The sequence below is a fragment of the Schistocerca serialis genome, chromosome 12 (assembly GCF_023864345.2).
Source record: "Schistocerca serialis cubense isolate TAMUIC-IGC-003099 chromosome 12, iqSchSeri2.2, whole genome shotgun sequence".
Classification (NCBI taxonomy): Eukaryota; Metazoa; Arthropoda; class Insecta; order Orthoptera; family Acrididae; genus Schistocerca; species Schistocerca serialis.
This window is the reverse complement of record NC_064649.1, coordinates 184,307,136-184,379,224: the sequence shown is the minus strand read 5'-3', so window position 1 is coordinate 184,379,224 and position 72,089 is coordinate 184,307,136.

Sequence of the window (72,089 nt, the reverse complement as noted above, 5' to 3'; positions counted from 1 at the left end):
TGCATCGGAATATAATACAAAAGGCACAATGCCGACTGAAGTACAAGCAGAGTGGCTCTTCTTACTGTCTATGTTTTGAACCATTCCTGTCACACTAGTTATAAATTCCGATGCTTCACTTCAGGTTTACTGTATCCCTTGGACCTTCTTATTGACGACGAAACGCAGAAATGGCATCGGAATAAAATACAAAAGGCACAATGCCGACCTAAGTACAAGAAGACTGACTCTTCTTACTGACTATGTTTTGAACATTTCCTGTGAGACCAGTTTTGGATTCCGATGCTTCACTTCGGGTTTACTGTATCCCTTGGACCTTCTTATTGACGACGAATCACAGAAATTGCATCGGAATTAAATACAAAAGGTACAATGCTGACTTAAGTACAAGAAGACTGGCTCTTCCTAGTGTCTACGATCTGAACCATTCCTGCGACACTAGTAATAGAATCCGATGCTTCACTTCAGGTTTACCGTAGCCCTTGGACCTTCTTATTGACGACGAAACACAGAAATTGCATCGGAATTAAATACAAAAGGCACAATTCCGACTTAAGTACAAGAAGACCGGATCTTCTTACTGTCTATGTTTGAACCTTTCCGGTGACACTAGTTAGAAATTCCGATGCTTCACTTCAGGTTTACTGTAACCGTTGGACCTTCTTATTTACGACGAAACACAGATATTGCATTGCAATTAAATACAAAAGGCGCAATGCCGACTTAAGTACAAGAAGACTGGCCCTTCTTACTGTATATGTTGGAACCATTCCTGTGACTCTAGTTACGGATTCCGATTCCTCACTTCAAGTTTACTGTATCCCTTGGACCTTCTTATTGACGACGAAACACAGAAATTGCATCGGAATTAAATACAAAAGGCTCAATGCCGACTTAAGTACAAGAAGACTGACTCTTCTTACTGACTATGATTTGAACATTTCCTGTGAGACCCGTTTTGAATTCCGATGCTTCACTTGATATTTACTGTATACCTTGAACGTTCTTATTGACGACGAATCACAGAAATTACATCGGAATTAAATACAAATGGCGCAATGCAGACTTAAGTACAAGAACACTGGCTCTTCTTACTGTCTATGATTTGAACCATTCCTGTGACACTAGTCATAGTTTCCGATGCTTCACTTCAGGTTTACTGTATCCCTTGGACCTTCTTATTCACGACGAAACACACAAATTGCATCGGAATTAAATACAAAAGGCACGATGCTGACAAGTACAGGAAGACTGGCTACTTTTACTGTCTATGTTTTGAACCATTCCGGGGACACTAGTTATAGATTCCGATGCTTCACTTCAGGTTTACTGTATCCCTTGGACTTTCTTATTGACTACGAAACACAGAAATTGAATCGGAATTAAATACAAAAGGCACAATGCCGACTTAAGTACAAGAAGACTGGCTCTTCTTACAGTCTATGTTTGGAACCATGCCTGTGACACTAGTTATGGATTCCGATGCCCCACTTCAGGTTTACTGTATCCCTTGGACCTTCTTATTGACGACGAAACAGAGATATTGCGTAGGAATTAAATACAAAAGGCCGATGCCAACTTAAGTACAAGAAGACTGGCTCTTCCTACTGTCTATGATCTGAACCATTCCTGCGACACTATTTATAGTTTCCGATTCTTCACTTCAGGTTTACTGTATCCCTTTACCATCTTACTGACGACGAAACACAGATATTGCATCGGAATTAACTACAAAAGGCACAATGCTGACTTAAGTACAAGAAGACCGGCTCTTCTTACTGTCTATGTTTTGAACAATTCCGGTGACACTAGTTATAGATTCCGATGCTTCACTTCAGGTTTACTGTAACCCTTGGACCTTTTTATTGACGACGAAACACAGAAATTGCATCGGAATTAAACACAAAAGGCACAATGCCGACTTAGGTACAGGGAGACTGGCTCTTCTTACTGTCTATGTTTTGACCCATTCCAGTGACACTAGTTATAGATTCCGATGCTTCACTTCAGGTTTACTGTATACCTTGGACCTTCTTATTGACGACGAAACACAGAAATAGCATCGGAATTAAATACAAAAGGCACAATGCCGACTTAAGTACAAGAAGACTGACTCTTCTTACTGACTATGTTATGAACATTTCCAGTGAGACCAGTTTTGTACTCCGATGCTTCACTTCGGGTTTACTGTATCCCTTGGACCTTCTTATTGACGACGAATCACAGAAATTGCATCGGAATTAAATACAAAAGGTACAATGCTGACTTAAGTACAAAAAGACTGGCTCTTCCTACAGTCTACGATCTGAACCATTCCTGCGACACTAGTAATAGAATCCGATGCTTCACTTCAGGTTTACCGTAGACCTTGGACCTTCTTATTGACGACGAAACACAGAAATTGCATCGGAATTAAATACAGAAGACACAATGCCGACTTAAGTACAAGAAGACCGGCTCTTCTTACTGTCTATGTTTGAACCTTTCCGGTGACACTAGTTAGAGATTCCGATGCTTCACTTCAGGTTTACAGTAACCCTTGGACCTTCTTATTTACGACGAAACACAGATATTGCATCGTAATTAAATACAAAAGGCGCAATGCCGACTTAAGTACAAGAAGGCTGGCTCTTCTTACTGTATATGTTGGAACCATTCCTGTGACTCTAGTTACGGATTCCGATTCCTCACTTCAAGTTAACTGTATCCCTTGGACCTTCTTATTGACGACGAAACACAGATATTGCATCGGAATTAAATACAAAAGGCACAATACCGACTTAAGTACAAGTAGACTGACTCCTCTTCCTGACAATGATTCGAACATTTCCTGTGAGACCAGTTTTGAATTTCGATGCTTCACTTGAAATTTACTGTATACCTTGAACGTTCTTATTGACGACGAATCACAGAAATTGCATCGGAATTAAATACAAAAGGCGCAATGCCGACTTGAGTACAAGAACACTGGCTCTTCTTACTGTATATGTTGGAACCATTCCTGTGAAACTAGTTACCGGTTCCGATGCTTCACTTCAGGTTTACTGTATCCCGTGGACCTTCTTGTTGACGACGAAACTCAGAAATTGTATCTTAATTAAATTCAACAGGCACAATGCCGACTTAAGTACAAGAAGACTGGCCCTTCTTACTGTCTATGATTTGAACCATTCCTGTGACACTAGTCATAGTTTCCGATGCTTCACTTCAGGATTACTGTATCCCTTGGACCTTGTTATTCACGACGAAACACAGAAATTGCATCGGAATTAAATACAAAAGGCACAATGCCGACAAGTACAGGAAGACTGGCTACTTTTACTGTCTATGTTTTGAACCATTGCGGGGACACTAGTTATAGATTCCGATGCTTCACTTCAGGTTTACTGTATTCCTTGGACTTTCTTATTGACGACGAAACACAGAAATTGAATCGGAATTAAATACAAAGGGCACAATGCCGACTTAAGTACAAGAAGACTGACTCTTCTTACTGACTATGTTTTGAACGTTTCCTGTGAGACCAGTTTTAGATTCCGATGTTTCACTATATGTTTACTGCATCCCTTGGACCTTCTTATTGACGATTAAACACAGAAATTGCATCGGAATTAAATACAAAAATCACAATGCCGTTAAGCACAAGAAGACTGGCTCTTCTTAGTGTCTATGACTTGAACCGTTCCTGTGACACTAGTTATAGATTCCATTGCTTCACTTCGGGTTTACTGTATCCCTTGGAAATTCTTATTGACGACGAAACACAGATATGGCATGGGAATTAAATGCAAAAGGCACAATGCCGACTTAAGTACAAGAAGACTGACTGTTCTTACTGTCCATGTTTGGAACCATTCCTGTGACTCTAGTTATAGGTTCCGAGGCCACACTTCAGGTTTACTGTATCCCTTGGACATTCTTATTGACTATTAAACACAGAAATTGCATCTAAATTAAATACAAAAAGCACAATGTCGACTTAAGTACAAGAAGACTGGCTCTTCTTACTGTCTATGTTTGGAACCATGCCTGTGACACTAGTTATGGATTCCGATGCCCCACTTCAGGTTTACTGTATCCCTTGGACCTTCTTATTGACGACGAAACGGAGATATTGCATAGGAATTAAATACAAAAGGCCGATGCCAACTTAAGTACAAGAAGACTGGCTCATCCTACTGTCTATGATCTGAACCATTCCTGCGAAACTAGTTATAGATTCCGATGCTTCACTTCAGGTTTACTGTATCCCTTGGACCTTCTTATTGACGACGAAACACAGATATTGCATCGGAATTAACTACAAAAGGCACAATGCTGACTTAAGTACAAGAAGACCGGCTCTTCTTACTGTCTATGTTTTGAACAATTCCGGTGACACTAGTTAAAGATTCCGATGCTTCACTTGAGGTTTACTGTAACCCTTGGACCTTCTTATTGACGACGAAACACAGAAATATCATCGGAATTAAACACAAAAGGCACAATGCCGACATAGGTACAGGGAGACTGGCTCTTCTTACTGTCTATGTTTTGAAGCATTCCAGTGACACTAGTTATAGATTCCGATGCTTCACTTCAGGTTTACTGTATACCTTGGACCTTCTTATTGACGACGAAACACAGAAATTGCATCGGAATTAAATACAAAAGGCACAATGCCGACTTTAGTACAAGAAGAATGACTCTTCTTACTGACTATGTTTTGAACATTTCCTGTGAGACCAGATTTGGATTCCGATGCTTCACTTCGGGTTTAATGTATCCCTTGGACCTTCTTATTAACGACGAATGACTGAAATTGCATCGGAATTAAATACAAAAGGTACAATGCTGACGTAAGTACAAAAAGACTGGCTCTTCCTACTGTCTACGATCTGAACCATTCCTGCGACACTAGTAACAGATCCGATGCTTCACTTCAGGTTTACCGTAGCCCTTGGTCCTTCTTATTGACGACGAAACACAGAAATTGCATCGGAATTAAATACAAAAGGCGAAATGCCGACTTAAGTACAAGCAGACCGGCTCTTCTTACTGTCTATGTTTGAACCTTTCCGGTGACACTAGTTAGAGATTACGATGCTTCACTTCAGGTTTACTGTAACCGTTGGACCTTCTTATTTACGACGAAACACAGATATTGCATTGTAATTAAATACAGAAGGCGCAATGCCGACTTTAGTACAAGAAGACTGGCTCTTCTTACTGTATATGTTGGAACCATTCCTGTGACTCTAGTTACGGATTCCGATTCCTCACTTCAAGTTTACTGTATCCCTTGAACCTTCTTATTGACGACGAAACACAGATATTGCATCGGAATTAAATACAAAAGGCACAATGCCGACTTAAGTACAAGAAGACTGACTCTTCTTACTGACTATGATTTGAACATTTCCTGTGAGACCAGTTTTGAATTCCGATGCTTCACTTGAAATTTACTGTATACCTTGAACGTTCTTATTGACGACGAATCACAGAAATTGCATCGGAATTAAATACAAAAGGCGCAATGCCGCCTTAAGTACAAGAACACTGGCTCTTCTTACTGTATATGTTGGAACCATTCCTGTGAAACTAGTTACCGATTCCGATGGATCACTTCAGGTTTATTGTATCCCGTGGACCTTCTTGTTGACGACGAAACTCAGAAATTGTATCTTAATTAAATACAAAAGGCACAATGCCGACTTAAGTACAAGAAGACTGGCTCTTCTTACTGTCTACGATTTGAACCATTCCTGTGACACTAGTCATAGTTTCCGATGCTACACTTCATGTTTACTGTATCCCTTGGACCTTCTTATTCACGACGAAACACAGAAATTGCATCGGAATTAAATACAAAAGGCACAATGCCGACTTAAGTACAAGAAGACTGACTCTTCTTACTGACTATGTTTTGAACATTTCCTGTGAGACCAGTTTTAGATTCCGATGCTTCACTATATGTTTACTGCATCCCTAGGACCTTCTTATTGACGATTAAACACAGAAATTGCATCGGAATTAAATACAAAAATCACAATGCCGTTAAGCACAAGAAGACTGGCTCTTCTTAGTGTCTATGACTTGAACCGTTCCTGTGACACTAGTTGTAGATTCCGATGCTTCACTTCGGTTTTCCTGTATCCCTTGGAAATTCTTATTGACGACGAAACACAGAAATGGCATAGGAATTAAATACAAAAGGCACAATGCCGACTTAAGTACAAGAAGACTGACTCAGCTTCCTGTCCATGTTTTGAACCATTCCTGTGACTCTAGTTATAGGTTCCGATGCCACACTTCAGGTTCACTGTATCCCTTGGACCTTCTTATTGACTATTAAACACAGAAATTGCATCAAAATTAAATACAAAAAGCACAATGTCGACTTAAGTACAAGAAGACTGGCTCTTCTTACTGTCTATGTTTGGAACCATGCCTGTGACACTAGTTATGGATTCCGATGCCCCACTTCAGGTTTACTGTATCCCTTGGACCTTCTTATTGACGACGAAACAGAGATATTGCATTGAAATTAAATACAAAAGGCCGATGCCGACTTAAGTACAAGAAGACCGGCTCTTCTTACTGTCTATGTTTTGAACAATTCCGGTGACACTAGTTATAGATTCCGATGTTTCACTTCAGGTTTACTGTAATCCTTGGACCTTCTTATTGACGACGAAACACAGAAATTGCATCGGAATTAAACTCAAAAGGCACAATGCCGACTTAGGTACAGGGAGACTGGCTCTTCTTACTGTCTATGTTTTGACCCATTCCAGTGACACTAGTTATAGATTCCGATGCTTCACTTCAGGTTTACTGTATACCTTGGACCTTCTTATTGACGACGAAACACAGAAATTGCATCGGAATTAAATACAAAAGGCACAATGCCGACTTAAGTACAAGAAGACTGACTCTTCTTACTGACTATGTTCTGATCATTTCCTGTGAGACCAGTTTTAGATTCCGATGCTTCACTATATGTTTAGTGCATCCCTTGGACCTTGTTATTGACGATTAAACACAGAAATTGCATCGGTATTAAATACAAAAGGCACAATGCCGTCTTAAGTACAAGAGGACTGGCTCTTCTTACTGTCTATGATTTGAACCATTCCTGTGACACTAGTTATGGATTCCGATGCTACACTTCAGGTTTACTGTATCCCTTCGACCTTCTTATTGACGACGAAACACAGAAATTGCATCGGAATTAAATTCAAATGGCACAATGCCGACTTAGGTACAAGAAGACTGACTCTTCTTACTGACTATGTTTTGAACATTTCCTGTGAGACCAGTTTTAGATTCCGATGCTTCACTATATGTTTACCGTATCCGTTGGATCTTCTTATTGACGTCGAAACACAGAAATTGCAACGGAATTAAATACAAAAGGCACAATGCCGACTTAAGTACAAGAAGACTGGCTCCCCTTACTGTCTATGATTTGAACCATTCCTGTGACACTAGTTATAGATTCCGATGCTTCACTTCTGGTTTACTGTATCCCTTGGAGCTTCTTATTGACGATTAAACACAGAAATTGCATCGGAATTAAATACAAAAAGCACAATGCCGACTTAAGTACAAGAAGAACGGCTCTTCTTCCTGTCTATGATTTGAACCATTCCGGTGACACTAGATATAGATTCCGATGCTTCACTTCAGGTTTACTGTATCCCTTGGACCTTCTTATTGACGACGAAACACATAAATTCCATCGGAATTAAATACAAAAGCCACAATGCCGACGTAAGTACAAGAAGACTGGCTCTTCTTACTGTCTATGTTTAGAACCATTCCTGTGACACTAGTTACTGATTCCGATGCTTCACTTCAGGTTTACTGTATCCCCTGGACCTTCTTATTGACGACGAAACACAGAAATTGTATCGGAATTAAATACAAAAGGCACAATGCCGACATAAGTACAAGAAGACTGGCTCTTCTTACTGTCTATGATTTGAACCATTCCTGTGACACTAGTTATAGTTTCCGATGCTTCACTTCAGGTTTACTGTATCCCTTGGTCCTTCTTATTCACGACGAAACACAGAAATTGCATCGGAATTAAATACAAAAGTCACAATGCAGACAAGTACAGGAAGACTGGCTTTTCTTACTGTCTATGTTTTGAACCATTCCGGGGACACTAGTTATAGATTTCGATGCTTCACGTCAGGTTTACTGTATCCCTTGGACTTTCTTATTGACGACGAAACATAGAAATTGAATCGAAATTAAATACAAAAGGCACAATGCCGACTTAAGTACAAGAAGACTGACTCTTCTTACTGTCCATGTTTCGAACCAGTCCTGTGACTCTACTTATAGGTTCCGATGCCACACTTCAGGTTTACTGTATCCCTTGGACCTTCTTATTGACGACGAAACAGAGATATTGCATTGGAATTAAATACAAACGGCCGATGCCGACTTAAGTACAAGAAGACTGGCTCTTCCTACTGTCTATGATCTGAACCATTCCTGCGACACTAGTTATAGATTCCGATGCTTCACTTCAGGTTTACTGTATCCCTTGGACCTTCTTATTGACGACAAAACACAGATATTGCATTAGAATTAACTACAAAAGGCACCATGCTGACTTAAGTACAAGAAGACCGGCTGTTCTTACTGTCTATGATTTGAACAATTCCGGTGACACTAGTTATAGATTCCGATGCTTCACTTCAGGTTTACTGTAACCCTTGGACTTTCTTATTGACGATTAAACACAGAAATTGCATCGGAATTAAATACAAAAGGCATAATGCCGTCTTAAGTACAAGAGGACTGGCTCTTCTTACTGTATATGTTTGAACCATTCCTGTGACTCTAGTTACGGATTGCGATTACTCACTTCAAGTTTGCTGTATCCCTTGGACCTTCCTATTGACGACGAAACACAGAAATTGCATCGGAATTAAATACAAAAGGCACAATGCAGATTTAAGTACAAGAAGACTGGCTCCTCTTACTGTCAATGATTTGAACCATTCCTGTGACACTAGTTATAGATTCCGATGCTTCACTTCGGGTTTACTGTATCCCTTGGACCTTCTTATTGACGACGAAACACAGAAATTGCATCGGAATTAAATACAAAAGGTACAATGCCGACTTAAGTAGAAGAAGACTGGCTCTTCTTACTGTCTATGATTTGAATCATTCCTGTGACACTAGTTATAGTTTCTGATGCTTCACTTCAGGTTTACTGTATCCCTTGGACCTTCTTATTGACGACGAAACACAGAAATTGCATCGGAATTAAATACAAAAGGCACAATGCAGACAAGTACAAAAAGACTGGCTTTTCTTACTGTCTATGTTTTGAACCATTCCCCATTCCGGGGACACTAGTTATAGATTCCGACGCTTTACTTCGGGTTTACTGTAACCCTTGGACCTTCTTATTGACGACGAAACACAGAAATTGCTTCGGAATTAAACACAAAAGGCACAATGCCGACTTAGGTACAGGGAGACTGGCTCTTTTTACTGTTTATGTTTTGACCCATTCCAGTGACACTAGTTATAGATTCCGATGCTTCACTTCAGGTTTACTGTATACCTTGGACCTTCGTATTGACGACGAATCACAGAAATTGCATCGGAATTAAATACAAAAGGCACAATGCCGACTTATGTGCAAGAAGACTGACTCTTCTTATTGACTATGTTCTGATCATTTCCTGTAAGACCAGTTTTAGATTCCGATGCTTCACTATATGTTTACTGCATCCCTTGGACTTTCTTATTGACGATTAAACACAGAAATTGCATCGGAATTAAATACAAAAGGCATAATGCCGTCTTAAGTACAAGAGGACTGGCTCTTCTTACTGTCTATGATTTGAACCATTCCTGTGACACTAGTTATAGATTCCGATGCTACACTTCAGGTTTACTGTATCCCTTCGACCTTCATATTGACGACGAAACACGGAAATTGCATCGGAAATAAATTCAAAAGGCACAATGCCGACTTAGGTACAAGAAGACTGACTCTTCTTGCTGACTTTGTTTTGAACATTTCCTGTGAGACCAGTTTTAGATTCCGATGCTTCACTATATGTTTACTGTATCCCTTGGATCTTCTTATTGACGTCGAAACACAGAAATTGCAACGGAATTAAATACAAAAAGCACAATGCCGACTTAAAAACAATAAGACTGGCTCCTCTTACTGTCTATGATGTGAACCATTCCTGTGACACTAGTTATAGATTCCGATGCATCACTTCGGGTTTACTGTTTTCCTTGGACCTTCTTGTTGACGGCGAAACACAGAATTGGCATCGGAATTAAATATAAAAGGCACAATGCTGACTTAAGTACAAGAAGTCTGACTCTTCTTACTGTCTATGTTTTGAACCATTCCTGTGACACTAGTTATAGGTTCCGATGCCGCACTCCAGGTTTACTGTTTCCCTTGGACGTTCTTATTGACGATTAAACACAATAATTGCATCGGAATTAAATACAAAAAGCACAATGCCGACTTAAGTACAAGAAGACTGGCTCTTCTTACTGTCTATGTTTTGAACCCTTCCTGTGACACTAGTTATGGATTCCGATGCCTCACTTCAGGTTTACTGTATCCCTTGGAGCTTCTTATTGACGACGAAACAGAGAAATTGCATAGGAATTAAATACAAAAGGCACATTGCCGACTTAAGTACAAGAAGACTGACTCTTCTTACTGACTATGTTTTGAACATTTCCTGTGAGACCAGTTTTAGATTCCGATGCTTCACTATATGTCTACTGTATCCCTTGGACCTTCTTATTGACGATGAAACACAGAAGTTGCATCGGAATTAAATACAAAAAGCACAATGCCGACTTAAGTACAAGAAGAGTGGCTCTTCTTACTGTCTATGTTTGAACCATTCCTGTGACACTAGTTATAGATTCTGATGCTTCACTTCAGGTTTACTGTATCCCTAGGACCTTCGTATTGACGACGAAACACAGAAATTGCATCTTAATTAAATACAAAAGGCACAATGCAGACAAGTACAGGAAGACTGGCTTTTCTTACTGTCTATGTTTTGAACCATTCCAGGGACACTAGTTATAGATTCCGATGCTTGACTTCAGGTTTACTGTATCCCTTGGACTTTCATATTGACGACGAAACATAGAAATTGAATCGGAATTAAATACAAAAGGCACAATGCCGAGTTAAGTACAAGAAGACTGGCTCTTCTTACTGTCTATGATTTGAATCATTCCTGAGACACTAGCTATAGATTCCGATGCTTCACTTCAGGTTTACTGTATCCCTTGGACCTTCATATTGACGACGAAACACATAAATTCCATCGGAATTAAATACAAAAGCCACAATGCCGACTTAAGTACAAGAAGACTGGCTCTTCTTACTGTCTATGATTTGAACCATTCCTGTGACACTAGTTATAGTTTCCGATGCTTCACTTCAGATTTACTGTATCCCTTGGACCTTCTTATTCACGACGAAACACAGAAATTGCATCGGAATTAAATACAAAAGGCACAATGGAGACAAGTACAGGAAGACTGGCTTTTCTTACTGTCTATGTTTTGATCCATTCCTGAGACACTAGTTATAGATTCCGAAGCTTCACTTTAGGTTTACTATATCCCTAGGACCTTCGTATTGACGACGAAACACAGAAATTGCATCGGAATTAAATACAAAAGGCACAATGCCGACTGAAGTACAAGGAGAGTGGCTCTTCTTACTGTCTATATTTTGAACCATTCCTGTGACACTAGTTATAAATTCCGATGCTTCACTTCAGGTTTACTGTATCCCTTGGACCTTCTTATTGACGACGAAACACAGAAATTGCATCGGAATTAAATGCAAAAGGCACAATGCCGACTTAAATACAAGAAGACTATCTCTTCTTACTGACTATGTTTTGAACATTTTCTGTGAGACCAGTTTTGGATTCCGATGCTTCACTTCAGGTTTACTGTATCCCTAGGACCTTCTTATTGACGACGAATCACAGAAATTGCATCGGAATTAAATACAAAAGGCACAATGCCGACTTAAGTACAAGATGACTTGCTCTTCTTACTGTATATGTTTGAACCATTCCTGTGACTCTAGTTACGGATTGCGATTACTCACTTCAAGTTTGCTGTATCCCTTGGACCTTCTTATTGACGACGAAACACAGAAATTGCATCGGAATTAAATACAAAAGGCACAATGCAGATTTAAGTACAAGAAGACTGACTCTTCGTACTGACTATGTTTGAACATTTCCTGTGAGACCTCTTTTAGATTCCGATGCTTCACTATATGTCTACTGTATCCCTTGGAACTTCTTATTGTTGAAGAAACACAGATGTTGCATCGGAATTAAATACAAAAGGCACAATGCCGACTTAAGTACAAGAAGACTGGCTCCTCTTACTGTCAATGATTTGTACCATTCCTGTGACACTAGTTATAGATTCCGATGCTTCACTTCGGGTTTACTGTATCCCTTGGACATTCTTATTGACGACGAAATACAGAAATTGCATCGGAATTAAATACAAAAGGCACAATGCCGACTTAAGTAGAAGAAGACTGGCTCTTCTTACTGTCTATGATTTGAATCATTCCTGTGACACTAGTTATAGTTTCTGATGCTTCACTTCAGGTTTACTGTATCCCTTGGACCTTCTTATTCACGACGAAACACAGAAATTGCATCGGAATTAAATACAAAAGGCACAATGCAGACAAGTACAAAAAGACTGGCTTTTCTTACTGTCTATGTTTTGAACCATTCCGGGGACACTAGTTATAGATTCCGATGCTTCACTTCGGGTTTACTGTAACCCTTGGACCTTCTTATTGACGACGAAACACAGAAATTGCTTCGGAATTAAACACAAAAGGCACAATGCCGACTTAGGTACAGGGAGACTGGCTCTTTTTACTGTTTATGTTTTGACCCATTCCAGTGACACTAGTTATAGCTTCCGATGATTCACTTCAGGTTTACTGTATACCTTGGACCTTTTTATTGACGACGAAACACAGATATTGCATCGGACTTAACTACAAAAGGTACAATGCCGACTTAAGTACAAGAAGACCGGCTCTTCTTACTGTCTATGTTTTGAACCATTCCGGTGACACTAGTTATAGATTCCGATGCTTCACTTCAGGTTTACTGTAACCCTTGGACCTTCTTATTGACGGCGAAACACTGAAATTGCATCGGAATTAAACACAAAAGGCAGAATGCCGACTTAGGTACAGGGAGCCTGGCTCTCCTTACTGTCTGTGTTTTGACCCATTCCAGTGCCACTAGTTATAGATTCCGATGCTTCACTTCAGGTTTACTGTATCCCTTGGACTTTCTTATTGACGACGAAACACAGAAATTGAATCGGAATTAAATACAAAAGGCACAATGCCGACTTAAGTACAAGAAGACTGACTCTTCTTACTGACTATGTTTCGAACATTTCCTGTGAGACCAGTTTTAGATTTCGATGCTTCACTATATGTTTACTGCATCCTTTGGACCTTCTTATTGACGATTAAACACAGAATTTGCATCGGAATTAAATACAGAAATCACAATGCCGTCTTAAGCACAAGAAGACTGGCTCTTCTTAGTCTCTATGTCTTGAACCGTTCCTGTGACACTAGTTATAGATTCCGATGCTTCACTTCGGGTTTACTGTATCCCTTGGACCTTCTTATTGACGATTAAACACAGAAATTGCATCGGAATTAAATACAAAAGGCACAATTACGACTTAAGTACAAGAAGACTGACTCTTCTTACTGACTATGTTTTGAACATTTCCTGTGAGACAAGTTTTAGATTCCGATGCTTCACTTAATGTCTACTGTATCCCTTGGAGCTTCTTATTGGTGATGAAACACAGAAATTGCATCGGAATTTTAATACAAAAGGCACAATGCTGACATAAGTACAAGAAGACTGAGTCTTCTTACTGACTATGCTTTGAACATTTCCTGTGAGATCAGTTTTAAATTGCGATGCTTCACTATATGTTAACTGTATCCTTTGGACCTTCTTATTGACGACGAAACACAGAAATTGCATCCGTATTAAATACAAATGGCACAATGCCGACTTAAGTACAAGAAGACCGGCTCTTCTTACTGTCTTTGTTTTGAACCATTCCGGTGACACTAGTTACAGATTCCGATGCCTCACTTCAGGTTTACTGTATCCCTTGGACCTTCTTATTGACGACGAAACACATAAATTGGATCGGAATTAAATACAAAAGCCACAATGCCGACTTAAGTACAAGAAGACTGGCTCTTCTTACTGTCTATGTTTAGAACCATTCCTGTGACACTAGTTACAGCTTCCGATGCTTCACTTCATGTTTACTGTATCCCTTGGACCTTCTTATTGACGACGAAACACAGAAATTGTATCGGAATTAAATGCAGAAGGCACAATGCCGACTTAAGTACAAGAAGACTGGCTCTTCTTACTGTCTATGTTTTGAACCATTCCTGTGACACTAGTTATAGTTTCCGATGCTTCACTTCAGGTTAACTGTATCCCTTGACCATCTTATTCACGACGAAACACAGAAATTGCATCGGAATTAAATACAAAAGGTACAATGCCGACAAGTACAGGAAGACTGGCTTTACTTACTGTCTATATTTTGAACCATTCCGGTGACACTAGTTATAGATTCCGATGCTTCACTTCAGGTTTACTGTATCCCTTGTACTTTCTTATTGACGACGAAACACAGAAATTACATCGGAATGAAATACAAAAGGCACAATGCCGGCTTATGTACAAGAAGACTGGCTCTTCTTACTGTCTATGTTTAGAACCATTCCTGTGACACTAGTTACAGCTTCCGATGCTTCACTTCATGTTTACTGTATCCCTTGGACCTTCTTATTGACGACGAAACACAGAAATTGTATCGGAATTAAATGCAGAAGGCACAATGCCGACTTAAGTACAAGAAGACTGGCTCTTCTTACTGTCTATGTTTTGAACCATTCCTGTGACACTAGTTATTGATTCCGATGCTTCACTTTAGGTTTACTGCATCCCTTGGACCTTCTTATTGACGACGAATCACAGAAATTGCATCGGAATCAAATACAAAAGGCACAATGCTGACTTAAGTACAAGAAGACTGGCTCTTCTTACTGTCTATGATTTGAACATCTCCTTTGAGAACAGTTTTGGATTCCGATGCTTCACTATATGTTTACTGTATCCCTTGGACCTTCTTATTGATGATGAAACACAGAATTTGCATCGGAATTAAATACAAAAGGCACAATGCCGTCTTAAGTACAAGAAGACTGGCTCTTCTTACTGTCTATATTTTGAACCCTTCCTGTGACACTAGTTATGGATTCCGATGCCTCACTTCAGGTTTACTGTATCCCTTGGAGCTTCTTATTGACGACGAAACAGAGAAATTGCATAGGAATTAAATACAAAAGGCACAATGCCGACTTAAGTACAAGAAGACTGACTCTTCTTACTGACTATGTTTTGAACATTTCCTGTGAGACCAGTTTTAGATTCCGATGCTTCACTATATGTCTACTGTATCCCTTGGACCTTCTTATTGACGATGAAACACAGAAGTTGCATCGGAATTAAATCCAAAAAGCACAATGCCGACTTAAGTACAAGAAGAGTGGCTCTTCTTACTGTCTATGTTTGAACCATTCCTGTGACACTAGTTATAGATTCTGATGCATCACTTCAGGTTTACTGTATCCCTAGGACCTTCGTATTGACGACGAAACACAGAAATTGCATCTTAATTAAATACAAAAGGCACAATGCAGACAAGTACAGGAAGACTGGCTTTTCTAACTGTCTATGTTTTGAACCATTCCAGGGACACTAGTTATAGATTCCGATGCTTGACTTCAGGTTTACTGTATCCCTTGGACTCTCTTATTGACGACGAAACATAGAAATTGAATCGGAATTAAATACAAAAGGCACAATGCCGAGTTAAGTACAAGAAGACTGGCTCTTCTTACTGTCTATGATTTGAACCATTCCTGAGACACTAGCTATAGATTCCGATGCTTCACTTCAGGTTTACTGTACCCCTTGGACCTTCATATTGACGACGAAACACATAAATTCCATCGGAATTAAATTCAAAAGCCACAATGCCGACTTAAGTACAAGAAGACTGGCTCTTCTTACTGTCTATGATTTGAACCATTCCTGTGACACTAGTTATAGTTTCCGATGCTTCACTTCAGGTTTACTGTATCCCTTGGACCTTCTTATTCACGACGAAACACAGAAATTGCATCGGAATTAAATACAAAAGGCACAATGGAGACAAGTACAGGAAGACTGGCTTTTCTTACTGTCTATGTTTTGAACCATTCCTGAGACACTAGTTATAGAATCCGAAGCTTCACTTCAGGTTTACTATATCCCTAGGACCTTCGTATTGACGACGAAACACAGAAATTGCATCGGAATTAAATACAAAAGGCACAATGCCGACTGAAGTACAAGGAGAGTGGCTCTTCTTACTGTCTAAATTTTGAACCATTCCTGTGACACTAGTTATAAATTCCGATGCTTCACTTTAGGTTTACTGCATCCCTTGGACCTTCTTATTGACGACGAATCACAGAAATTGCATCGGAATTAAATACAAAAGGCACAATGCCGACTTAAGTACAAGATGACTTGCTCTTCTTACTGTACATGTTTGAACCATTCCTGTGACTCTAGTTACGGATTGCGATTACTCACTTCAAGTTTGCTGTATCCCTTGGACCTTCTTATTGACGACGAAACACAGAAATTGCATCGGAATTAAATACAAAAGGCACAATGCTGATTTAAGTACAAGAAGACTGACTCTTCGTACTGACTATGTTTGAACATTTCCTGTGAGACCTCTTTTAGATTCCGATGCTTCACTATATGTCTACTGTATCCCTTGGAACTTCTTATTGTTGAAGAAACACAGATGTTGCATCGGAATTAAATACAAAAGGCACAATGCCGACTTAAGTACAAGAAGACTGGCTCCTCTTACTGTCAATGATTTGAACCATTCCTGTGACACTAGTTATAGATTCCGATGCTTCACTTCGGGTTTACTGTATCCCTTGGACCTTCTTATTGACGACGAAACACAGAAATTGCATCGGAATTAAATACAAAAGGCACAATGCCGACTTAAGTAGAAGAAGACTGGCTCTTCTTACTGTCTATGATTTGAATCATTCCTGTGACACTAGTTATAGTTTCTGATGCTTCACTTCAGGTTTACTGTATCCCTTGGACCTTCTTATTCACGACGAAACACAGAAATTGCATCGGAATTAAATAAAAAAGGCACAATGCAGACAAGTACAAAAAGACTGGCTTTTCTTACTGTCTATGTTTTGAACCATTCCGGGGACACTAGTTATAGATTCCGATGCTTCACTTCGGGTTTACTGTAACCCTTGGACCTTCTTATTGACGACGAAACACAGAAATTGCTTCGGAATTAAACACAAAAGGCACAATGCCGACTTAGGTACAGGGAGACTGGCTCTTTTTACTGTTTATGCTTTGACCCATTCCAGTGACACTAGTTATAGCTTCCGATGATTCACTTCAGGTTTACTGTATACCTTGGACCTTCTTATTGACGACGAAACACAGAAATTGCATCGGAATTAAATACAAAAGGCACAATGCCGACTTAAGTACAAGAAGACTGACTCTTGTTACTGAATATGTTTTGAACATTTCCTGTGAGACCAGTTTTGGATTCCGATGCTTCACTTCGGGTTTACTGTATCCCTTGGAACTTCTTATTGACGACGAATCACAGAAATTGCATCGGAATTAAATACAAAAGGTACAATGCCGACTTAAGTATAAGAAGACCGGCTCTTCTTACTGTCCTTGTTTGAACCTTTCCGGTGACACTAGTTACAGATTCCGATGCTTCACTTCAGGTTTACTGTAACCGTTGGACCTTCTTATTTACGACGAAACACAGAAATTGCATCGGAATTAAATACAAAAGGCGCAATGCCGACTTAAGTAGAAGAAGACTGGCTCTTCTTACTGTATATGTTGGAACCATTCCTGTGACTCTAGTTACGGATTCCGATTCCTCACTTCTAGTTTACTGTATCCCTTGGACCTTCTTATTGACGACGAAACACAGAAATTGCATCGGAATTAAATACAAAAGGCACAATGCCGACTTAAGTACATGAAGACTGACTCTTCATACTGACTATGATTTGAAAATTTCCTGTGAGTCCAGTTTTGAATTGCGATGCTACACTTGAGGTTTACTGTATCCCGTGGACCTTCTTATTGACGACGAAACACAGAAATTGTATCGGAATTAAATACAAAAGGCACAATGCCAACTTAAGTACAAGAAGACAGGCTCTTCTTACTGTCTATGATTTGAACCATTCCTGTGACACTAGTCATAGTTTCCAATGCTTCACTTCAGGTTTACTGAATCCCTTGGACCTTCTTATTCACGACGAAACACAGACATTGCATTGCAATTAAATACAAAACTCACAATGCCGACAAGTACAGAAGACTGGCTTTTATTACTGTCTATGTTTTGAACCATTCCGGGGACACTAGTTATAGATTCCGATGCTTCACTTCAGGTTTACTGTATACCTTGGACTTTCTTATTGACGACGAAACACAGAAATTTTACTCGGAATTAAATACAAAAGGCAAAATGCCCACTTAAGTACAAGAAGACTGACACTTCTTACTGACTATGTTTTGAACATTTCCTGTGAGACCAGTTTTAGATTCCGATGCTTCACTTCGGGTTTACTGTATCCCTTGGAAATTCTTATTGACGACGAAACACAGAAATGGCATAGGAATTACATACAAAAGGCACAATGCCGACTTAAGTACAAGAAGACTGACTCTTCTTACTGTCCATGTTTTGAACCATTCCTGTGACTCTACTTATAGGTTCCGATGCCACACTTCAGGTTTACTGTATCCCTTGGACATTCTTATTGACGATTAAACACAGAAATTGCATCGGAATTAAATACAAAAAGCACAATGCCGACTTATGTACAAGATGACTGGCTCTTTTTACTCTCTATGTTTTGAACCATGCCTGTGACACTAGTTATGGATTCCGATGCCCCACTTCAGGTTTACTGTATCCCTAGGAATTTCTTAATGACGACGAAACAGAGATATTGCATAGGAATTAAATACAAAAGGACGATGACGACTTAAGTACAAGAAGACTGGCTCTTCCTACTGTCTATGATCTGAAACATTCCTGCGACACTAGTTATAGATTCCGATGCTTCACTTCAGGTTTACTGTATCCCTTGGACCTTCTTATTGACGACGAAACACAGATATTGCATCGGACTTAACTACAAAAGGTACAATGCCGACTTAAGTACAAGAAGACCGGCTCTTCTTACTGTCTATGTTTTGAACCATTCCGGTGACACTAGTTATAGATTCCGATGCTTCACTTCAGGTTTACTGTAACCCTTGGACCTTCTTATTGACGGCGAAACACTGAAATTGCATCGGAATTAAACACAAAAGGCAGAATGCCGACTTAGGTACAGGGAGCCTGGCTCTCCTTACTGTCTGTGTTTTGACCCATTCCAGTGACACTAGTTATAGATTCCGATGCTTCACTTCAGGTTTACTGTATCCCTTGGACTTTCTTATTGACGACGAAACACAGAAATTGAATCGGAATTAAATACAAAAGGCACAATGCCCACTTAAGTACAAGAAGACTGACTCTTCTTACTGACTATGTTTCGAACATTTCCTGTGAGACCAGTTTTAGATTTCGATGCTTCACTATATGTTTACTGCACCCTTTGGACCTTCTTATTGACGATTAAACACAGAATTTGCATCGGAATTAAATACAGAAATCACAATGCCGTCTTAAGCACAAGAAGACTGGCTCTTCTTAGTCTCTATGTCTTGAACCGTTCCTGTGACACTAGTTATAGATTCCGATGCTTCACTTCGGGTTTACTGTATCCCTTAAACCTTCTTATTGACGATTAAACACAGAAATTGCATCGGAATTAAATACAAAAGGCACAATGCCGACTTAAGTACAAGAAGACTGACTCTTCTTACTGACTATGTTTTGAACATTTCCTGTGAGACAAGTTTTAGATTCCGATGCTTCACTTAATGTCTACTGTATCCCTTGGACCTTCTTATTGGTGATGAAACACAGAAATTGCATCGGAATTTTAATACAAAAGGCACAATGCTGACATAAGTACAAGAAGACTGAGTCTTCTTACTGACTATGCTTTGAACATTTCCTGTGAGATCCGTTTTAAATTGCGATGCTTCACTATATGTTAACTGTATCCCTTGGACCTTCTTATTGACGACGAAACACAGAAATTGCATCCGTATTAAATACAAAAGGCACAATGCCGACTTAAGTACAAGAAGACCGGCTCTTCTTACTGTCTTTGTTTTGAACCATTCCGGTGACACTAGTTATAAATTCCGATGCCTCACTTCAGGTTTACTGTATCCCTTGGACCTTCTTATTGACGACGAAACACATAAATTGGATCGGAATTAAATACAAAAGCCACAATGCCGACTTAAGTACAAGAAGACTGGCTCTTCTTACTGTCTATGTTTAGAACCATTCCTGTGACACTAGTTACAGATTCCGATGCTTCACTTCATGTTTACTGTATCCCTTGGACCTTCTTATTGACGACGAAACACAGAAATTGTATCGGAATTAAATGCTGAAGGCACAATGCCGACTTAAGTACAAGAAGACTGGCTCTTCTTACTGTCTATGTTTTGAACCATTCCTGTGACACTAGTTATAGTTTCCGATGCTTCACTTCAGGTTTACTGTATCCCTTGGACCTTCTTATTCACGACGAAACACAGAAATTGCATCGGAATTAAATACAAAAGGTACAATGCCGACAAGTACAGGAAGACTGGCTTTTCTTACTGTCTATATTTTGAACCATTCCGGTGACACTAGTTATAGATTCCGATGCTTCACTTCAGGTTTACTGTATCCCTTGTACTTTCTTATTGACGACGAAACACAGAAATTACATCGGAATGAAATACAAAAGGCACAATGCCGGCTTATGTACAAGAAGACTGACTCTTCTTAGTGTCTATGTTTTGAAGCATTCCTGTGACAATACTTATATATTCCGATGCTTCACGTCAAATTTACTGTTTCCCTTGGACCTTCTTATTGACGACGAAACACAGAAATTGCGTCAGAATAAATACAAAAGCCACAATGCCGGCTTAAGTACAAGATGACTGGCTCTTCTTACTGTCTATGTTTTGAACCATTCCTGTGACACTAGTTATTGATTCCGATGCTTCACTTTAGGTTTACTGCATCCCTTGGACCTTCTTATTGACGACGAATCACAGAAATTGCATCGGAATCAAATACAAAAGGCACAATGCTGACTTAAGTACAAGAAGACTGGCTCTTCTTACTGTCTATGATTTGAACATCTCCTTTGAGAACAGTTTTGGATTCCGATGCTTCACTATATGTTTACTGTATCCCTTGGACCTTCTTATTGATGATGAAACACAGAATTTGCATCGGAATTAAATACAAAAGGCACAATGCCGTCTTAAGTACAAGAAGACTGGATCTTCTTACTGTCTATGCTTTGAACCATTCCTGTGACACTAGTTATTGTTTCCGATGCTTCACTTCAGGTTTACTGTATCCCTTGGACCTTCTTATTCACGACGAAACACAGAAATTGCATCGGAATTAAATACAAAAGGCACAATGCCGACAAGTACAGGAAGACTGGCTTTTCTTCCTGTCTATGTTTTGAACCATTCCGGTGACACTAGTTATAGATTCCGATGCTTCACTTCAGGTTTACTGTATCCCTTGTACTTTCTTATTGACGACGAAACACAGAAATTGAATCGGAATTAAATACAAAAGGCACAATGCCAACTTAAATACAAGAAGACTGACTCCTCTTACTGTCTATGTTCTGAACATTTCCTGTGAGACCAGTTTTAGATTCCGATGCTTCACTATATGTCTACTGTATCCCTTGGACCTTCTTATTGACGATGAAACACAGAAATTGCATCGGAATGAAATACAAAAGGCACAATGTCGGCTTAAGTACAAGAAGACTGACTCTTCTTAGTGTCTATGTTTTGAAGCATTCCTGTGACAATACTTATATATTCCGATGCTTCACGTCAGATTTACTGTTTCCCTTGGACATTCTTATTGACGACGAAACACAGAAATTGCATCAGAATAAATACAAAAGCCACAATGCCGGCTTAAGTACAAGATGACTGGCTCTTCTTACTGTCTATGATTTGAACCATTCCTGTGACACTAGTTATTGATTCCGATGCCTCACTTTAGGTTTACTGCATCCCTTGGACCTTCTTATTGACGTCGAATCACAGAAATTGCATCGGAATCAAAGACAAAAGGCACAATGCTGACTTAAGTACAAGAAGACTGGCTCTTCTTACTGTCTATGATTTGAACATCTCCTTTGAGAACAGTTTTAGATTCCGATGCTTCACTATATGTTTACTGTATCCCTTGGACCTTCTTATTGATGATGAAACACAGAATTTGCATCGGAATTAAATACAAAAGGCACAATGCCGTCTTAAGTACAAGAAGACTGGATCTTCTTACTGTCTATGTTTTGAACCATTCCTGTGACACTAGTTATAGATTCCGTTGCTTCACTTCAGGTTTACTGCATCCCTTGGACCTTCTTATTGACGACGAAATACAGAAATTGCATCGGAATTAAATACAAAATCCACAATGCCGTCTTTAGTACAAGAAGACTGGTTCTTCTTACTGTCTATGTTTTGAACCATTCCTGTGACAATAGTTACAGATTCCGATGCTTCACTTCAGGTTTACTGTATCCCTTGGACCTTCTTATTGACGACGAAACACAGAAATTGCATCGGAATTAAATAGAAAATCCACAATGCCGTCTTTAGCACAAGAAGACTGGTTCTTCTTACTGTCTATGTTTTGAACCATTCCTGTGACAATAGTTACAGATTCCGATGCTTCACTTCAGGTTTACTGTATCCCTTGGACCTTCTTATTGACAACGAAACACAGAAATTGCATCGGAATTAAGTACAAAAAGCACAATGCCGACTTAGGTACAAGAAGACTGGCTCTTCTTACTGTCTATGATTTGAACCATTCCTGTGATACTAGTTATTGATTCCGATGTTTTACTGCAGGTTTACTGTATTCCTTGGATCTTCATATTGACGACGAAACACAGAAATTGCATCGGAATTAACACAAAGGCACAATGCCGACTTAAGTACAAGAAGACTGGCTCTTCTTACTGTCTATGTTTTGAACCATGCCTGTGACACTAGTTATAGATTCCGATGCTTCACTTCAGGTTTACTGTATCCCTTGGACCATCTTATTCACGACGAAACACAGATATTGCATCGGAATTAACTACAAAAGGCACAATGCCGATTTAAGTACAAGAAGTCCGGCTCTTCTTACTGTCTATGTTTTGAACCATTCCTGTGACACTAGTTATAGATTCTGATGCTTCACTTCAGGTTTACTGTAACCCTTGGACCTTCTTATTGACGACGAAACACAGAGATTGCATAGGAATTAAACACAAAAGGCACAATGCCGATTTAGGTACAGGGAGACTGGCTCTTCTTACTGTCTATGTTTAAACCATTCCAGTGACACTAGTTATAGATTCCGATGCTTCACTTCAGGTTTACTGTATACCTTGGACCTTCTTATTGACGATTAAACACAGAAATTGCATCGGAATTAAATACAAAAGGCACAATGCCGACTTAGGTACAAGAAGACTGACTCTTCTTACTGACTATGTTTTGAACATTTCCTGTGAGACCAGTTTTGGATTCCGATGCTTCACTTCAGATATACTGTATCCCTTGGACCTTCTTATTGACGACGAAACACAGAAATTGCATCGGAATTAAATACAAAAGGCACAATGCCGACTTAAGTACAAGAAGACTGGCTCTTCTTACTGTATATGTTTGAACCATTCCTGTGACTCTAGTTACGGATTCCGATGCCTCACTTCAAGTTTACTGCATCCCTTGGACCTTCTTATTGACGATTAAACACAGAAATTGCATCGGAATTAAATACAAAACTCACAATGCCGTCTTAAGTACAAGAGGACTGGCTCTTCTTACTGTCTATTATTTGAACCATTCCTGTGACACTAGTTATAGATTCCGATGCTACACTTCAGGTTTACTGTATCCCTTGGACCTTCTTATTGACGACGAAACACAGAAATTGCATCGGGATTAAATTCAAAAGGCACAATGCCAACTTAGGTACAAGAAGACTGACTCTTCCTACTGACTATGTTTCGAACATTTCCTGTGAGACAAGTATTAGATTCCGATTCTTCACTATATGTTTACTGTATCCCTTGGACCTTCTTATTGACGACGAAACACAGAAATTGCAACGGAATTAAATACAAAAGGCACAATGCCGACTTAAGTACAAGAAGACTAGCTCCTCTTACTGTCTATGATTTGAACCATTTCTGTGACACTAGTTATAGATTCCGATGTTTCACTTCGGGTTTACTGTATCCCTTGGACCTTCTTATTGACGACGAAACACAAAAATTGGCATCGGAATTAAATATAAAAGGCACAATGCTGACTTAAGTACAAGAAGACTGACTTTTCTTACTGTGTATGATTTGAACCATTCCTGTGACACTTGTTATAGGTTCCGATGCCACACTTCTGGTTTACTGTTTCCCTTGGACGTTCTTATTGACGATGAAACCTAGAAATTCCATTGGAATTAAATACAAAAGGCATAATGCAGACAAGTACAAGAAAACTGGCTCTTCTTACTGTCTATGATTTGAACCTTTCCTGTGAGACCAGTTTTAGTTTCCGATGCTTCACTTCAGGTTTACTTATCCCTTGGACCTTCTTATTGACGACGAAACACAGAAATTGTATCGGAATTAAATACAAAAGGCACAATGCCGACTTAAGTACAAGAAGACTAGCTCTTCTTACGGTCTATGATTTGAACCATTCCTGTGACACTAGTTATAGTTTCCGATGCTTCACTTCAGGTTTACTGCATCCCTTGGACCTTCTTATTGACGACGAAATACAGAAATTGCATCGGAATTAAATACAAAATCCACAATGCCGTCCTTAGTACAAGAAGACTGGTTCTTCTTACTGTCTATGTTTTGAACCATTCCTGTGACAATAGTTACAGATTCCGATGCTTCACTTCAGGTTTACTGTATCCCTTGGACCTTCTTATTGACGACGAAACACAGAAATTGCATCGGAATTAAATACAAAATCCACAATGCCGTCTTTAGCACAAGAAGACTGGTTCTTCTTACTGTCTATGTTTTGAACCATTCCTGTGACAATAGTTACAGATTCCGATGCTTCACTTCAGGTTTACTGTATCCCTTGGACCTTCTTATTGACAACGAAACACAGAAATTGCATCGGAATTAAGTACAAAAAGCACAATGCCGACTTAGGTACAAGAAGACTGGCTCTTCTTACTGTCTATGATTTGAACCATTCCTGTGATACTAGTTATTGATTCCGATGTTTTACTGCAGGTTTACTGTATTCCTTGGATCTTCATATTGACGACGAAACACAGAAATTGCATCGGAATTAACACAAAGGCACAATGCCGACTTAAGTACAAGAAGACTGGCTCTTCTTACTGTCTATGTTTTGAACCATGCCTGTGACACTAGTTATAGATTCCGATGCTTCACTTCAGGTTTACTGTATCCCTTGGACCATCTTATTCACGACGAAACACAGATATTGCATCGGAATTAACTACAAAAGGCACAATGCCGATTTAAGTACAAGAAGTCCGGCTCTTCTTACTGTCTATGTTTTGAACCATTCCTGTGACACTAGTTATAGATTCTGATGCTTCACTTCAGGTTTACTGTAACCCTTGGACCTTCTTATTGACGACGAAACACAGAGATTGCATAGGAATTAAACACAAAAGGCACAATGCCGATTTAGGTACAGGGAGACTGGCTCTTCTTACTGTCTATGTTTAAACCATTCCAGTGACACTAGTTATAGATTCCGATGCTTCACTTCAGGTTTACTGTATACCTTGGACCTTCTTATTGACGATTAAACACAGAAATTGCATCGGAATTAAATACAAAAGGCACAATGCCGACTTAGGTACAAGAAGACTGACTCTTCTTACTGACTATGTTTTGAACATTTCCTGTGAGACCAGTTTTGGATTCCGATGCTTCACTTCAGATATACTGTATCCCTTGGACCTTCTTATTGACGACGAAACACAGAAATTGCATCGGAATTAAATACAAAAGGCACAATGCCGACTTAAGTACAAGAAGACTGGCTCTTCTTACTCTATATGTTTGAACCATTCCTGTGACTCTAGTTACGGATTCCGATGCCTCACTTCAAGTTTACTGCATCCCTTGGACCTTCTTATTGACGATTAAACACAGAAATTGCATCGGAATTAAATACAAAACTCACAATGCCGTCTTAAGTACAAGAGGACTGGCTCTTCTTACTGTCTAATATTTGAACCATTCCTGTGACACTAGTTATAGATTCCGATGCTACACTTCAGGTTTACTGTATCCCTTGGACCTTCTTATTGACGACGAAACACAGAAATTGCATCGGGATTAAATTCAAAAGGCACAATGCCAACTTAGGTACAAGATGACTGACTCTTCCTACTGACTATGTTTCGAACATTTCCTGTGAGACAAGTATTAGATTCCGATTCTTCACTATATGTTTACTGTATCCCTTGGACCTTCTTATTGACGACGAAACACAGAAATTGCAACGGAATTAAATACAAAAGGCACAATGCCGACTTAAGTACAAGAAGACTAGCTCCTCTTACTGTCTATGGTTTGAACCATTTCTGTGACACTAGTTATAGATTCCGATGTTTCACTTCGGGTTTACTGTATCCCTTGGACCTTCTTATTGACGACGAAACACAAAAATGGCATCGGAATTAAATATAAAAGGCACAATGCTGACTTAAGTACAAGAAGACTGACTTTTCTTACTGTGTATGATTTGAACCATTCCTGTGACACTTGTTATAGGTTCCGATGCCACACTTCTGGTTTACTGTTTCCCTTGGACGTTCTTATTGACGATGAAACCTAGAAATTCCATTGGAATTAAATACAAAAGGCATAATGCAGACAAGTACAAGAAAACTGGCTCTTCTTACTGTCTATGATTTGAACCTTTCCTGTGAGACCGGTTTTAGTTTCCGATGCTTCACTTCAGGTTTACTTATCCCTTGGACCTTCTTATTGACGACGAAACACAGAAATTGTATCGGAATTAAATACAAAAGGCACAATGCCGACTTAAGTACAAGAAGACTAGCTCTTCTTACGGTCTATGATTTGAACCATTCCTGTGACACTAGTTATAGTTTCCGATGCTTCACTTCAGGTTTACTGCATCCCTTGGACCTTCTTATTGACGACGAAATACAGAAATTGCATCGGAATTAAATACAAAATCCACAATGCCGTCTTTAGTACAAGAAGACTGGTTCTTCTTACTGTCTATGTTTTGAACCATTCCTGTGACAATAGTTACAGATTCCGATGCTTCACTTCAGGTTTACTGTATCCCTTGGACCTTCTTATTGACGACGAAACACAGAAATTGCATCGGATTAAATACAAAATCCACAATGCCGTCTTTAGCACAAGAAGACTGGTTCTTCTTACTGTCTATGTTTTGAACCATTCCTGTGACAATAGTTACAGATTCCGATGCTTCACTTCAGGTTTACTGTATCCCTTGGACCTTCGTATTGACAACGAAACACAGAAATTGCATCGGAATTAAGTACAAAAAGCACAATGCCGACTTAGGTACAAGAAGACTGGCTCTTCTTACTGTCTATGATTTGAACCATTCCTGTGATACTAGTTATTGATTCCGATGTTTTACTGCAGGTTTACTGTATTCCTTGGATCTTCATATTGACGACGAAACACAGAAATTGCATCGGAATTAACACAAAGGCACAATGCCGACTTAAGTACAAGAAGACTGGCTCTTCTTACTGTCTATGTTTTGAACCATGCCTGTGACACTAGTTATAGATTCCGATGCTTCACTTCAGGTTTACTGTATCCCTTGGACCATCTTATTCACGACGAAACACAGATATTGCATCGGAATTAACTACAAAAGGCACAATGCCGATTTAAGTACAAGAAGTCCGGCTCTTCTTACTGTCTATGTTTTGAACCATTCCTGTGACACTAGTTATAGATTCTGATGCTTCACTTCAGGTTTACTGTAACCCTTGGACCTTCTTATTGACGACGAAACACAGAGATTGCATAGGAATTAAACACAAAAGGCACAATGCCGATTTAGGTACAGGGAGACTGGCTCTTCTTACTGTCTATGTTTAAACCATTCCAGTGACACTAGTTATAGATTCCGATGCCTCACTTCAGGTTTACTGTATACCTTGGACTTTCTTATTGACGATTAAACACAGAAATTGCATCGGAATTAAATACAAAAGGCACAATGCCGACTTAGGTACAAGAAGACTGACTCTTCTTACTGACTATGTTTTGAACATTTCCTGTGAGACCAGTTTTGGATTCCGATGCTTCACTTCAGATATACTGTATCCCTTGGACCTTCTTATTGACGACGAAACACAGAAATTGCATCGGAATTAAATACAAAAGGCACAATGCCGACTTAAGTACAAGAAGACTGGCTCTTCTTACTCTATATGTTTGAACCATTCCTGTGACTCTAGTTACGGATTCCGATGCCTCACTTCAAGTTTACTGCATCCCTTGGACCTTCTTATTGACGATTAAACACAGAAATTGCATCGGAATTAAATACAAAACTCACAATGCCGTCTTAAGTACAAGAGGACTGGCTCTTCTTACTGTCTATTATTTGAACCATTCCTGTGACACTAGTTATAGATTCCGATGCTACACTTCAGGTTTACTGTATCCCTTGGACCTTCTTATTGACGACGAAACACAGAAATTGCATCGGGATTAAATTCAAAAGGCACAATGCCAACTTAGGTACAAGAAGACTGACTCTTCCTACTGACTATGTTTCGAACATTTCCTGTGAGACAAGTATTAGATTCCGATTCTTCACTATATGTTTACTGTATCCCTTGGACCTTCTTATTGACGACGAAACACAGAAATTGCAACGGAATTAAATACAAAAGGCACAATGCCGACTTAAGTACAAGAAGACTAGCTCCTCTTACTGTCTATGGTTTGAACCATTTCTGTGACACTAGTTATAGATTCCGATGTTTCACTTCGGGTTTACTGTATCCCTTGGACCTTCTTATTGACGACGAAACACAAAAATGGCATCGGAATTAAATATAAAAGGCACAATGCTGACTTAAGTACAAGAAGACTGACTTTTCTTACTGTGTATGATTTGAACCATTCCTGTGACACTTGTTATAGGTTCCGATGCCACACTTCTGGTTTACTGTTTCCCTTGGACGTTCTTATTGACGATGAAACCTAGAAATTCCATTGGAATTAAATACAAAAGGCATAATGCAGACAAGTACAAGAAAACTGGCTCTTCTTACTGTCTATGATTTGAACCTTTCCTGTGAGACCGGTTTTAGTTTCCGATGCTTCACTTCAGGTTTACTTATCCCTTGGACCTTCTTATTGACGACGAAACACAGAAATTGTTTCGGAATTAAATACAAAAGGCACAATGCCGACTTAAGTACAAGAAGACTAGCTCTTCTTACGGTCTATGATTTGAACCATTCCTGTGACACTAGTTATAGTTTCCGATGCTTCACTTCAGGTTTACTGCATCCCTTGGACCTTCTTATTGACGACGAAATACAGAAATTGCATCGGAATTAAATACAAAATCCACAATGCCGTCTTTAGTACAAGAAGACTGGTTCTTCTTACTGTCTATGTTTTGAACCATTCCTGTGACAATAGTTACAGATTCCGATGCTTCACTTCAGGTTTACTGTATCCCTTGGACCTTCTTATTGACGACGAAACACAGAAATTGCATCGGAATTAAATACAAAATCCACAATGCCGTCTTTAGCACAAGAAGACTGGTTCTTCTTACTGTCTATGTTTTGAACCATTCCTGTGACAATAGTTACAGATTCCGATGCCTCACTTCAGGTTTACTGTATCCCTTGGACCTTCTTATTGACAACGAAACACAGAAATTGCATCGGAATTAAGTACAAAAAGCACAATGCCGACTTAGGTACAAGAAGACTGGCTCTTCTTACTGTCTATGATTTGAACCATTCCTGTGATACTAGTTATTGATTCCGATGTTTTACTGCAGGTTTACTGTATTCCTTGGATCTTCATATTGACGACGAAACACAGAAATTGCATCGGAATTAACACAAAAGGCACAATGCCGACTTAAGTACAAGAAGACTGGCTCTTCTTACTGTCTATGTTTTGAACCATGCCTGTGACACTAGTTATAGATTCCGATGCTTCACTTCAGGTTTACTGTATCCCTTGGACCATCTTATTCACGACGAAACACAGATATTGCATCGGAATTAACTACAAAAGGCACAATGCCGATTTAAGTACAAGAAGTCCGGCTCTTCTTACTGTCTATGTTTTGAACCATTCCTGTGACACTAGTTATAGATTCTGATGCTTCACTTCAGGTTTACTGTAACCCTTGGACCTTCTTATTGACGACGAAACACAGAGTTTGCATAGGAATTAAACACAAAAGGCACAATGCCGATTTAGGTACAGGGAGACTGGCTCTTCTTACTGTCTATGTTTAAACCATTCCAGTGACACTAGTTATAGATTCCGATGCTTCACTTCAGGTTTACTGTATACCTTGGACCTTCTTATTGACGATTAAACACAGAAATTGCATCGGAATTAAATACAAAAGGCGCAATGCCGACTTAGGTACAAGAAGACTGACTCTTCTTACTGACTATGTTTTGAACATTTCCTGTGAGACCAGTTTTGGATTCCGATGCTTCACTTCAGATATACTGTATCCCTTGGACCTTCTTATTGACGACGAAACACAGAAATTGCATCGGAATTAAATACAAAAGGCACAATGCCGACTTAAGTACAAGAAGACTGGCTCTTCTTACTGTATATGTTTGAACCATTCTTGTGACTCTAGTTACGGATTCCGATGCCTCACTTCAAGTTTACTGCATCCCTTGGACCTTCTTATTGACGATTAAACACAGAAATTGCATCGGAATTAAATACAAAACTCACAATGCCGTCTTAAGTACAAGAGGACTGGCTCTTCTTACTGTCTATTATTTGAACCATTCCTGTGACACTAGTTATAGATTCCGATGCTACACTTCAGGTTTACTGTATCCCTTGGACCTTCTTATTGACGACGAAACACAGAAATTGCATCGGGATTAAATTCAAAAGGCACAATGCCAACTTAGGTACAAGAAGACTGACTCTTCCTACTGACTATGTTTCGAACATTTCCTGTGAGACAAGTATTAGATTCCGATTCTTCACTATATGTTTACTGTATCCCTTGGACCTTCTTATTGACGACGAATCACAGAAATTGCAACGGAATTAAATACAAAAGGCACAATGCCGACTTAAGTACAAGAAGACTAGCTCCTCTTACTGTCTATGATTTGAACCATTTCTGTGACACTAGTTATAGATTCCGATGTTTCACTTCGGGTTTACTGTATCCCTTGGACCTTCTTATTGACGACGAAACACAAAAATGGCATCGGAATTAAATATAAAAGGCACAATGCTGACTTAAGTACAAGAAGACTGACTTTTCTTACTGTGTATGATTTGAACCATTCCTGTGACACTTGTTATAGGTTCCGATGCCACACTTCTGGTTTACTGTTTCCCTTGGACGTTCTTATTGACGATGAAACTTAGAAATTCCATTGGAATTAAATACAAAAGGCATATTGCAGACAAGTACAAGAAAACTGGCTCTTCTTACTGTCTATGATTTGAACCTTTCCTGTGAGACCGGTTTTAGTTTCCGATGCTTCACTTCAGGTTTACTTATCCCTTGGACCTTCTTATTGACGACGAAACACAGAAATTGTATCGGAATTAAATACAAAAGGCACAATGCCGACTTAAGTACAAGAAGACTAGCTCTTCTTACGGTCTATGATTTGAACCATTCCTGTGACACTAGTTATAGTTTCCGATGCTTCACTTCAGGTTTACGGTATCCCTTGGACCTTATTATTCACGACGAAGCACAGAAATTGCATCGGAATTAAGTACAAAAGGCACAATGCAGACAAGTACAGGAAGACTGGCTTTTCTTACTGTCTATGTTTGAACCATTCCGGGGACACTAGTTATAGATTCCGATGCTTCACTTCAGCTTTACTGTATCCCGTGGACTTTCTTATTGACGACGAAACATAGAAATTGAATCGGAATTAAATACAAAAGGCACAATGCCGACTTAAGTACAAGAAGGCTGACTCTTCTTACTGACTATGTTTGAAGATTTCCTGTGTGACCTGTTTTAAATTCCGATGCTTCACTATATGCCTACTGTATCCCTTGGACCTTCTTATTGACGATGAAACACAGAAGTTGCATCGGAATTAAATACAAAAGGCACAATGCCGACATAAGTACAAGAAGACTGACTCTTCTTACTGACTATGTTTTGAACATTTCCTGTGAGACCAGTTTTAAATTCCGATGCTTCACTATATGCCTACTGTATCCCTTGGACCTTCTTATTGACGATGAAACACAGAAATTGCATCGGAATTAACTACAAAAGGCACAATGCCGACTGAAGTACAAGGAGAGTGGCTATTCTTACTGTCTGTGTTTTGAACCATTCCTGTGGCACTAGTTACAAATTCCGATGCTTCATTTCAGGTTTACTGTATCCCATGGACCTTCTTATTGACGACGAATCACAGAAATTGCATCGGAATTAAATACAAAAGGCACAATGCCGACTTCTGTACAAGAAGACTGGCTCTTCTTACTGTATAAGTTTAACCATTCCTGTGACTCTAGTTACGGATTCCGATGTCTCACTTCAAGTTTACTGTATCCCTTGGACAGTCTTACAGACGCCGAAACACAGAAATTCCATCGGAATTAAATACAAAAGGCACAATGCCGACTTAAGTACAAGAAGCCTGACTCTTCGTACTGACTATGTTTGAACATTTCCTGTGTGACCTGTTTTAGATTCCGATGCTTCACTATATGTCTACTGTATCCCTTGGACCTTCTTATTGTTGATGAAACACAGATGTTGCATCGGAATTAAATACAAAAGGCAAAATGCCGACTTAAGTACAAGAAGACTGACTCTTCTTACTGACTATGTTCTGATCATTTTCTGTGAGACCAGTTTTATATTCCGATGCTTCACTATATGTTTACTGCATCCCTTGGACCTACTTATTAACGATTAAACACAGAAATTGCATCGGAATTAAATACAAAATGCACAATGCCGTCTTAAGTACAAGAGGACTGGCTCTTCTTTCAGTCTATGATTTGAACCACTCCTGTGACACTAGTTATAGATTCCGATGCTACACTTCAGGTTTACTGTATCCCTTGGACCTTCTTATTGACGACGAAACACAGAAATTGCATCGGAATTAAATACAAAAGGCACGATGCCGACTTAAGTACAAGAAGACTGAGTATTCTTACTGTCTATGTTTTGAACCATTCCTGTGACACTAGTTATAGGTTCCGATGCCACACTTTAGGTTTACTGTATCCCTTGGACCTTCTTATTGACGATTAAACGCAGAAATTGCATCGGAATTAAATACAAAAGGCACAATGCCGACTTAAGTACAAGAAGACTGACTCTTCTTACTGACTATGTTTTGAATATTTCCTGTGAGACAAGTTTTAGATTCCGATGCTTCACTTAATGTCTACTGTATCCCTTGGACCTTCTTATTGGCGATGAAATACAGAAATTGCATCGGAATTAAATACAAAAGGCACAATGCTGACATAAGTACAAGAAGACTGACTCTTCTTACTGACTATGCTTTGAACATTTCCTGTGAGACCAGTTATAAATTGCGATGCTTCACTTCAGGTTTACTGTATCCCTTGGACCTTCTTATTGACGACGAAACACAGAAATTGCATCGGAATTAAATACAAGAGGCACAATGCCGACAAGTACAGGAAGACTGGATTTTCTTACTGTCTATGTTTTGAACCATTCCGGTGACACTAGTTATAGATTCCGATGCTTCACTTCAGGTTTACTGTATCCCTTGTACTTTCTTATTGACGACGAAACACAGAAATTGAATCGGAATTAAATACAAAAGGCACAATGCCGACTTAAGTACAAGAAGACTGACTCTTCTTACTGACTATGTTTGGAACATACACTGTGAGACCAGTTTAAGATTCCGATGCTTCACTATATGTTTACTGTATCCGTTGGACATTCTTGTTGACGATGAAACACAGAAATTGCATCGGAATTAAATACAAAAGGCACAATGCCGGCTTAAGTACAAGAGGACTGGCTCTTCTTACTGTCTATGTTGTGAACCATTCCTGTGACACTAGTTATAGATTCCGATGACTCACTTCAGGTTGACAGTATCCCTTGGACCTTCTTATTGACGACGACACAAAGAAATTGCATCGGAATTGAATACAAAAGGCACAATGCCGACTTAAATACAAGGAGACTGACTCTTCTTACTGTCTATGTTTTGAACATTTCCTGTGAGACCAGTTTTACATTCCGATGCTTCACTATATGTCTACTGTATCCCTTGGACCTTCTTATTGACGATGAAACACAGAAGTTGCATGGGAATTAAATAAAAAAGGCACAATGCCGACTTAAGTACAAGAAGAGTGACTCTTCTTACTGACTATGTTTTGAACATGTTTTGTGAGACCAGTATTAAATTCCGATGCTTCACTATATGTTTACTGTATCCCTTGGACCTTCTTATTGACGATGAAACACAGAAATTGCATCGGAAAGAAATACAAAAGGCACAATGCCGACTTAAGTACAAGAAGACTGACTCTTCTTACTGACTATGTTTTGAACATTTCCTGTCAGACCTGTTTTAGATTCCGATGCTTCACTATATGTTTACTGTATCCCTTGGACCTTCTTATTGACGATGAAACACAGAAATTGCATCGGAATTAAATGCAAAAGGCACAATGCCGACTTAAGTACAAGAAGACTGATTCTTCTTACTGACTATGTTTTGAACATTTCCTGTGAGACCAGTTATAGATTGCGATGCTTCACTAAACGTTTACTGTATCCCTTGGACCTTCTTATTGACGATGAAACACAGAAATTGCATCGGATTTAAATACAAATGGCACAATGCCGGCTTAAGTACAAGAAGACTGGCTCTTCTTAGTGTCTATCATTTGAACCATTCCTGTGACAATACTCATATATTTCGATGCTTCACGTCAGGTTTACTGTTGCATTTGGACCTTCTTATTGACGACGAAACACAGAAATTGCATCGGAATAATTACAAAAGCCACAATGCCGGCTTAAGTACAAGAAGACTGGCTCTTCTTACTGTGTATGATTTGATCCATTCCTGTGACACTAGTTATAGATTCCGATGCTACACTTCAGGTTTACTGTATCCCTTGGTCCTTCTTATTGACGACGAAAGACAGGAAGTGCAACAAAATTAAATACAAAAGGCACAATGCCGACTGAAGTACAAGAAGACTGCCTCTTCTTACTGTCTATGTTTTGAACCATTCCTGTGATACTAGTTATAGATTCCGATGCTTCACTTCAGGTTAACTGCATCCCTTGGACCTTCTTCTTGACGACGAATTACAGAAATTGCATTGGAATTAAATTCAAAAGCCACAATGCCGACTTTAGTACAAGAAGACTGGTTCTTCTTACTGTCTCTGTTTGAACCATTCCTGTGACACTAGTTATAGAGTCCGATGCTTCACTTCAGGTTTACTGTATCCCTTGGACCTTCTTATTGACGACGAAACACAGAAATTGCATCGGAATGAAATACAAAAGGCACAGTGCCGACTTAAGTACAAGAAGACTGGCTCTTCTTACTGTCTATGATTTGAACCATTCCTGTGATACTAGTTATTGATTCCGTTGCTTCACTTCAGGTTTACTGTATTCCTTGGACCTTCTTATTGACGACGAAGCACAGAAATTGCATTGGAATTAACACAAAAGGCACAATGCCGACTTAAGTACAAGAAGACTTTCTCATCTTACTGTCAATGGTTAGAACTGTTCCTGTGACACTAGTTATAAATTCCGATGCTTCACTTCAGGTTTACTGTATTCCTTGTTCCTTCTTATTGACGACGAAACACAGAAATTGCATCGGAATTAAATTTATAAGGCACAATGCCGACATAGGTACAAGAAGACTGACTCTTCTTACTGACTATGTTTTGAACCATTCGAGTGACACTAGTTATAGGTTCCGATGCCACACTTTAGGTTTACTGTATCCCTTGGACCTTCTTATTGACGATTAAACACAGAAATTGCATCGGAATTAAATACAAAAGGCACAATGCCGAATTAAGTACAAGAAGACTGACTCTTCTTACTGACTATGTTTTGAACATTTCCTGTGAGACAAGTTTTAGATTCCGATGCTTCACTTAATGTCTACTGTATCCCTTGGATCTTCTTATTGGCGATGAAACACAGAAATTGCATCGGAATTAAATACAAAAGGCACAATGCTGACATAAGTACAAGAAGACTGACTCTTCTTACTGACTATGCTTTGAACATTTCCTGTGAGACCAGTTTTAAATTGCGATGCTTCACTTCAGGTTTACTGTATTCCTTGGACCTTCTTATTGACGACGAAACACAGAAATTGCATCGGAATTAACACAAAAGGCACAATGCCGACTTAAGTACAAGAAGACTTTCTCATCTTACTGTCTATGGTTTGAACTTTTCCTGTGACACTAGTTATAGATTCCGATGCTTCACTTCAGGTTTACTGTATTCCTTGTTCCTTCTTATTGACGACGAAACACAGAAATTGCATCGGAATTAAATTTATAAGGCACAATGCCGACATAGGTACAAGAAGACTGACTCTTCTTACTGACTATGTTATGAACCATTCGAGTGACACTAGTTATAGGTTCCGATGCCACACTTTAGGTTTACTGTATCCCTTGGACCTTCTTATTGACGATTAAACACAGAAATTGCATCGGAATTAAATACAAAAGGCACAATGCCGACTTAAGTACAAGAAGAGTGACTCTTCTTACTGACTATGTTTTGAACATGTTTTGTGAGACCAGTATTAAATTCCGATGCTTCACTATATGTTTACTGTATCCCTTGGACCTTCTTATTGACGATGAAACACAGAAATTGCATCGGAATGAAATACAAAAGGCACAATGCCGACATAAGTACAAGAAGACTGACTCTTCTTACTGACTATGTTTTGAACATTTCCTGTCAGACCTGTTTTAGATTCCGATGCTTCACTATATGTTTACTGTATCCCTTGGGCCTTCTTATTGACGATGAAACACAGAAATTGCATCGGAATTAAATGCAAAAGGCACAATGCCGACTTAAGTACAAGAAGACTGATTCTTCTTACTATGTTTTGAACATTTCCTGTGAGACCAGTTATAGATTGCGATGCTTCACTAAACGTTTACTGTATCCCTTGGACCCTCTTATTGACGATGAAACACAGAAATTGCATCGGATTTAAATACAAATGGCACAATGCCGGCTTAAGTACAAGAAGACTGGCTCTTCTTAGTGTCTATGTTTTGAACCATTCCTGTGACAATACTTATATATTTCGATGCTTCACGTCAGGTTTACTGTTGCATTTGGACCTTCTTATTGACGACGAAACAGAGAAATTGCATCTGAATAATTACAAAAGCCACAATGCCGGCTTAAGTACAAGAAGACTGGCTCTTCTTACTGTGTATGATTTGATCCATTCCTGTGACACTAGTTATAGATTCCGATGCTACACTTCAGGTTTACTGTATCCCTTGGTCCTTCTTATTGACGACGAAAGACAAGAAGTGCATCAAAATTAAATACAAAAGGCACAATGCCGACTGAAGTACAAGAAGGCTGCCTCTTCTTACTGTCTATGTTTTGAACCATTCCTGTGATACTAGTTATAGATTCCGATGCTTCACTTCAGGTTTACTGCATCCCTTGGACCTTCTTATTGACGACGAATTACAGAAATTGCATTGGAATTAAATTCAAAAGCCACAATGCCGACTTTAGTACAAGAAGACTGGTTCTTCTTACTGTCTCTGTTTGAACCATTCCTGTGACACTAGTTATAGATTCCGATGCTTCACTTCAGGTTTACTGTATCCCTTGGACGTTCTTATTGACGACGAAACACAGAAATTGCATCGGAATTAAATACAAAAGGCACAGTGCCGACTTAAGTACTAGAAGACTGGCTCTTCTTACTATCTATGATTTGAACCATTCCTGTGATACTAGTTATTGATTCCGTTGCTTCACTTCAGGTTTACTGTATTCCTTGGACCTTCTTATTGACGACGAAACACAGAAATTGCATCGGAATTAACACAAAAGGCACAATGCCGACTTAAGTACAAGAAGACTTTCTCATCTCACTGTCTATGGTTTGAACTGTTCCTGTGACACTAGTTATAGATTCCGATGCTTCACTTCAGGTTTTCTGTATTCCTTGTTCCTTCTTATTGACGACGAAACACAGAAATTGCATCGGAATTAAATTTATAAGGCACAATGCCGACATAGGTACAAGAAGACTGACTCTTCTTACTGACTATGTTTTGAACATTTTCTGTGAGACCAGTTTTAGATTCCGATGCTTCACTATATGTTTACTGTATCCCTTGGACCTTCTTATTGACCATTAAGTACAGAAATTGCATCGGAATGAAATACAAAAGACACAATGCCGTCTTAAGTACAAAAAGACTGGCTCTTCTTAGTGTCAATGATTTGAACCATTCCTGTGACACTAGTTAGAGATTTCGATGCTTCACTTCAGGTTTACTGTATTCCTTGGACCTTCGTATTGACGACGAAACACAGAAATTGCATCGGAATTAAATACAAAAGGCACAATGCCGACTTAAGTACAAGAAGACTGACTCTTCTTACTGTCTATGTTTTGAACCATTCGAGTGACACTAGTTATAGGTTCCGATGCCACACTTTAGGTTTACTGTATCCCTTGGACCTTCTTATTGACGATTAAACACAGAAATTGCATCGGAATTAAATACAAAAGGCACAATGCCGACTTAAGTACAAGAAGACTGACTCTTCTTACTGACTATGTTTTGAACATTTCCTGTGAGACAAGTTTTAGATTCCGATGCTTCACTTAATGTCTACTGTATCCCTTGGACCTTCTTATTGGCGATGAAACACAGAAATTGCATCGCAGTTAAATACAAAAGGCACAATGCTGACATAAGTACAGGAAGACCGACTCTTCTTACTGACTATGCTTTGAACATTTCCTGTGAGACCAGTTTTAAATTGCGATGCTTCACTTCAGGTTTACTGTATCCCTTGGACCTTCTTATTGACGACGAAACACAGAAATTGCATCGGAATTAAATACAAAAGGCACAATGCCGACTTAAGTACAAGAAGACTGACTCTTCTTACTGACTATGTTTTGAACATTTCCTGTGAGACAAGTTTTATATTCCGATGCTTCACTTAATGACTACTGTATCCCTTGGACCTTCTTATTGACGATGAAACACAGAAGTTGCAAGGGAATTAAATAAAAAAGGCACAATGCCGACTTAAGTACAAGAAGAGTGACTCTTCTTACTGACTATGATTTGAACATGTTTTGTGAGACCAGTATTAAATTCCGATGCTTCACTATATGTTTACTGTATCCCTTGGACCTTCTTATTGACGATGAATCACAGAAATTGCATCGGAATGAAATACAAAAGGCACAATGCCGACTTAAGTACAAGAAGACTGACTCTTCTTACTGACTATGTTTTGAACATTTCCTGACAGACCAGTTTTAGATTCCGATGCTTCACTATATGTTTACTGTATCCCTTGGACCTCCTTATTGACGATGAAACACAGAATTTGCATCGGAATTAAATGCAAAAGGCACAATGCCGACTTAAGTACAAGAAGACTGATTCTTCTTACTGACTATGTTTTGAACATTTCCTGTGAGACCAGTTATAGATTCCGATGCTTCACTAAACGTTTACTGTATCCCTTGGACCTTCTTATTGACGATGAAACACAGAAATTGCATCGGATTTAAATACAAATGGCAGAATGCCGGCTTAAGTACAAGAAGACTGGCTCTTCTTAGTGTCTATGTTTTGAACCATTCTTGTAACAATACTTATATATTTCGATGCTTCACGTCAGGTTTACTGTTGCATTTGGACCTTCTTATTGACGACGGAACACAGAAATTGCATCGGAATAATTACAAAAGCCACAATGCCGGCTTATGTACAAGAAGACTGGCTCTTCTTACTGTTTATGTTTTGAACCATTCCTGTGACACTAGTTATAGATTCCGATGCTTCACTTCAGGTTTACTGCATCCCTTGGACCTTCTTATTGACGACGAAACACAGAAATTGTATCGGAATTAAATACAAAAGGCACAATGCGGACTTAAGTACAAGAAGGCTGGCTCTTCTTACTGTCTATGATTTGAACCATTCCTGTGACACTAGTTATGGATACCGATGTTTCACTTTAGGTTTACTGTATCCCTTGGACCTTCTTATTGACGACGAAACACAGAAATTGTTTCGGAATTAAATACAAAAGTCACAATGCTGACTTAAGTACAAGAAGACTGACTCTTCTTATTGACTATGCTTTGAACATCTCCTTTGAGAACAGTTTTACATTCCGATGCATCACTATATGTTTACTGTATCCCTTGGACCTTCTTATTGACGATGAAACACAGAATTTGCATCGGAATTAAATACAAAAGGCACAATGCCGACTTAAGTACAAGAAGACTGGCTCTTCTTACTGTCTATGATTTGAACCATTCCTGTGACACTAGTTATAGATTCCCATGCTACACTTCAGGTTTACTGTATCCCTTGGTCCTTCTTATTGACGACGAAAGACAGGAATTGCATCAAAATTAAATACAAAAGGCACAATGCCGACTGAAGTACAAAAGACTGCCTCTTCTTACTGTCTATGTTTTGAACCATTCCTGTGATACTAGTTATAGATTCCGATGCTTCACTTCAGGTTTACTGCATCCCTTGGACCTTCTTATTGACGACGAATTACAGAAATTGCATTGGAATTAAATACAAAAGCCACAATGCCGCCTTTAGTACAAGAAGACTGGTTCTTCTTACTGACTCTGTTTGAACCATTCCTGTGACACTAGTTATAGATTCCGATGCTTCACTTTAGGTTTACTGTATCCCTTGGACCTTCTTATTGACGACGAAACACAGAAATTGCATCGGAATTAAATACAAAAGGCACAGTGCCGACTTAAGTACAAGAAGAAGGCTCTTCTTACTGTCTATGATATGAACCATTCCTGTGATACTAGTTATTGATTCCGTTGCTTCACTTCAGGTTTACTGTATTCCTTGGACCTTCTTATTGACGACGAAACACAGAAATTGCATCGGAATTAACACAAAAGGCACAATGCCGACTTAAGTACAAGAAGACTTTCTCATCTTACTGTCCATGTTTTGAACTATTCCTGTGACACTAGTTATAGATTCCGATGCTTCACTTCATGTTTACTGTATTTCTTGTTCCTTCTTATTGACGACGAAACACAGAAATTGCATCGGAATTAAATTTATAAGGCACAATGCCGACATAGGTACAAGAAGACTGACTCTTCTTACTGACTATGTTTTGAACATTTTCTGTGAGACCAGTTTTAGATTACGATGCTTCACTATATGTTTACTGTATCCCTTGGACCTTCTTATTGACCATTAAACACAGAAATTGCATCGGAATGAAATACAAAAGGCACAATGCCGTCTTAAGTACAAGAAGACTGGCTCTTCTTAGTGTCTATGATTTGAACCATTCCTGTGACACTAGTTATAGATTCCGATGCTTCACTTCAGGTTTACTGTATCCCTTGGACCTACTTATTGACGACGAAACACAGAAATAGCATCGGAATTAAATACAAAAGGCACAATGCCGACTTAAGTACAAGAAGACTGACTCTTCTTACTGTCTATGTTTTGAACCATTCGAGTGACACTAGTTATTGATTCCGATGCCTCACTTCAGGTTTACTGTATCCCTTGGACCTACTTATTGACGACGAAACACAGAAATAGCATCGGAATTAAATACAAAAGGCACAATGCCGACTTAAGTACAAGAAGACTGACCCTTCTTACTGACTATGTTTTGAACATTTCCTGAGAGACCAGTTTTGGATTCCGATGCTTCACTTCAGGTTTACTGTATCCCTTGGACCTTCTTATTGACGACGAATCACAGATATTGCATCGGAATTTAATACAAAAGCTACAGTGGCGACTTAAGTACAAGAAGACTGGCTCTTCCTACTGTCTATGATCTGAACCATTCCTGCGACACTAGTTATAGATTCCGATGCTTCACTTCAGGTTACTGTATCCCTTGGACCTTCTTATTGACGACGAAACACAGAAATTGCATCGGAATTAAATACAAAAGGCACAATGCCGACTGAAGTACAAGGAGAGTGGCTCTTCTTACTGTCCATGTTTTGAACCATTCCTTTAACACTAGTTATAAATTTCGATGCTTCACTTCAGGTTTACTGTATCCCTTGACCTTCTTATTGACGACGAAACACAGACATTGCTTCTGAATTAAATACCAAAGGCACAATGCCGACTTAAGTACAAGAAGACTGACCCTTCTTACTGACTATGCTTTGAACATTACCTGTGAGACCAGTTTTGGATTCCGATGCTTCACTTCCGGTTTGCTGTATCCCTTGGACCTTCTTATTGACGACGAATCACAGAAATTGCATCGGAATAAATTACAAAAGGTACAATGCTGACTTAAGTACAAGAAGACTGGCTCCTCCTACTGTCTATGATCCGAACCATTCCTGCGACACTAGTTATAGATTCCGATGCTTCACTTCAGGTTTAGTGTATCCCTTGGACCTTGTTATTGACGACGAAACACAGAAATTGCAACGGAATTAAATGCAAAAGGCACAATGCCGACTTAAGTACAAGAAGACCGGCTCTTCTTACTGTGTATGTTTTGAACCATTCCGGTGAAACTAGTTATATTCCGATGCTTCACTTCAGGTTTACTGTAACCCTTGGACCTTCTTATTGACGACGAATCACAGACATTGCATCGGAATTAAATACAAATGCACATTGCCGACTTAAATACAAGAAGACTGACTCTTCTTACTGTCTATGTTTTGAAAATTTTCTGTGAGACCAGTTTTAGATTCCGATGCTTCACTATATGTCTACTATATCCCTTGGACCTTCTTATTGACGATGAAACACAGAAGTTGCATGGGAATTAAATAAAAAAGGTACAATGCCGACTTAAGTACAAGAAGAGTGACACTTCTTACTGACTATGCTTTGAACATTTTTTGTGAGACCAGTATTAAATTCCGATGCTTCACTATATGTTTACTGTATCCCTTGGACCATCTTATTGACGATGAAACACAGAAATTGCATCGGAATTAAATACAAAAGGCACAATGCCGACTTAAGTACAAGAAGACTGATTCTCTTACTGACTATGATTTGAACATTTCCTGAGAGACCAGTTTTAGGTTCCGATGCTTCACTAAATGTTTAATGTATCCCTTGGTCCTTCTTATCGACGATGAAACACAGAAATTGCATCGGAATTAAATACAATATGCACAATGCTGACTTAAGTACAAGAATACTGGCTCTTCTTACTGTCTATGTTTTGAACCATTCCTGTGACACTAGTTATAGATTCCGATGCTTCACTTCAGGTTTACAGTATCATTTGGACCTTCTTATTGACGACGAAACACAGAAATTGCATCGGAATTAAATACAAAAGGCACAATGCCGGCTTAAGTACAAGAAGACTGGCTCTTCTTACTGTCTATGATTTGAACCATTCCTGTGACACTAGTTGTGGATTCCGATGCTTCACTTCAGGTTTACTGTATCCCTTGGACCTTCTTATTGACGACGAATTACAGAATATTGCATCGGAATTAAATACAAAAGCCACAATGCCGTCTTTAGTACAAAAAGACTGGTTCTTCTTACTGTCTATGTTTTGAACCATTCCTGTGACACTAGTTGTTGATTCCGATGCCTCACTTCAGGTTTACTGTATCCCTTGGACCTTCGTATTGACGAAGAAACACAGAAATTGCATCGGAATTAAATACAAAATGCACAGTGCCGACTTAAGTACAAGAAGACCCCTCTTCTCACTGTCTATGAATTGAACCATTCCTCTGACACTAGTTATAGATTCCGATGCTTCTCTTCAGGTTTACTGTATCCCTTCGACCTTCTTATTGACAACGAAACACAGAAATTGCATCGGAATTAAATACAAAAAGCACAATGTTGACTTAAGTACTAGAAGACTGGCTCTTCTTACTGTCTATGATTTGAACCATTCCTGTGACACTAGTTGTTGATTCCGATGCCTCACTTCAGGTTTACTGTATCCCTTGGACCTTCTTGTTGACGACGAAACACAGAAATTGCATAGGAATTAAATAAAAAAGGCACAATGCCGACTTTCGTACAAGAAGACTGACTCTTCTTACTGACTATGTCTTGAACATTTCCTGTGAGACCAGTATTAGATTCCGATGCTTCACTATATGTCTACTGTATCCCTTGGACCTTCTTATTGACGATGAAACACAGAAGATGCATCGGAATTAAATACAAAAGGCACAATGCCGACATAAGTACAAGAAGACTGACTCTTCTTACTGACGATGTTTGAACATTTCCTGTGAGAACAGTTTTAAATTCCGATGCTTCACTATATGGTAACTCTATCCCTTAGACCTTCTTATTGACGAAGAAACACAGAAATTGCATCGGAATTAAATACAAAAGGCACAATGCCGACTGAAGTACAAGGAGAGTGGCTCTTCTTACTGTCTATGTTTTGAATCATTCCTGTGACACTAGTTATAGATTCCGATGCTTCACTTCAGGTTTACTGTATCCCTTGGATCTTCTTATTGACGACGATACACAGAAATAGCATCGGAATTAAATACAAAAGGCACAATGCCGACTTAAGTACAAGAAGACTGACTCTTGTTACTGACTATGCTTTGAACATTTACTGTGAGACCAGTTTTGGATTCCGATGCTTCACTTCAGGTTTACTGTATCTCTTGGACCTTCTTATTGACGACGAATCACAGAAATTGCATCGGAATTAAATACAAAAGGTACAGTGCTGACTTAAGTACAAGAAGACTGGCTCTTCCTACTGTCTATGATCTGAACCATTCCTGCGACACTAGTTGTAGATTCTGATGCTTCACTTCAGGTTTACTGTAACCCTTTTACCTTCTTATTGACGACGAAACGCAGATATTGCATCAAAATTAAATACAAAAGGCACAATGCCGACTTAAGTACAGGAAGACTGTCTCTTCTTACTGTCTATGTTCTGAACCATTTCTGTGACACTAGTTATACATTCCGATGCTTCACTTAAGGATTACTGTATCCCTTGGACCTTCTTATTGATGACGAAACACAGAAAGTGCATCGGAATTAAATACAAAAGGCACAATGCCGACTTAAGTATAAAAAGACTGACTCTTCTTACTGACTATGATTTGAACATTTCCTGTGAGACCAGTTTTAGATTCCGATGCTTCACTATATGTTTACTGTATCCCTTGGACCTTCTTATACGCGAAGAAATACAGAAATTGCATCGGAATTAAATACAAATTGTACATTGCCGACTTAAGTACTAGAAGACTGGCTCTTCTTATTATCTATGTTTTGGACCATTCCTGTGACACTAGTTATAGATTCCGATGCCTCACTTCAGGTTAACTGTATCCCTTGGTCCTTCTTATTGACGACGAAACACAGAACATGCATCGGAATTAAATACAAGAGGCACAATGCTGACTTAAGTACAAGAAGACTGACTCTTCTTACTGAGTATGATTTGAACATTTCCTGTGAGACCAGTTTCAGATTCCGATGATTCACTATATGTCTTCTGTATCCCTTGGACCTTCTTATTGACGATGAAACACAGAAGTTGCATCGGAATTAAGTGCAAAAGGCACAATGCCAGCTTAAGTACAAGAAGACTGACTTTTCTTACTGACTATTATTTGAGCATTTCTTGTGAGACCCGTATTAAATTCCGATGCTTCACTATATGTTTACTGTATCCCTTGGACCTTCTTATTGACGATGAAACACAGAAATTTTCATCGGAATTAAATACAAAAGGTACAATGCCGACTTAAGTACAATAAGAGGGCTTAACTTACTGTCTATGTTTTGAACCATTCCTGTGACACTAGTTATAGATCCCGATGCTTCACTTCAGGATTACTGTATCCCATTAGACCATCTCATTGACGACGAAACACAGAAATTGAATCGGAATTAAATATAAAAGGCATTATGCCGATTTACGTACAAGAAGACTGGCTCTCCCGACTGGCTATGTTTCGAACCATTCCTGTGACACTAGTTATTGATTCCGATGCTTCACTTCAGGTTTACTGTATCCCTTGGACCTTCTTATTGACTACGAAACACAAAAATTGCAACGGAATTAAATACAAAAGGCACAATGCCGACATAAGTCCTGGAAGACTGGCTTTTCTTACTGTCTATGTTTTGAACCATTCCTGTGACACAAGTTATAGATTCCGATGCTTCACTTCAGAATTACTGTATCCCTTCATCCTTCTTATTGACGACGAAACACAGAAATTGCATCGGAATGAACTAGAAAAGGCTCAATGCCGACATAAGTAGAATAAGACTGGCTCTTCTTACTGTCTATGTTTCGAACCTTTCCTGTGTCACTTGTTATAGATTCCGATGCTTCACGTCAAGTTTACTGTATCCCTGGGACCTTCTTATTGACGACGAAACTTAGAAATTGCATCGGAATTAAATACAAAATGCACAATGCCGACTTAAGTACAAGAAGACTGACTCCTCTTACTGTCTATGTTTGAACCATTCCTGTGACACTGGTTATAGATTCCGATGCTTCACTTCAGGTTTACTGTATCCCTCTGACCTTCTTATTGATGTTGAAACACAGAAATTGCATCGGAATTAAATACAAAACTCACAATGCCAACTTAAGTACAAGAAGACTGGCTCTTCTTACTGTCTATGTTTTGAACCATTGCTGTGACACTAGTTATAGATTCCGATGCTTCACTTCAGATTTACTGTATCACTTGGACCTTCTTATTGACGTCGAAACACAGAAATTGCATCGGAATTAAATACAAAAGGTACAATGCCGAATTAAGTACAAGAAGACTGACTCTTCTTACTATCTATGTTTTGAACAATTCCTGTGACACTAGTTATAGATTCCGATGCTTCACTTCAGGTTTACTGTATACCTTGGACCTTCTTATTGACGACGAAACACAGAAATTGCATGGGAATTAAATTCAAAAGCCACAATGCCTACTTAAGTGCAAGTAGACTGGCTATTCTTACAGTCTATGCATTGAACCATTCCTGTGACACTAGTTACAGATTCCGATGCTTCACTTCAGGATTACTGTAACCCTCGGACCTTCTTATTGACGACGAAACACAGAAATTGCATCGGAATTAAATACAAAAGGCACAATGCCGACAAGTACAGGAAGACTGGCTTTTCTTACTATCTATGTATTGAACCATTCCGGTGACACTAGTTATAGATTCCGATGCTTCATTTCAGGTTGACTGTATCCCGTGGACTTTCTTATTGACGACGATACACAGAAATTGAATCGGAATTAAATACAAAAGGCACATTGCCGACTTAAGTAGAAGAAGACTGACTCTTCGTACTGACTATGCTTTGAACATTTCCTGTTAGACCAGTATTAAATTCCGGCTCTTCACTATATGTTTACTGTATCCCTTGGACCTTCTTATTGACGATGAAACACAGACATTGCATCGGAATTAAATACAAAAGGCACAATGCCGACTTAAGTACAAGAAGACCGGCTCTTCTCACTGTCTATGTTTTGAAACATTCCTGTGACACTAGTTATAGATTCCGATGCTACACTTCAGGTTTACTGTTCCCCTTGCACCTTCTTATAGACGATGAAACAAAGAAATTGCATCGGAATTAAGTACAAAAGGCACAATGCCCACTTAGGCAAAAGAAGGCAGGCCCTTCTTACTGTCTATGTTTTTGAGCCTCTCCTGTGACACTAGTTATGGATTCCGATGCTTCAGTTCAGGTTTACTGTATCCGTTGGACCTTCTTATTGACGACGAAACATAGAAATTGCATCGGAATTAAATACAAAAGGCACAATGCCGACTTAAGTACAAGAAGAGTGGCTCTTCTTACTGTCTCTGTTTTAACCATTCATGTGACACTAGTTATAGATTCCGATGCTTCACTTCAGGTTTACTGTATCCCTTGGACCTCATTATTGACGACGAATCACATAAATTGCATCGGCATTGAATACAAAAGGCACAATGCCGACTTAAGTACAAGAAGACTGACTCTTCTTACTGACTATGTTTTCAACATTTCCTGTGAGACCAGTTTTAGATTCGGATGCTTCACTTCAGGATTACTGTATCCCTTCGACCTTCTTATTGACGACAAATCACAGAAATTGCATCGGAATCGAATACAAAAGACACAGTGCCGACTTATGTACAAGAAAACTGGCTCTTCTTACTGTCTATGATTTGAACCATTCCTGTGACACTGGTTATATAAGGTTCTCAGAAATTACTGGTTATATATTCCGATGCTTCACTTCAAGTTTACTGTATACCTTGGACCTTCTTATTGACGACGAAACATAGTAATTGCATCGGAATTAAATACAAAAGACACGATGCCGACTTAAGTACAAGAAGACCGGCTCTTCTTACTGTCTATGTTTTGAACCATTCCTGTGACACTAGTCATAGTTTCCGATGCTTCACTTCAGATTTACTGTAACCCTTGGACTTTCTTATTAACGACGAAACACAAAAATTACAACGGAATTAAAAATCAAATGGCACAATGCCGTCTTAAGTACAGGATGACTGTCTCTTCTTACAGTCTATGTTCTGAACCATTCCTGTGACACTAGTTATACATTCCGATGCTTCACATCAGGATTACTGTATCCCTTGGACCTCCTTATTGATAACGAAACAAAGAAATTTCATCGGAATTAAATGCAAAAGGCACAATGCCGACTTAAGTATAAACGGACTGACTCTTCATCCTGACTATGATTTGAACATTTCCTGTGAGAACAGTTTTAGATTCCGATGCTTCACTATATGTTTACTGTATCCCTTGGACCTTCTTATTGAAGATGAAACACAGAAATTCCATCGGAATTAAATACAAATGGCACAATGACGACATAAGTACAAGAAGAGTGGCTCTTCTTACTGTCTATATTTTGGACCATTCCTGTGACACTAGTTATAGATTCCGATGCCTCACTTCAGGTTTACTGCATCCCTTGGTCCTTCTTATTGACGACGAAGCACAGAACATGCATCGGAATTAAATACAAAAGGCACAATGCGCACTTAAGTACAAGAAGACTGACTCTTCTTTCTGCCTATGTTTTCAACACTTCCTGTGAGACCAGTTTCAGATTCCGATGCATCACTATATGTCTACCGTATCCCTTGGACGTTCTTATTGACGATGAAACGCAGAAATTGCATCCGAATCAAATACAAAAGGCACAATGCCGACTTAAGTTTAAGAAGAGGGGCTCTTCTTATTGTCTATGTTTTGAACCATTCCTGTGACTCTGGTTATAGATTCCGATGCTTTACTTCAGGTTTACTGTATCCCTTGGATCATCTCATTGACGACGAAACACAGAAATTGCATGGGACTTAAATACAAAATGCACAATGCCGACGTAAGTACAAGAAGACTGACTCTTCTTACTGACTATGTTATGAACATTTCCTGTGAGACCAGTACTAAATTCCGATGCTACAGTATATGTTTACTGTATTCCTTGGACCTACTTATTGACGATGAAACACAAAAATTGCATCGGAATTAAATACAAAAGGCACAATGCCGACTTAAGAACAAGAAGAGTGGCTCTTCTTACTGTCTATGTTTTGAACTATTCTTGTGACACTAGTTATAGACTCCGATGCTTCACTTCAGGTTCACTGTATCCCTTGGACCCTCTTATTGACGACGAAACACAGAAATTGCTTCGGAATTAAATAGAAAAGGCACATTGCCGACTTAAGTACAAGAAGACTGGCTCTTCTTACTGCCTATGTTTTGAACCGTTCCTGTGACACTAGTTATAGATTTCGATGCTTCACTTCAGGTTTACTGTATCCCTTGGACCTTCTTATTGACGACAAAGCACTGAATTCGCATCGGAATTAAATTCAAAGGCACAATGGCGAGTTACGAACAAGAAGGTTGGCTCTTCTTACTGGCTATGTTTTGAATCATTCCTGTGACACTAGTTATAGATTCCGATGCTTCACTTCAGGTTTACTGTATCCCTTGGACCTTCTTATTGATGATGAAACACAGAAATTGCAACTTAATTAAATACAAAAGGCATAATGCCGACATAAGTACTGGAAGACAGGCTTTTCTTACTGTCTATGTTTTGAACAATTCCTGTGACACAAGTAATAGAATACGATGCTTCACTTCAGGTTTACTGTATCCATTCATCGTTCTTATTGACGACGAAACACAGAAATTGCATCGGAATGAAATTGAAAAGGCACAATGCCGACATAAGTACAAGAACACTGGCTCTTCTTACTGTCTATGTTTTGAACCATTCCTATGACACTAGTTATACATTCCGATGCTTCACTTCAAGTTTACTGCATCCCTTGGACCTTCTTATTGACGACGAAACACAAAAATTTCATCGGAATTAAATACAAAAGGTACGATGCCGACTTATGTACAAGAAGACTTGCTCTTCTTACTGTCTATGATTTGAACCCTTCCTGAGACACTAGTTATAGATTCCGAAGCTTCACTTCAGCTTTACTATATCCCTAGGACCTTCGTATTGACGACGAAACACAGAAATTGCATCGGAATTAAATACAAAAGGTACAATGCAGAATTAAGTACAAGAAGACTGACTCTTCTTACTGTCTATGTTTTGAACCATTCCTGTGACACTAGTTATCTATTCCGATGCTTCACTTCAGGTTTACTGTATCACTTGGACCTTCTTATTGACGACGAAACACAGAAATTGCATCGGAATTAAATACAAAAACCACAATGCCTACTTAAGTACAAGAAGACTGGCTCTTCTCACTGTCTATGTTTTGAACCATTCCTGTGAGACCAGCATTAAATTCCGATGCTTCCCTATATGTTTACTTTATTTCTTGGACCTTCTTATTGACGATGAAACACAGAAATTGCATCGGAACTAAATACAAAAGGCACAATGCCGACTTAAGAACAAGAAGAGTGGCTCTTCTTTCTGTCTATGTTTTGGACTATTCCTGTGACACTAGTTATAGATTCTGATGCTTCACTTCAGGTATACTGTATCCCTTGGACCTTCTCATTGACGACGAAACACAGAGATTGCTTCGGAAATAAATACAAAAGCACAATGCCGACTTAAGTACAAGAACACTGGCTCTTCTTACTGTCTATGTTTTGAACCATTACTGTGACGCTAGTTATACATTCCGATGTTTCACTTCAGGTTTACTGTATCCCTTGGACCTTCTTATTGACGACAAAACACAGAAATTGCATCGGAATTAAATACAAAAGGCACAATGCCGTCTTAAGTACTAGAAGACTAGCTCTTCTTACTGTCTATCTTTGAACCAGTCCTGTGACACTAGTTATAGATCTCGATGATTCACTTCAGGATTACTGCATCCCTCGGACCTTCTTATTGACGACGAAACTTAGAAATTGCATCGGAATTAAATAAAAAATGCACAATGCCGACTTAAGTACAAGAAGACTGACTCCTCTTACTGTCTATGTTTGAACCATTCCTGTGACACTGGTTATAGATTCCGATGCTTCACTTCAGATTTACTGTATCACTTGGACCTTCTTATTGACGACGAAACACAGAAATTGCATCGGAATTAAATACAAAAGGTACAATGCCGAATTAAGTACAAGGAGACTGACTCTTCTTACTATCTATGTTTTGAACAATTCCTGTGACACTAGTTATAGATTCCGATGCTTCACTTCAGGTTTACTGTATACCTTGGACCTTCTTATTGACGACGAAACACAGAAATTGCATCGGAATTAAATTCAAAAGCCACAATGCCTACATAAGTGCAAGTAGACTGGCTATTCTTACAGTCTATGCATTGAACCATTCCTGTGACACTAGTTACAGATTCCGATGCTTCACTTCAGGATTACTGTAACCCTCGGACCTTCTGATTGACGACGAAACACAGAAATGGCATCGGAATTAAATACAAAAGGCACAATGCCGACAAGTACAGGAAGACTGGCTTTTCTTACTATCTATGTATTGAACCATTCCGGTGACACTAGTTATAGATTCCGATGCTTCATTTCAGGTTGACTGTATCCCGTGGACTTTCTTATTGACGACGATACACAGAAATTGAATCGGAATTAAATACAAAAGGCACATTGCCGACTTAAGTAGAAGAAGACTGACTCTTCTTACTGACTATGTTTTGAACATTTCCTGTTAGACCAGTATTAAATTCCGGCTCTTCACTATATGTTTACTGTATCCCTTGGACCTTCTTATTGACGATGAAACACAGACATTGCATCGGAATTAAATACAAAAGGCACAATGCCGACTTAAGTACAAGAAGACCGGCTCTTCTCACTGTCTATGTTTTGAAACATTCCTGTGACACTAGTTATAGATTCCGATGCTACACTTCAGGTTTACTGTTCCCCTTGCACCTTCTTATTGACGATGAAACAAAGAAATTGCATCGGAATTAAGTACAAAAGGCACAATGCCCACTTAGGCAAAAGAAGGCAGGCCCTTCTTACTGTCTATGTTTTTGAGCCTCTCCTGTGACACTAGTTATGGATTCCGATGCTTCAGTTCAGGTTTACTGTATCCGTTGGACCTTCTTATTGACGACGAAACATAGAAATTGCATCGGAATTAAATACAAAAGGCACAATGCCGACTTAAGTACAAGAAGGATGGCTCTTCTTACTGTCTCTGTTTTAACCATTCATGTGACACTAGTTATAGATTCCGATGCTTCACTTCAGGTTTACTGTATCCCTTGGACCTCATTATTGACGACGAAACACATAAATTGCATCGGCATTGAATACAAAAGGCACAATGCCGACTTAAGTACAAGAAGACTGACTCTTCTTACTGACTATGTTTTAAACATTTCCTGTGAGACCAGTTTTAGATTCGGATGCTTCACTTCAGGATTACTGTATCCCTTCGACCTTCTTATTGACGACAAATCACAGAAATTGCATCGGAATCGAATACAAAAGACACAGTGCCGACTTATGTACAAGAAAACTGGCTCTTCTTACTGTCTATGATTTGAACCATTCCTGTGACACTGGTTATAGAAGGTTCTCAGAAATTACTGGTTATATATTCCGATGCTTCACTTCAGATTTACTGTAACCCTTGGACTTTCTTGTTAACGACGAAACACATTAATTACAACAGAATTAAAAATCAAATGGCACAATGCCGACTTAAGTACAGGATGACTGTCTCTTCTTACAGTCTATGTTCTGAACCATTCCTGTGACAGTAGTTATACATTCCGATGCTTCACATCAGGATTACTGTATCCCTTGGACCTCCTTATTGATAACAAAACACAGAAATTTCATCGGAATTAAATGCAAAAGGCACAATGCCGACTTAAGTATAAACGGACTGACTCTTCTTCCTGACTATGATTTGAACATTTCCTGTGAGAACAGTTTTAGATTCCGATGCTTCACTATATGTTTACTGTATCCCTTGGACCTTCTTATTGAAGATGAAACACAGAAATTCCATCGGAATTAAATACAAATGGCACAATGACGACTTAAGTACAAGAAGAGTGGCTCTTCTTACTGTCTATATTTTGGACCATTCCTGTGACACTAGTTATAGATTCCGATGCCTCACTTCAGGTTTACTGCATCCCTTGGTCCTTCTTATTGACGACGAAGCACAGAACATGCATCGGAATTAAATACAAAAGGCACAATGCGGACTTAAGTACAAGAAGACTGACTCTTCTTTCTGCCTATGTTTTCAACACTTCCTGTGAGACCAGTTTCAGATTCCGATGATTCACTATATGTCTACCGTATCCCTTGGACGTTCTTATTGACGATGAAACACAGAAATTGCATCCGAATCAAATACAAATGGCACAATGCAGACTTAAGTTTAAGAAGAGGGGCTCTTCTTATTGTCTATGTTTTGAACCATTCCTGTGACTCTGGTTATAGATTCCGATGCTTTACTTCAGGTTTACTGTATCCCTTGGATCATCTCATTGACGACGAAACACAGAAATTGCATGGGACTTAAATACAAAATGCACAATGCCGACGTAAGTACAAGAAGACTGACTCTTCTTACTGACTATGTTATGAACATTTCCTGTGAGACCAGTACTAAATTCCGATGCTACACTATATGTTTACTGTATCCCTTGGACCTTCTTATTGACGATGAAACACAAAAATTGCATCGGAATTAAATACAAAAGGCACAATGCCGACTTAAGTACAAGAAGAGTGGCTCTTCTTACTGTCTATGTTTTGAACTATTCCTGTGACACTAGTTATAGACTCCGATGCTTCACTTCAGGTTTACTGTATCCCTTGGACCCTCTTATTGACGACGAAACACAGAAATTGCTTCGGAATTAAATAGAAAAGGCACATTGCCGACTTAAGTACAAGAAGACTGGCTCTTCTTACTGCCTATGTTTTGAACCATTCCTGTGACACTAGTTATAGATTTCGATGCTTCACTTCAGGTTTAATGTATCACTTGGACCTTCTTATTGACGACAAAGCACTGAATTCGCATCGGAATTAAATTCAAAGGCACAATGGCGACTTACGTACAAGAAGGTTGGCTCTTCTTACTGGCTATGTTTTGAACCATTCCTGTGACACTAGTTATAGATTCCGATGCTTCACTTCAGGTTTACTGTATCCCTTGGACCTTCTTATTGACGATGAAACGCAGAAATTGCAACTTAATTAAATACAAAAGGCATAATGCCGACATAAGTACTGGAAAACAGGCTTTTCTTACTGTCTATGTTTTGAACAATTCCTGTGACACAAGTAATAGAATACGATGCTTCACTTCAGGTTTACTGTATCCATTCATCCTTCTTATTGACGACGGAACACAGAAATTGCATCGGAATGAAATTGAAAAGGCACAATGCCGACATAAGTACAAGAACACTGGCTCTTCTTACTGTCTATGTTTTGAACCATTCTTATGACACTAGTTATACATTCCGATGCTTCACTTCAAGTTTACTGTATCCCTTGGACCTTCTTATTGACGACGAAACACAAAAATTTCATCGGAATTAAATACAAAAGGTACGATGCCGACTTATGTACAAGAAGACTTGCTCTTCTTACTGTCTATGATTTGAACCATTCCTGAGACACTAGTTATAGATTCCGAAGCTTCACTTCAGCTTTACTATATCCCTAGGACCTTCGTATTGACGACGAAACACAGAAATTGCATCGGAATTAAATACAAAAGGTACAATGCAGAATTAAGTACAAGAAGACTGACTCTTCTTACTGTCTATGTTTTGAACCATTCCTGTGACACTAGTTATCGATTCCGATGCTTCACTTCAGGTTTACTGTATCACTTGGACCTTCTTATTGACGACGAAACACAGAAATTGCATCGGAATTAAATACAAAAACCACAATGCCTACTTAAGTACAAGAAGACTGGCTCTTCTCACTGTCTATGTTTTGAACCATTCCTGTGAGACCAGCATTAAATTCCGATGCTTCCCTATATGTTTACTTTATTTCTTGGACCTTCTTATTGACGATGAAACACAGAAATTGCATCGGAACTAAATCCAAAAGGCACAATGCCGACTTAAGAACAAGAAGAGTGGCTCTTCTTTCTGTCTATGTTTTGGACTATTCCTGTGACACTAGTTATAGATTCTGATGCTTCACTTCAGGTATACTGTATCCCTTGGACCTTCTCATTGACGACGAAACACAGAGATTGCTTCGGAATTAAATACAAAAGCACAATGCCGACTTAAGTACAAGAACACTGGCTCTTCTTACTGTCTATGTTTTGAACCATTACTGTGGCGCTAGTTATACATTCCGATGTTTCACTTCATGTTTACTGTATCCCTTGGACCTTCTTAATGACGACAAAACACAGAAATTGCATCGGAATTAAATACAAAAGGCACAATGCCGTCTTAAGTACTAGAAGACTAGCTCTTCTTCATGTCTATCTTTGAACCAGTCCTGTGACACTAGTTATAGATCTCGATGATTCACTTCAGGATTACTGCATCCCTCGGACCTTCTTATTGACGACGAAACACAGAAATTGCATCGGAATTAAATACAAAAGGCACAATGCCGACTTACGTACAAGAAGATTGGCTCTTCTTACTGACTATGATTTGAACTATTCCTTTGACACTAGTTATTGATTCCGATGCTTCACTTCAGATTTACTGTATCCCTTGCACCTTCTTATTGACGACGAAACACAGAAATAGCATCGGAATTAAATACTAATACCACAATGCCGACTTAAGTACAGGAAGGCTGGCTCTTCTTACTCTCTATATTTTGAACCATTCCTGTGACACTAGTTATAGATTCCGATGCTTCACTTCAGGTTTACTGTATCCCTTGGACCTTCTTATTGACGACGAAACACAGAAATTGCATCGGAATTAAATACAAAATGCACAATGCCGACATAAGTACAAGAAGACTGGCTCTTCTTACTGTCTATGTTTTGAACCAAACCTGTGACAATAGTTATAGATTCCGATGCTTCACTTGAGGTTTACTGTATCCCTTGGACCTCCGTCTTGACGACGAAACACAGAAATTGCATCGGAATTAAATACAAAATGTACAATGCCGACTTAAGTACAAGAAGACTGACTCCTCTTACTGTCTATGTTTTGAACCATTCCTGTGACACTAGTTGTAGATTCCAATTCTTCACTTCAGGTTTACTGTATCCCACTGACCTTCTTACTGATGATGAAACACAGAAATTGCATCGGAATTAAATACTAGAGGCACAATGCCGACTTAAGTACAAGAAGACTGGCTCTTCTTACTGGCTATGTTTTGAACTATTCCTTTGACACTAGTTATAGATTCCAATGCTTCACTTCAGATTTACTATATCCCTTGGTCCTTCTTATTGACGACGAAACACTGAAATTTCATCGGAATTAAATACAAAAGGTACAATGCCGACTTAAGTACAAGAAGACTGGCTCTTCTTACTGTCTATGATTTTAACCATTTCTGAGACACTAGTTATAGATTCCGAAGCTTCACTTCATGTTTACTATATCCCTTGGACCGTCGTATTGACGACGAAACAGAGAAATTGCATCGGAATTAAATACAACAGGTACAATGCCGAATTAAGTACAAGAAGACTGACTCTTCTTACTGTCTATGTTTTGAACCATTCCTGTGACACTTGTTATAGATTCCGATGCTTCACTTCAGGTTTACTGTATCCCTTGGACCTTCTTATTGACGACGAAACACAGAAATTGCATCGGAATTAAATACAAAAGCCACAATGTCTACGTAAGTACAAGAAGACTGGCTCTTCTTACTGTCTATGTTTTGAATTGTTCGTGTCACACTTGTTATAGATTCCAAAGCTTCACTTCTGGTTTACTGTAACCCTTGGACCATCTTATTGACGACGAAACACAGAAATCGCATCGGAATTAAATACAAAAGGCACAATGCCGACAAGTACAGGAAGACTGGCTTTTCTTACTGTTTATGTTTTGAACCATTCCTGTGACACTAGTTATAGATTCCGATGCTTCAATTCAGGTTTACTGTATCCCTCTGACCTTCTTATTGATGATGAAACACAGAAATTGCATCGGAAATTAGTACAAAAGGCACAATGCCGACTTAAGTACAAGACGACTCGTTCTTCTTACTGTCTATTTTTTGAACCATTCCTGTGACACTAGTTATAGATTCCGATGCTTCACTTCAAGTTTACTGTATCCCTTGGACCTTCTTATTGACGACGAAACACAAAAATTTCATCGGAATTAAATACAAAAGGTACAATGTCGACTTAAGTACAAGAAGACTGGCTCTTCTTACTGTCTATGATTTGAACCATTCCTGAGACACTAGTTATAGATTCCGATGCTTCACTTCAGGTTTACTGTATCCCTCTGACCTTCTTATTGATGATGAAACACAGAAATTGCATCGGAATAAAATCCAAAGGCACAATGCCGACTTAAGTACAAGAAGCCTGGCTTTTCTTACTGTCTATGTTTTGAACCATTCCGGTGACACTAGTTACAGATTCCGATGCTTCATTTCAGGTTTACTGTATCCCGTGTGTGGTGTCACCGCCAGACACCACACTTGCTAGGTGGTAGCTTAAATCGGCCGCGGTCCATGTAGTACATGTCGGACCCGCGTGTCGCCACTGTGATCGCAGACCTAGCGCCACCACCAAGGCAGGTCTCGTGATACGAGAGAGCACTCGCCCCCAGTTGTACGAGAACCTAGCTACCGACCAGATGTACGAAGCCTTTCTCTCTCATTAGCCGAGAGACAGAATAGCCATCAGCTAAGTTAATGGCTACGAACGAGCAAGGCGCCATTTGTATCAGTGCCTATAGCTTACGAGTATTCAAGAGAGATGTATTCCAAGGACTAATTGAAAGATAAGTAATAAGCATCTACATACTTTTCTTCTTATTCATTTATAAGTTCTCATGTTCCAGACTTCACGCCCGTCTGCTTTAGTCTTGCGTGCATTTTCAGCCATCTCAACTTCACGGTGTCGGCCCAGCTACCGACACAACACCGTGGACTTTCTTATTGACGACAAAACACAGAAATTGAATCGGAATAAAATACAAAATGCACAATCCCGACTTAAGTACAAAAAGACTTGCTCTTCTTACCGACTATGTTTTGAACATTTCCTGTGAGACCAGTTTTAGATTCCAATGCTTTACTATATGTCTACTGTATCCCTTGGACCTTCTTATTGACGATGAAACACAGAAGTTGCATCGGAATTAAATACAAAAGGCACATGCCGGCTTAAGTACAAGAAGACTGACTCTTCTTACTGACTATGTTTTGAACATTTCCTGTGAGACCAGTATTAAATTCCAATGCTTCACTATATGTTTACTGTATCCCTGGGACCTTCTTATTGACGATGAAACACAGAAATTGCATCGGAATTAAATACAAAAGGCACAATGCCGACTTATGTACAAGAAGATTGGCTCTTCTTACTGGCTAGGTTTTGAACTATTCCTTTGACATTAGTTATAGATTCCGATGCTTCACTTCAGATTTACTGTATCCCTTGGACCTTCTTATTGACGACGAAACACAGAAATAGCATCGGAATTAAATACAAATGGCACAATGCCGACTTCAGTATAGGAAGATAGGCTCTTCTTACTGTCTATATTTTAAACCATTCCTGTGACACTAGTTATAGATTCCGATGCTTCACTTCAAGTTTACTGTATCCCTTCATCCTTCTTATTGACGATGAAACACAGAAATTGCATCGAAATTAAATACAAAAAGCACAATGCCGACATAAGTACAAGAAGACAGGCTCTTCTTACTGACTATGTTTTGAACCGTTCCTGTGCCACTAGTTATGGATTCCGATGTTTGACTTCGGGTTTACTGTATCCCTTGGACCTTCGTATTGACGACGAAACACAGAAATTGCATCAGAATTAAATACCAAAGGTACAATGCCGAATTAATTACAAAAAGACTGGGTTTTCTAACTGTCTATGCTTTGAACCATTCCTGTGACACTAGTTATAGATAATGATGCTTGACTTTAGGTTTACTGTATCCCTTTGACCTTCTTATTGACGACAAAACACAGATTTCGCATCGGAATTAAATTCAAAAGGCACAATGCCGACTTAAGTACTGGAAGACAGGTTTTTCTTACTGTCTATGTTTTGAACCATTCCTGTGACACAAGTTATAGAATAGGATGCTTCACTTCAGGTTTACTGTTTCCCTTCATCGTTCTTATTGACGACGAAACACAAAAATTGCATCGGAAAGAAACAGAAAAGGCACAATGCCGACATAAGTCCAAGAAGACTGGCTCTTCTAACTGTCTATGTTTTGAAGCAATCCTGTGTCACTTGTTATAGATTCCGATGCTTCACTTCAAGTTTACTGTATCCCTTGGACCTTCTTATTGACGACGAAGCACAGAAATTGCATCGGAATTAAATTCAAAAGGCACAATGCCGACTTAAGTACAAGTAGACTGGCTCCTCTTACTGTCTATAATTTGAACAATTCCTGTGACACTAGTTATAGATTCCGATGCTTCACTTCAGGTTTACTGTATAACTTGGACCTCCTTAATGACGACGAAACACAGAACTTGCATCTGAATTAAATACAAAAGCCACAATGCCTACTTAAGTACAAGAAGACTGGCTCTTCTTACTTTCTATGTTTTGAACCATTCCGGTGATACTAGTTATAGATTCCGGTGCTTCATTTCAGGTTTACTGTATCCCGTGGACATTCTTATTGATGACAAAACACAGAAATTGAATCGGAATTAAATACAAAAGGCACAATGCCGACATAAGTACAAAAAGACTGACTCTTCTTACTGACTATGCTTTGAACATTTACTGTGAGACCAGTTTTAGATTCTGATGCTTCACTATAAGTTTATTGCATCCCTTGGACCTTCTTATTGACGACGAAACACAGAATTTGCATCGTAATTAAATACAAAAAGCACAATGCCGACTTAAGTACAAGAAGACTGGCTCTTGTTACTGTCTATGTTTTGAACCATTCCTGTGACACTAGTTATAGATTCCGATGCCTCACTTCAGTTTTACTGTATCCCTTGGACCTTCTTATTGACGACGAAACACAGAAATTGCATCGGAATTAAATACAAAAGCCACAATGCCTACTTAAGTACAAGAAGACTGGCTCTTCTTACTGTCTATGTTTTGAACCATTCCTGTGACACTAGTTATACATTCCGATGCTTCACTTCAGGTTTACTGTAACCCTAGGACCTTCTTATTGACGACGAAACACAGAAATTGCATCGGAATTAAATACAAAAGGCACAATTCGTACAAGTACAGGAAGACTGGCTTTTCTTACTGTCTATGTTTTGAATCATTCCGGTGACACTAGTTATAGATTCTGATGCTTCATTTCAGGTTTACTGTATCCCGTGGACTTTCTTATTGACGACAAAACACAGAAATTGAATCGGAATAAAATACAAAAGGCACAATGCCGACTTAAGTACAAAAAGACTGGCTCTTCTTATGGACTACGTTTTGAACATTTGCTGTGAGACCAGTTTTAGATTCCGATGCTTCACTATAAGTTTACTGTATCCCTTGGACCTTCTTATTGACGATGAAACACAGAAATTGCATCGGAATTAAATACAAAAGGCACAATGCCGACTTAAGTATAAGAAGTCTTGCTCTTCTTACTGTCTATGTTTTGAACCATTGCTGTGACACTAGTTATAGATTCCGATGCCTCACTTCAGGTTTACTGTATCCCTTGGTCCTTCTTATTGACGACGAAACACAGAACATGCATCGGAATTAAATACAAAAGCCACAATGCCGACTTAAGTACAAGAAGACTGACTCTTCTTACTGACTATGTTTGAAAATTTCCTGTGAGACCAGTTTTAGATTCCAATGCTTCTCTATATGTCTACTGTGTCCCTTGGACCTTCTTATTGACGATGAAACACAGAAGTTGCATCGGAATTAAATACAAAAGGCACAATGCCGACTTAAGAACAAGAAGAGTGGCTCTTCTTTCTGTCTATGTTTTGAACTATTCCTGTGACACTAGTTATAGATTCCGATGCTTCACTTCAGGTATACTGTATCCCTTGGACCTTCTTATTGACGACGAAACACAGAGATTGCTTCGAAATTAAATACAAAAGGCACAATGCTGACTTAAGTACAAGAAGACTGGCTCTTCTTACTGTCTATGTTTTGAACCATTCCTGTGACGCTAGTTATAGATTCCGATGCTTCACTTCAGGTTTACTGTATTCCTTGGACCTTCTTATTGACGACAAAACACAGAAATTGCATCGGAAATAAATACAAAAGGCACAATGCCGTCTTAAGTACAAGAAGACTAGCTCTTCTTACTGTCTATGTTTTAAACCGTTCCTGTGACACTAGTTATAGATCCCTATGCTTCACTTCAGGTTTACTGTATCCCTAGGACCGTCTTATTGACGAAGAAACACAGAAATTGCATCGGAATTAAATACAAAAGGCACAATGCCGACATCAGTACAAGAAGACTCACTCTTCTTACTGACTACGTTTTGAACATTTCCTGTGAGACCAGTATTAAATTCCGATGCTTCCCTATATGTTTACCTTATCCCTTGGACCTTCTTATTGATGATGAAACACAGAAATTGCTTCGGAATTAAATACAAAAGGCACAATGCCGACTTAAGAACAAGAAGAGTGGCTCTTCTTTCTGTCTATGTTTTGAACTATTCCTGTGACAATAGTTATAGAACCGATGCTTCAATTCAGGTATAATGTATCCCTTGGACCTTCTTATAGACGACGAAACACAGAGATTGCTTCGGAATTAAATACAAAAGGCACAATGCCGACTTAAGTACAAGTAGACTGGCTCTTCTTACTGTCTATGTTTTGAACCATTCCTGTGACGCTAGTTATAGATTCCGATGATTCACTTCAGGTTCACTGTATGCCTTGGACCTTCTTATTGACGACAAAACACAGAAATTGCATCGGAATTAAATAGAAAAGGCACAACGCCGTCTTAAGTACAAGAAGACTATCTCTTCTTACTGTCCATGTTTTGAACCGTTCCTGTGACACTAGTTATAGATCCCGATGCTTCACTTCAGGTTTACTGTATCCCTCGGACCTTCTTATTGACGACGAAACACAGAAATTGCATCCGAATAAAATTCAAAAGGCACAATGCCGACTTACGTACAAGGAGATTGGCTCTTCTCACTGGGTATGTTTTGAACTATTCCTTTGACCCTAGTTATAGATTCCGATGCTTCACTTCAGATTTACTGTATCCCTTGGACCTTCTTATTGACGATGAAACACAGAAATTGCATCGGAATTAAATACAAAAGGCACAATGCCGACTTAAGTTCAAGATGACTGGCTCTTCTTAGTGACTATGTTTTGAACCGTTCCTGTGACACTAGTTATAGATTCCGATGCTTCACTTCAGGTTTACTGTATCCCTTGGACCCTCTTATTGACGACGAAACACATAAATTGTATCGGAATTAAATACCAAAGGTACAATGCCGAATTAAGTACAAGAAGACTGGGTCTTCTAACTGTCTATGCTTTGAACCATTCCTGTGACACTAGTTATAGATAATGATGCTTCACTTCAGGTTTACTGTTTCTCTTGGACCTTCATATTGACGACAAAACACAGAATCCGCATCGGAATTAAATTCAAAAGGCACAATGCCGACTTAAGTACAAGAAGACTAGCTCTTCTTACTGTCTACGTTTTGAACTATTCCTGTGACACTAGTTATAGATTCCGATGCTTCACTGCAGGTTTACTGTATCCCTTGGACCTTCTTATTGACGACGAAACAGAGAAATTGCATCGGAATTAAATACAAAAGGCACAATGTCGACTTACGTACAATATGGTTGGCTCTTCCTACTGCCTATGTTTTGAACCATTCCTGTGACACTAGTTATAGATTCCGATGCTTCACTTCAGGTTTACTGTTTCCCTTGGACCTTCTTATTGACGACGAAACACAGAAATTGCAACGGAATTAAATACAAAAGGCACAATGGCGACATAAGTACTGGAAGACAGGCTTTTCTTACTGTCTATGTTTTGAACTATTCCTGTGACACAAGTTATAGAATACGATGCTTCACTTCAGGTTTACTGTATCCCTTCATCCTTCTTATTGACGACGAAACACAAAAATTGCATCGGAATGAAACAGAAAATGCACAATGCCGACATAAGTACAAGAAGACTGGCTCTTCTTACTGTCTATGTTTTGAACCATTCCTGTGACACTAGTTACAGATTCCGATGCTTCACTTCAGGTTTACTGTATCCCTTGGACTTTCTTATTGACGACAAAACACAGAAATTGCATCGGAATTAAATACAAAAGCCACAATGCCTACTTAAGTACAAGATGACTGGCTCCTCTTACTGTCTATGTTTTGAACCATTCCTGTGACACTAGTTATAGATTCCAATGCTTCACTTCAGATTTACTGTAACACTTGGAGCTTCTTATTGACGGCGAAACACAGAAATTGCATCGGAATGAAATACAAAAGGCACAATGCCTTCAAGTACAGGAAGACTGGCTATTGTTACTGTCTATGTTTTGAACCATTCCAGTGACACTAGTTTCCGATGCTTCACTTCAGGTTTACCGTATCCCTCTGACCTTCTTATTGATGATGAAACACAGAAATTGCATCGGAATTAAATACAAAAGGCACAATGACGACTTAAGTACAAGAAGTCTGGCTCTTCTTACTGTCTATGTTTTGAACCATTCCTGTGACACTAGTTATAGATTCCGATGCTTCACTTCAAGTTTACTGTATCCCTTGGACCTTCTTATTGACGACGAAACACAAAAATTTCATCCGAATTAAATACAAAAGGTACAATGCCGACTTAAGTACAAGAAGACTGGCTCTTCTTACTGTCGATGATTTGAACCATTCCTGAGACACTAGTTATAGATTCCGAAGCTTCACTTCAGGTTTACTATATCCCTTGGACCTTCGTATTAACGACGAAACACAGAAATTGCATCAGAATTAAATACAAAAGGTACAATGCCGAATTAAGAACAAGAAGACTGGCTCTTCTTACTGTCTATGTTTTGAACCATTCCTGTGACACTAGTTATAGATTCCGATGCTTCACTTTAAGTTTACTGTATCCCTTGGACCTTCTTATTGACGACGAAACACAAAAATTTCATCGGAATTAAATACAAAAGGTACAATGCCGACATAAGTACAAGAAGACTGGCTCTTCTTACTGTCGATGATTTGAACCATTCCTGAGACACTAGTTATAGATTCCGAAGCTTCACTTCAGGTATACTATATCCCTTGGACCTTCGTATTGACGACGAAACACAGAAATTGCATCGGAATTAAATACAAAAGGTACAATGCCGAATTAAGTACAAGAAGACAGACTCTTCCTACTGTCTATGTTTTGAACCATTCCTGTGACACTAGTTATAGATTTCGATGCTTCACTTCAGGTTTACTTTATCCCTTGGACATTCTTATTGACGACGAAACACAGAAATTGCATCGGAATTAAATTCAAAAGCCACAATGCCTAATTAAGTACAAGAAGACTGGCTCTTCTTACTGTCTATGTTTTGAACCATTCCGGTGACACTAGTTGTAGATTCCGGAGCTTCATTTCAGGTTTACTGTATCCCGTGGACTTTCTGATTGACGACAAAACATGGCAATTGCATCGGAATTAAATACAAAAGCCACAATGCCGACTTAAGTACAAAAAGACTGACTCTTCATACTGACTATGTTTTGAACATTTACTGTGAGACCAGTTTTAGATTCCGATGCTTCACTATAAGTTTATTGTATCCCTTGGACCTTCTTATTGACGATGAAACACAGAATTTGCATCGGAATTAAATACAGAAAGCACAATGCCGACTTAAGTACAAGAAGACTAGCTCTTCTTAATGTCTATGTTTTGAACCATTCCTGTGACACTAGTTATAGATTCCGATGCCTCACTTCATGTTTACTGTATCCCTTGGTCCTTCTTATTGACGACGAAACACCGAACATGCATCGCAATTAAATACAAAACCACAATGACGACTTAAGTACAAGAATATTGACTCTTCTTACTGACTATGTTTGAACATTTCCTGTGAGACCAGTTTTAGATTCCGATGCTTCACTATATTTCTACTGTCTCCCTTGGACCTTCTTATTGACGACGAAACACAGAAATTGCATCGGAATTAAATACGAAAGGCACAATGCCGACTTATGTACTAGAAGATTGGCTCTTCTTACTGGCTCTGTTTTGAACTATTCCTTTGACACTAGTTATGGATTCCGATGCTTCACTTCAGATTTACTGTATCCCTTGGACCTTCTTATTGACGACAAAACACAGAAATAGCATCGGAATTAAATACAAAAAGCACAATGAGGACTTAAGTACAGGATGACTGGCTCATCTTACTGTGTATATTTTGAACCATTCCTGTGACACTAGTTATAGATTTCGATGCTTCACTTCAAGTTTACTGTATCCCTTCATCCTTCTTATTGACGACAAAACACAGAAATTGCATCGGATTAAATGCAAAATGCACAATGCCGACTTAAGTACAAGAAGACTGGCTCTTCTCACTGTCTATGTTTAGAACCATTCCTGTGACACTAGTTACAGATTCCGATGCTTCACTTCAGGTTTACTGTATCCCTTAGACCTTCTTATTGACGACGAAACAAAGAAATTGCATCGGAATTAAATACAAAAGGCACAATGCCGACAAGTACAGGAGGACTAGTTTTCTTACTGTCTATGTTTTGAACCATTCCTGTGACACTAGTTATAGATTCAGATGCTTCGCTTCAATTTTACTGTATCCCTTGGACCTTCTTATTGACGACGAAGCACAGAAATTGCATCGGAATTAAATACAATAGGCACAATGTCGACTTAAGTACAAGAAGACTGACTCTTCTTATTGTCTATGTTTTGAACATTTCCTGTGAGACCAGTTCAAGATTCCGATGCTTCACTATATGTTTACTGTATCCCTTGGACATTCTTATTGACAATGTAACACAGAAATTGCATCTCAATTAAATACATAAGGCACAATGCCGACTTAAGTACAAGAAGACTGGTTCTTCTTACTGTCCATGTTTTGAACCATTCCTGTGACACTAGTTTGAGATTCCGATGCTTCACTATATGTCTACTGTATCCCCTAAACCGTCTTATTGACGATGAAACACAGAAGTTGCAACGGAATTAAATACAAAAGGCACATTGCCGACTTAACTTCAAGAAGACTGACTCTTCTAACTGACTATGTTTTGAACATTTCCTGTGAGACCAGTATTAAATTCCGATAATTCACTATATGTTTACTATATCCCTTGGACCTTCTTATTGACGATGAAACACAGAAGTTGCATCGGAATTAAATTCTAAAGCCACAATGCCTACTTAAGTACAAGAAGACTGGCTCTTCTTACTGTCTATGTTTTGAACCATTCCGGTGACACTAGTTATAGATTCCGGTGCTTCATTTCAGGTTTACTGTATCCCGTGGACTTTCTGATTGACGACAAAACACAGAAATTGAATCGGAATTAAATACAAAAGGCACAATGCCGACTTAAGTACAAAAAGACTGACTCTTCTTACTGACTATGCTTTGAACATTTACTGTGAGACCAGTTTTAGATTCCGATGCTTCACTATATGTTTATTGTATCCCTTGGACCTTCTTATTGACGATGAAACACAGAATTTGCATCGGAATTAAATACAAAAAGCACAATGCCGACTTAAGTACAAGAGGACTGGCTCTTCTTACTGTCTATGTTTTGAACCATTCCTGTGACACTAGTTATAGATTCCGATGCCTCACTTCATGTTTACTGTACCCCTTGGTCCTTCTTATTGACGACGAAACACAGAACATGCATCGCAATTAAATACAAAACCACAATGCCGACTTAAGTACAAGAAGACTGACTCTTCTTACTGACTATGTTTGAACATTTCCTGTGAGACCTGTTTTAGATTCCGATGCTTCACTATATTTATACTGTATCCCTAGGACCTTCTTATTGACGACGAAACACAGAATTTGCATCGGAATTAAATACAAAAAGCACAATGCCGACTTAAGTACAAGAAGACTAGCTCTTCTTAATGTCTATGTTTTGAACCGTTCCTGTAACTCTAGTTATAGATCCCGATGCTTCACTTCAGGTTTACTGTATCCCTCGGACCTTCCTATTGACGACGAAACACAGAAATTGCATCGGAATTAAATACAAAAGGCACAATGCCGACTTATGTACTAGATGATTGGCTCTTCTTACTGGCTCTGTTTTGAACTATTCCTTTGACACTAGTTATGGATTCCGATGCTTCACTTCAGATTTACTGTATCCCTTGGACCTTCTTATTGACGACGAAACATAGAAATAGCATCGGCATTAAATACAAAAAGCACAATGAGGACTTAAGTACAGGAAGACTGGCTCTTCTTACTGTGTATATTTTGAACCATTCCTGTGACACTAGTTATAGATTCCCATGTTTCACTTCAACTTTACTGTATCCCTTCATCCTTCTTATTGACGACGAAACACAGAAATTGCATCGGATTAAATACAAAATGCACAATGCCGACTTAAGTACAACAAGACTGGCTCTTCTCACTGTCAATGTTTAGAACCATTCCTCTGACACTAGTTACAGATTCCGATGCTTCACTTCAGGTTTACTGTATCCCTTGGACCTTCTTATTGACGACGAAACAAAGAAATTGCATCGGAATTAAATACAAAAGGCACAATGCCGACTTAAGTCAAGAAGACTGGCTCTTCTTACTGTCTATGATTTGAACCATTCCTGTGACACTAGTTATGGATTCCGATGCTTCACTTCAGGTTTACTATATCCCTTGGACCTTCTTATTGACGACTAAAAACAGAAATTGCATCGGAATTAAATACAAAAAGCACAATGCCGAATTAAGTACAAGAAGGCTGGCTCTTCTTACTGTCTATGATTTGAACCATTCCTGTGACACTAGTTGTAGATTCCGATGCTTCACTTCAGGTTTAATGTAACCCTTGGACCTTCTTATTGACGACGAAACACAGAAATTGCATCGGAATTAATTACAAAAGGCACAATGCCGACAAGTACAGGAGGACTGGTTTTTCTTACTGTCTATGTTTTGAACCATTCCTGTGACACTAGTAATAGATTCAGATGCTTCGCTTCAATTTTACTGTATCCCTTGGACCTTCTTATTGACGACGAAACACAGAAATTGCATCGGAATTAAATACAATAGGCACAATGTCAACTTAAGTTCAAGAAGACTGGTTCTTCTTACTGTCTATGTTTTGAACCATTCCTGTGACACTAGTTATAGATTCCGATGCCTCACTTCATGTTTACTGTACCCCTTGGTCCTTCTTATTGACGACGAAACACAGAACATGCATCGCAATTAAATACAAAACCACAATGCCGACTTAAGTACAAGAAGACTGACTCTTCTTACTGACTATGTTTGAACATTTCCTGTGAGACCTGTTTTAGATTCCGATGCTTCACTATATTTATACTGTATCCCTAGGACCTTCTTATTGACGACGAAACACAGAATTTGCATCGGAATTAAATACAAAAAGCACAATGCCGACTTAAGTACAAGAAGACTAGCTCTTCTTAATGTCTATGTTTTGAACCGTTCCTGTAACTCTAGTTATAGATCCCGATGCTTCACTTCAGGTTTACTGTATCCCTCGGACCTTCCTATTGACGACGAAACACAGAAATTGCATCGGAATTAAATACAAAAGGCACAATGCCGACTTATGTACTAGATGATTGGCTCTTCTTACTGGCTCTGTTTTGAACTATTCCTTTGACACTAGTTATGGATTCCGATGCTTCACTTCAGATTTACTGTATCCCTTGGACCTTCTTATTGACGACGAAACATAGAAATAGCATCGGCATTAAATACAAAAAGCACAATGAGGACTTAAGTACAGGAAGACTGGCTCTTCTTACTGTGTATATTTTGAACCATTCCTGTGACACTAGTTATAGATTCCCATGTTTCACTTCAACTTTACTGTATCCCTTCATCCTTCTTATTGACGACGAAACACAGAAATTGCATCGGATTAAATACAAAATGCACAATGCCGACTTAAGTACAACAAGACTGGCTCTTCTCACTGTCAATGTTTAGAACCATTCCTCTGACACTAGTTACAGATTCCGATGCTTCACTTCAGGTTTACTGTATCCCTTGGACCTTCTTATTGACGACGAAACAAAGAAATTGCATCGGAATTAAATACAAAAGGCACAATGCCGACTTAAGTCAAGAAGACTGGCTCTTCTTACTGTCTATGATTTGAACCATTCCTGTGACACTAGTTATGGATTCCGATGCTTCACTTCAGGTTTACTATATCCCTTGGACCTTCTTATTGACGACTAAAAACAGAAATTGCATCGGAATTAAATACAAAAAGCACAATGCCGAATTAAGTACAAGAAGGCTGGCTCTTCTTACTGTCTATGATTTGAACCATTCCTGTGACACTAGTTGTAGATTCCGATGCTTCACTTCAGGTTTAATGTAACCCTTGGACCTTCTTATTGACGACGAAACACAGAAATTGCATCGGAATTAATTACAAAAGGCACAATGCCGACAAGTACAGGAGGACTGGTTTTTCTTACTGTCTATGTTTTGAACCATTCCTGTGACACTAGTTATAGATTCAGATGCTTCGCTTCAATTTTACTGTATCCCTTGGACCTTCTTATTGACGACGAAACACAGAAATTGCATCGGAATTAAATACAATAGGCACAATGTCAACTTAAGTTCAAGAAGACTGGTTCTTCTTACTGTCAATGTTTTGAACCATTCCTGTGACACTAGTTTTAGATTCCGATGCTTCACTATATGTCTACTGTATCCCCTAAACCGTCTTATTGACGATGAAACACAGAAGTTGCAACGGAATTAAATACAAAAGGCACATTGCCGACTTAACTTCAAGAAGACTGACTCTTCTAACTGACTATGTTTTGAACATTTTCTGTGAGACCAGTATTAAATTCCGATGCTTCACTATATGTTTACTGTATCCCTTGGACCTTCTTATTGACGATGAAACACAGAAATTGCATCGGAATTAAGTACAAAAGGCACAATGCCGAATTGAGTACAAGAAGAGTGGATCTTCTTACTGGCTCTGTTTTGAACTATTCCTTTGACACTAGTTATGGATTCTGATGCTTCACTTCAGATTTACTGTATCCCTTGGACCTTCTTATTGACGACGAAACACAGAAATAGCATTGGAATTAAATACAAAAAGCACAATGAGGACTTAAGTACAGGAAGACTGGCTCTTCTTACTGTGTATATTTTGAACCATTCCTGTGACACTAGTTATAGATTCCGATGCTTCACTTCAACTTTACTGTATCCTTTCATCCTTCTTATTGACG